Here is a 61,955-nt window from a genome sequence, read left to right on the forward strand (position 1 = left end):
CTCTTCTCATGCGTGCATTAGGAACAGGCTCCTCCTGTTCCTCTGCCTCACTACTGTCAGCCTCTGGAAGCTCCGGAGTCCGCACATCACTCCCCGATGGCCCTGGCCCCATCTCTGCCTCCGATGCAGAGCCCTCATCTGGGCCTTCCCCAGCCTCCAGGACTGGCCCATGTTCTTCCTCAGCCTCATCGCTGTCCGACTCCGTTGTGGGCTCCGCAGGCTGCTGGCGGAACACAATAGCCTAGATGACTGAGAATCCCCATAGACTGCTGCTGTTTTGTTTATTCAGAAGTCTCACGAGGGACAGCTTGGTTGAGACACAACCCCTAATAAATATGTCTTCAGCTGCAGCTTTGCATCGTCAGATATTCTGGCTCCACTCTTTCTGCTTCACTCTTCACTCCACCCTGCATGGATTTCAAGGAGGTCTCAACAGTTGTTCAAAAATTTAATCCCCCGACCCCCCAAAAAAACCAACCCTATCTAGGTTGGAAACTCTATCAGACCTGAGTGATGTTAAGCACCAGCTGCAAGCCTGAGAAAACAAACATATGAAAGAACAGATGTGACGTAGCTCAACTTTTACATCTCAGCAGGGAAGGTTCTGTTATATAAATAACGGCTGAAGGGAAGCGGGCTATTTGTAGCTGCAGAGAAGCCTCCATCGGGAGAGAATATTTCTGTCAATATTTTTGAACCAGAAGAAGATTGCATTCAGTTTTGGTTGCCGCGTTACAAAAAAAAAGATGTCGAGAATTTGGGGGGGAAAAAGTGCAAAGAGCAATGAGGGATGATTAAAAGGCTTGGACCAAAAAACAAACGGAGAACAGTTGCTAGAACTAGATAGGGCTAGTCTAGAGAAACAAAGGACTAGGGATGAGATGATAGCAATGTTTCAATATGTGTTTCAAAACCCAAGGAGCTGCTGATTCAGTTCTACAGAGGAATTATTGAGTCTGTCATTTGCACCTCTATAACTGTCTGGTTCAGTTCTGCAACCCAACAAGACAGACACAGACTTCAGAGGATAATTAGAACTGCAGAAAAAATAATTGCTACCAACCTGCCTTCCATTGAGGACCTGTATACTGCACGAATCAAGAAGAGGGCCGTGAAAATATTTACAGATCCCTCACATCCAGGACATAAATTGTTTCAACTCCTACCCTCAATACGACGCTATAGAGCACTGCACAACAGAACAACTAGACACAAGAACAGTTTTTTCCCGAAGGCCTCACTCTGCTAAACAAATAATTTCATCAACACTCTCAAACTATTTACTAAATCTGCAGTACTATTAATCTTCTCATCGTTCCCATCACCAATCTCTTTCCACTTATGACTGTATGACTGTAACTTTGTTGCTGGCAATCCTTATGATTGATATATTGACCATCATTTGTGTCGTAAATGTTGTACCTTGATGAAGGTATCTTTTTTTTTATGTACACTGAGAGCATATGTACCAAGACAAATTCCTTGTGTGCCCAATCACACTTGGCCAATAAAAAATTCTATTCTACTCTATTCTATATTTATGGGGCTGCCCTAAAGAAGAAAGAGTCAGCTTATTTTCCAAGCAGTGTTTCAATATTTGAGGGGCTGCCCTAAACAAGAAGGGGTCAGCTTATTTTCCAAGAAAGTATAACCCACCCCCTCTCAACTCCAAGTGGTCAGCTGCACCAGAACTATGTGCTTGGTGGTCCTGTTCATCATTAAACCATCTGTTGTGGTCCGCCAGCAGCCTGCGGAGCTGGCAGTGGAGTCGGACAGTGATGAGGCTGAGGACGAACATGGGCCAGTCCTGGAGGCTGGGGAAGGATCGGATGAGGGCTCTGCGTCAGAGGCAGAGATGGGGCTAAGGCCATCTGGGAGTGATGTGTGGACTCCGGAGCCTCCAGAGGCTGACAGTAGTGAGGCAGAGGAACAGGAGGAGCCTGTTCCTAGTGCACGCATGGGAAGAGCTGCCAGAAGACAAGAGCAGCTAAAGCAAAGAGGACGACTCGGGAGTAAGGCCAAGCGATGATTGGCCCCTCCCATAAGGCTTAAAAGACCAGCAACGGCATTTGGGCTCTTTGCCGGAAAACAAAGTTGATAGCCTTGCTCCTTGTCTTGCTGCATTTATTTCTTGTCGGCGTCTTCTGCTTCTGAAGTTTTGTCAAGAAAGGCCTGTGGCAGTTTGCCTAATTAGACCAAGGTTGGTGATAAGCCTGAAGAATTGTGTTATGCAGAATTTGTTTTGATTTAGTTTGGACTGCACTGAGAATGAGTTAATTCTCAGCTGTTCTAATAAAGTCTGTTTCTGAACTGAGTGCGTCTAATACTACCTACTTGGGCCTGGGTCACAACACCGTTTCCAGTGTCTTTCTCCCAGCTTGGAACTGAACCAGATGGATAATTCTTCCAACAATTGTTAAGACTGTTTTCTCTCTCATATGACACCCCCACCGCAAGAAATCTAGATTTTAAAAAAGTTCTCTTCCTGGCAATAAGATTTCTTGTGGTGCCCTGCAGGGGTATATTTATCAAAGGGTGTCCCCTATAATTATGATACCAACTTGATGTTTATTATAGAAGGCTTCTAAATTGGAGGTTGGGAAGATAAAGGAGGAGGAGGAGAAGAAGCGTATTTTAATTGTTTACTTGGTTTTTTTATATATATATCTGAATTCAGAAATGGCCGGAGGAGACAAGCAGAGAAGTCAAAATAAGAAGGGAGAAACAGTTTCATCCGCAGGAGCAGGCTTCAAAAATTTTAGCAAGGGGTTCTATGCCTGGTTGCTGGGTGGGTGTGGCCATGGTGGGCGTGGCCTAGTCGGCCTCCTACACCAAGGCGGGGGGGCGTTTTTGCCCTCCCTGGTCTCCGGAGGCTTTCCTCGAGTCTCCAGGAGGGTGAAAATGGTCTCCCCAGGCTCCGGAGACCCTCAAACTTCCGGTAGGCCTATTTTTCGCCCTCCCCGAGCCTCCGCACACGCTCTGCACTTACCTACATCCAAAACGGGCTGCGTGGGGACTCCTGGGAGGGGCAGGGCGGGGATTTGGGGGTTCTCTGAACTGCACAGAAACTTAGCTAGAGGTTCTCCTGAACCCTCAGCAGCTCCACCCACCCCTGCTCTTAGGCATAATGACAAATCAGTTATACGTTTTGTGTTGCAGGATTCGGGGCGTGACACCCTTAAGATCTTAAGGCTGTGCAATCTTCCGAGTTGTGACGGAAAAAAAAAAAAAGTAAATAGAGAAAGGACAGCCAAAAAAAAAAAAAAAAAGTAAACATAAAAAGGAGACAACATCTTGCATGGTCAGGAGACGTGCCAAAATCCAGAGTGAGGCAGCTGTCGTGTAAATGGATTGACAGATCGATTGGTATTTCTGTGGCGCCCGGAAATGGACTCCAAGCAGTGAAATCGAATGAGATGGATGACCTTTAGAGTGATTTGGCAGGAAAGGATATTCTGTACCTGTTTTATCGCAGAATCTGGAAAGTGGGGGTGGTGGACGTTTTCGATTTTTTTTTTTAAACCGGCACACCAATTTCCCAATCTTCTGGCGATACCGCTAAAAATCCTTTAGCTCTTTTTATTTCATTTATTTCTATCCTGCTTTTGTTCATTTTACAGATAGCTCAACATATCCAACAAACCTTCCTCTTCCTATTTTCTCCACAACAACATCCCTGTAAGGTAGGTTGGGCTGAGAGAGAGAGAGAGAGAGAGAGAGAGAGAGAGAGAGAGAGAGAGAGAGGGACACTACCTCAAGGTCAGCCAGCTAGCATTCATGGATTAGGCTGGACTAGAATCCACTTTCTAGATTTCTGCCTTAATCTCATCGCTGTCGTCTTTTAATGACCCCATAATTCCTTGCCGGGTGGAGTCTGGGCAACTGAATGGAGCTAGCAGAGCGTTTTAATGGCCGGATCCCCTTCTTGTCGCCAACGCAGAATTTTGTACAGCAGATATATTCTCAGTGTGGCCAGAGAGAGAAATATCTGCCTCTACCTAAGATCGAACTCACAGCCTCCTGATTGTGAGGCGAGAGCTCCACCTCTAGGCCACCGCACCACTAGACTTATGGCTTACTCACTAGACCAAACTGGCTCCTAGAATTCCAGTGGGGAATTGAAGGCATTGTAACTGAATCAATCCTGAACGGGTCAAATTGGAGAAACATTAAGAATAAGCCTTATGATTCTTGACGAATGTATCTTGTCCTTTTATGCACACTGAGAGCCTATGCACCAAAGACAAATTCCTTGTGTGTCCAATTGCACTTGGCCGATAAAGAATTCTATTCTACGTAACTGTTAAATTTTGCTTCTTGCTTGAGTCTATAATATCATCAAAGAGTCAACACCTTTAGCATTTTCTTGTTTCACCAAGCAGGGTTGGCCTAATGATTTTATTGAGGGTTTTTAGTGGGGTTTTTAAAATTTGTAGAATTTTATATTTCTATTTTAATTCGTTTAGCATATTTGAATCAGATTTTTAACTTGTATTGTATTTTAACTTTTTTGATATTTATGTTTTATTTATGCTGTACACCGCCCTGAGTCTTCGGAGAAGGGCGGTATAAAAATTTGAAAAATAAATAAAAATAAATAAATAAATAATTTTATGGTTCTATCTTTTTGAACAAGGAGTAAGTTCTGCCAGCCAGCGGTGGAGTCGAGGTAGTGATAAAAAAAAAAAATTAAGAGGATAGGTGTGACTATGCAAACTCGTACTCCTTATGAGTGTTGATAGAAGAAAATATTATCCTTCCCCTTCCACGCCCACCAAGCCATGCCACGCCCACCAAGCCACGCCCACCGAACTGGTAGTAAAAAAAATTGAATCCCACCACTGCTCTGCGTTCCCCATTTTGGCCCTTTTTTCAGACCTTTTCCACCTTTTTCCTGCCCATTTTCTAGGCTTTTTTTGGCCCATTTTCTAGGTTCTTTTTGGCCCATTTTCTAGGTTCTTTTTGGCCTATTTGGGGGTTTTTTTTAAAGGTCTATTTTCAATGCCTTTTTCAGCCCATTTTCTAGACTCTTTTTGGCCTGTTTTGGGGCTTTTTAAAGACCTGTTTTCAATGCTTTTTTCAGCCCATTTTCTAGGCTCTTTTTGGCCTGTTTTGGGAGCTTTTTAAAGGCCTATTTTCAATGTCTTTTTGGGCCCATTTTCTAGGCTCTTTTGGGCCTATTTGGGGGGCTTTTTAAAGGCTTATTTTCAATGCCTTTTGGGGCCCATTTTCTAGGCTCTTTTTGGCCTGTTTTGGAGGCTTTTTAAAGACCTGTTTTCGATGCTTTTTTCAGCCCATTTTCTAGCCTCTTTTTGGCCTGTTTTGGGGGCTTTTTAAAGACCTGTTTTCGATGCTTTTTTTCAGCCCATTTTCTAGGCTCTTTTTGGCCTATTTTGGGGGCTTTTTAAAGGCCTATTTTCAATGCCTTTTGGGGCCCATTTTCTAGGCTCTTTTTGGCCTGTTTTGGAGGCTTTTTAAAGACCTGTTTTCGATTCTTTTTTCAGCCCATTTTCTAGCCTCTTTTTGACCTGTTTTGGGGGCTTTTTAAAGACCTGTTTTCGATGCTTTATTTCAGCCCATTTTCTAGCCTCTTTTTGACCTGTTTTGGAGGCTTTTTAAAGGCCTATTTTCAATGCCTTTTGGGGCCCATTTTCTAGGCTCTTTTTGGCCTGTTTTGGAGGCTTTTTAAAGGCCTATTTTCAATGCCTTTTTGGGCCCGTTTTCTAGGCTCTTTTTGGCCTGTTTTGGGGGCTTTTAAAAGACCTGTTTTCGATGCTTTTTTCAGCCCATTTTCTAGGCTCCTTTTGGCCTATTTTGGGGGCTTTTTAAAGGCCTATTTTCAATGCCTTTTTGGGGCTGTTTTCTAGGCTCTTTTTGGCCTGTTTTGGGGGCTTTTTAAAGACCTGTTTTCGATGCTTTTTTCAGCCCATTTTCAAGGTTCTTTTTGGCCTATTTTGGGGCTTTTTAAAGGCCTATTTTCAATGCCTTTTTGGGCCCATTTTCTAGGCTCTTTTTGGCCTGTTTTGGGAGCTTTTTAAAGGCCTATTTTCAATGCCTTTTTGGGCCCATTTTCTAGGCTCTTTTTGGCCTGTTTTGGAGGCTTTTTAAAGACCTGTTTTTGATGCTTTTTTCATCCCTTTTTAAAGGCTTTTTTTCAGCCTGTTTTTTTTCTGAAAATGTCCTTTAACAGTGGTACATTTCATGTTCCTCCAGCTCTTTTCCCCACAGCAACTCTGTGAGGTAGATCGGGCTGATGTGAGGCAGTTCAACCCTGGCCTTTACAGCACAACAAACTGCAGAAACAAACAGAGTAAAGTGTCTTCGTTGCCTAAATGTCATCCCACTTTACTTTCGGAGACCAAGCAGCTTCTTCAAAGCACAGCTCTAAAGTCTGGCTGTAAACCTTCCTTCCTTCCTTCTTTGCAATTACTTTTCAATTACTCGCTATCGTTTTTTCTGGATATTGATCCGGAATAATGCATGTGTATTTATAATAAGCAAGTGCTTTTCAGAGCTAAAATTCCCAACAATAGAATCTGATGTTCTTATTTTTAATTCCTGTCATCCCATTGCAAGGAGGGATGGACAAATAAATTCTTTGACAATTGGTTCCTGGGTTATTCTGCTGCTCTTATTTAGAAGTGGGTTGTCACATCTTTTTACTACCGGTTCACCCTGTGCACACATGTTCGCTTTGCGCGCACCTTCCACGCATACACCCAATCTTCTGCACACACACCCAGCCTCAAAAACGTAGCTAAGTAGGATGACATAGCGCCGGGGTGGATGGGCGGGGCGGGCCCATCCGCGGTGGCCTCTACCGGTTCGCTTGAACTGGTGCTAACCGGCTGAATACCACCTCTGCTCTTATTTCGCCCAGCCCATACATTGCATTTAAACATGTACTAATATAATTTTTTTAAGAAGGCCTTCACCAGAATGCACATTTTCAAATAGGTAATGAAACTTTGCAGAGGCAGAAACTGGGCAGCGATACTCCAAAGTGGAAAAAGGGTTTTTTGTTCCATCCTGAATATCATATTTTAAGGTGGACTCAAGAGAAATATTTAAAAAAAAAAAAAACATTCAAAAAGCAATGAAGAGGAATAGGGTCTTGGATGGTTAAGTTTTATGCAGAGATATTGAAGGAATTGGAAATATTTTGCTTTGAGAAGCTCGTGAGAATCAGCGAACCACAGAACTGCGGAGTCAAAAGAAACTATAATCCAGGGGTCCGAAGAGACATTTGGACCCGTTTCCCACAGAAAACACTAGGAGCCACAAAACCCTTCCCGTGCCTGACTATTTCTTGAGCGGCCACAAAACGAGCCTATGTAGTTGAATTAAACCTTCTGTTTTCTTCTGAAACTTTTCTTTTCTTGGATTTATCCATGGTTGGCCTACCGGGGTTGGAAAGCTCAAAAAATCACGTGCTGGCGGTTGTTGCACATTGGAGGTTGTGATGTATATTTTGAGTGACAAGGAGCCACATGTGGCTCCAGAGCTGCAGGCTGCCGACCCCTGATCTAATCTAAGCATCTACATTGTTTATTTTATTTATTTATTTTTGTCACACAGTATATATAAGCATAAGCATGAAATAACTATACAATATATAAGCATATATATGAGTATGTAATAACTATATTAATTGGATATAACGAAGGAAAACAATAGGACAGGAACGGTAGGCACGTTTGTGCTCTTATACACAAATATGTGCATAAATAAATAAAAATGTTTATTTAATAAATTTATATGTGCATAAATAAATAAATAAATAAAAATGTTTATTTAATAAATTTATTTATTTATTTATTTAATAAATAAAAAATTAATAAATAAATAATGAATAAAATAAATAAATAAATAAAAATGTGCAGGAAATCTATCCACGTGGGGTCCTTGGTGCTCTCTGAGCTTGGTGGTTTTCTCGCAGATATTTTATTTCCAAACCACTGTATTTTTCGGAGTATAAGACACACCTTTTCTCCCCCCAAAAAAGAGGGTGAAAATCTGGGTGCTCCGAATGTAGCCCCGCCCAGCTTCTCAAATGGAGGTTTCAGAGGCTGAAAAAAAGCATCAGAAACGAAGCTTCAGGAAAAAAAAGACCCCAAACAGAGCTTCAGAAAAGTGTTCTCTCCCCCTTCGCCTCCGTCTGAGCGATGGCTTAATTAGCCGGCATTATTAGCTCTGGCAGCAAAATAGCGAGTGTCTGCCAAGTGTCTCTGTTATCTCCCTCGACACCGATGAGTCACCCAGGAACGAACAGTACTTCAGCTCTCAGTTAGCAGTTAATTTGCCTGCTATGAAGAGGCCTAGCAGCCCTCGCTGGTTTTATATCCTGTGGGGTGTGGCTCCATGACTCAGCACTTCCTAGGCCTGCCCCACCCCTGCTTCTGTTGTTCCCTCCTCTCCTGCCTACGAAACCTAGGGTCCAGCCAGGCCTGATTGCCATCAGCTGGGTCTGCAGCCGTGGCCTGGGGGGGAGGAAAGAGTCAGGGGACGGAGGCCTCGTTATCTCTTCCACCTGGCCTGCCTCTGGCTCCTGGAGCTTAGCCAGGGAAGCCGGTGCTCCCGAGGTAAGTCCTGATGGCCCTTCCCCCTCACTTTCCAAGTCACTTTCTGGCAGGAGGCCCGGCTCGGGGGGTGCAGACACAACAAAAAGAAGCGGAAGGCGCAAATGCGCATGTTTTTGGTGCACAGCGAACCAGTGGTAAAAATACGTGAAACTGATCATAATGCCCAATGTTTTCATTTTCCCAGAACTTTGACCGAACAGCCAGCTTCCTGAATGATTAATATTGTGCTATCCACAGGAGATTTTATTTATTTTGAAATGCCAAAAAAGCCAGCTAGTCCCTCTACGCCAATGTTAATTTTTCAGGTGATGAACTAATGGGCTTTGACAGCAAGGCCGTATTGAAATGGATTGGAAAATTCATAGTAGTCTCCTTTCAATAAACTCTAGCTTCAATGGGGATCCAATAATAATTGGAGTCAGAATAGAGCTGGAAGGGACCTTTGAGGTCTTCTAGTCCATCCCCCGATCAAGCAGGACACCTTATACCAGCGGTCGCCAACAGGTGGTCTGCGGACCACTGGTGGTCCATGAGAAAATTTTGGTGGTCCCACAGAAAAACTATTTGCATTTTTTATATAGCACTAAATACTATTTATCTTCTTAAAAAATTCATATTAGTGGTCCACGGGATTTAAAAATATGAATTTAGTGGTCCCTGAGATCCGAAAGGTTGGCGACCCCTGCCCTATGCCATTTCAAACAAGAGGCTGTCCGGTCTCTTTTTAAAACCCTCCAGTGATGAAGCACCTACAACTTCTAGTGGCCAGCTGTTCCACTGGTTAATTGTCCTCACTGTTAGGAACTTTCTCCTTAACTCCAGGTTGCTTCTCTCCTTGATTAGTTTCCATCTTATGGTTTCTTGTCTTGCCTTTCGGTGCTTCGGAAAAATAAGTTGACCCAGTTAAGTTTGTAATTTAGGGCATTGTTTTAAGTTTCACTGAGATTAATAGGATGGGGAGGTCTGAAAATAAGTGCTACCAACCTGCCTTCCATTGAGGACCTGTATACTGCACGAATCAAGAAGAGGGCCGTGAAAATATTTACAGATCCCTCACATCCAGGACATAAACTGTTTCAACTCCTACCCTCTAAACGACGCTATAGAGCACTGCACACCAGAACAACTAGACACAAGAAGAGTTTTTTCCCAAAGGCCATCACTCTGCTAAACAAATAACTCCCTCAACACTGTCAAACTATTTACTGAATCTGCACTACTATTAATCTTCTCATAGTTCCCATCACCCATCTCTTTCCACTTATGACTGTTTGACTGTAACTTTGTTGCTGGCAATCCTTATGATTTATATTGATATATTGACCATCATTTGTGTTGTAAATGTTGTACCTTGATGAACGTCTCTTTTCTTTTATGTACACTGAGAGCATATGCAGCAAAGACAAATTCCTTGTGTGTCCAATCACACTTGGCCAATAAAAATTCTATTCTATTCTAGTCTATTCTAGTCTATGCTATTCTAATGGCATTAAATGCAACTGGATCCACAGAGCCTTATTTTCATACCAGCAGAGGGCACTCTTCCCCCATGAAAACCTTTTTTTGGAAGCCAAAATAAATAAATAAATAAATCAGGAAAGTTGGAGATTTGAAAATTTTAATTAATCCCACCGTACCAAAGTGATTAAGTCTATAGATCTCTCTCTCTGTCTGTCTCTCTCTCTCTCTCTCTCTTTCTCTCTCCCGACAGATATTATATAAAAAAATAGCAACAGTCCTCATGATCTATTACTGGGAATGCCGGCGTTGAAAGGGACCTTTGAGGCCTTCTAGTCTGATCCCCCCCTGCTCAAGCAGGAAACCCTATAGCAAGAAGTGACAGATGGAGAAAAACCAATCTTAGAAAATTTCCTGACGGTGAGAACAATTAGTCAGGGGAACAACTTGCCACCCAAAGTTTTGAGCCTTCGATCTAGTGGAAGAAGAAGACATAATCTTCCAGTGGAAGACTACTTCAGCTTCAATCGCAATAATACAAGAGCAAACAATAGATTCAAACTTAATGTTAACCGCTTCAATCTTGATTGCAGAAAACATGACTTTTGTAACAGAGTTGTTAACGCTTAGAACTCACTACCAGACTCTGTGGTCTCTTCTCAAACTCCCAAAAGCTTTAACTAAAAACTGTCTACTATTGACCTCACCCCATTCCTAAGAGGACTATAAGGGGCGTGCATAAGAGCACAAATGTGCCTACCATTCCTGTCCTATTGTTTTCTTTCATTATATGTGTTTATATATAAAGTTGTGACAAAATAAATAAATAAATAAAAATAAATAAAGTAGAGATTGGACAGCCGCTTGTCTGGGATGGTGTAACGTCTCCTGCTTGAGAAGGGGGTTGGACTAGAAGACCTCCAAGGTCCCTTCCCTCTCTTATCCTATATTCGGTATCACCTTCAGTGTGTTGTAGCTCGAAACATGGGAAGATCTACATCTACATTTCTCCTGAAAATCAATATGTAGAAATCACGACACAATGATCAAATAAATATGATAATCACTTGAATAACAACGTTGGAAGGGACCTTGGGGGGGTCTTCTAGTCCAGGGGTCGGCAACCTTAAACACTCAAAGAGCCATTTGGACCCGTTTCCCACAGAAAAGAAAACACCGGGAGCCACAAAACCCTTCCCGTGCCTGACTATTTCTTGAGCGGCCACAAAACTAGCATATGTAGTTGAATTAAACCTTCTGTTTTCTTCCAAAACTTTTCTTTTCTTGGATTTATCCATGATTGGCCTACCAGGGGGTTGAAAAGCTCAATAAACTGCGTTTCGCCAGGTGTCGAACCTTGGCGGTTGTGACGCATATTTTGAGTGACAGGGAGCCACAGCAGAGGGGTGAAAAAGAGCCACATGCGGCTCCAGAGCCGCAGGTTGCCGACCCCCGTTCTAGGTTATTGATTGAATAACCAATTTCAGACAACTGGTTATCCAATCTCTTCTTAAAAACTTCCAGTGTTGGAGCATTCACAACTTCTGGAGGCAAGTTGTTCCACTTGGAGAGTTTCTACGTTGTTTTGCCACACCTGTTTGTCTCTCGCATCTTTTTAAGCTTCCTCTCTTAATCTTCTGTGTAATAGGCACACCACAATGGCCTAGTTGTGTATTGTGCCATACTGTTGCGTGTGCCGTGAAGGTATGTGGAATCGCAAGTGTGCAACCCCAGTAGGACACTCACACGGCCTCCTTAATCTTGCACAAGGAAGCGCAAAGTGCTACCTATTAGCATCCCAGCCTTATGATGGTTACGCAAACCTTTGTTGTTCACACAATCTATGCGCCTCAATGTCCTTTCCATGCCTCTCTCTTGGACCAAGCCCTCCTTATTATGAATGTCATTATGAATTATTACAAATTTTATGAATATAACATGATGAAAATAATTATTACGAATGGACTATTTTTGTTTCGCTTTAAATGAAAATATTATTGTCCAACCGGCCTTCACTTAGTGCTTGTGTTATATTTTAATTGCTTTGTCCTAAATCCACTTTGCAATAATGGAATAGCACTTTGCAAATATATAAGGCACTGATGCAAAGGTTATCCGGTTTCTTTCATTAGCTTTTCATCTTGCTGTTTATTATTAAACTCAGCTATTGTTTTCTTTTTTCCCCTCTCTTACCATAGTTTAAAAAGGAACAAATTAAGGAAAGAGAGAGAGGCTATCAATTACCCAGGAAGTGAAGCCACTAGGAAAATATGCTGCGATGGCAATTAATAAAGGTAATAGTTAAGGTAACCTCACTGCAAGATATACATTTAATTATGGGCTATATTACACTTGGCACATGGGACCTACAGAAATCAGAGCTCAGGATGGTCTTCGTAATAGCGAAAAGAATATCAACAAATATATTCCCTATCTGATGAAATTAATACATCACTTTCCTAATAAACTTCAGATTATTTTGCAATTTTGGCCAGTGTGGTCATACCCAATAACCAGGGGTGAAATCCAGCACGTTCTGACAGGTTCTGGAGAACCGGTATGCAGAAATTTTGAGTAGTTCGGAGAACCGGCAAATACCACCTCTGGCTGGCCCCAGAGTTAGGTGGGAATGGGGATTTTGCAGTATCCTTCCCCTGGAGCGGGGAGGGAATGGGGATTTTGCAGTATCCTTCGCCTGGAATGAGGAGAGAATGGAGATTTTGTAGTATCCTTCCCCTGGAGTGGGGAGGGAATGGAGATTTTGCAATATTCTTCCCCTGGAGTGGGGAGGGAATGGAGATTTTACAGTATCCTTTCCCTGGAGTGGGGAGGGAATGGAGATTTTGGAGTGGAGAGGGAATGGGGAGTTTAAAATATCCTTCGCCTGGAATGAGGAGAGAATGGAGATTTTGCAGTATCCTTCCCCTGGAGTGGGGAGGGAATGGAGATTTTACAATATCCTTCGCCTGGAATGAGGAGAGAATGGATATTTTGTAGTATCCTTCCCCTGGAATGAGGAGAGAATGGATATTTTGTAGTATCCTTCCCCTGGAGTGGGGAGGGAATGGAGATTTTGCAGTATCCTTCCCCTGGAGTGGGGAGGGAATGGGGATTTTACAATATCCTTCGCCTGGAATGAGGAGAGAATGGAGATTTTGTAGTATCCTTCCCCTGGAGTGGGAAGGGAATGGAGATTTTGCAGTATCCTTCCCCTGGAGTGGGGAGGGAATGGAGATTTTACAATATCCTTCGCCTGGAATAGGAGAGAATGGAGATTTTGCAATATCCTTCCTCTGGAATGGGGAGGGAATGGAGATTTTGCAGTATCCTTCCCCTGGAGTGGGGAGGGAATGGGGATTTTACAATATCCTTCGCCTGGAATGAGGAGAGAATGGAGATTTTGTAGTATCCTTCCCCTGGAGTGGGAAGGGAATGGAGATTTTGCAGTATCCTTCCCCTGGAGTGGGAGGAATGGAGATTTTACAATATCCTTCGCCTGGAATAGGAGAGAATGGAGATTTTGCAATATCCTTCCTCTGGAATGGGGAGGGAATGGAGATTTTGCAGTATCCTTCCCCTGGAGTGGGGTGGGAATGGAGATTTTGCAGTATCCTTCCCCTGGAATGGGAGGAATGGGGATTTTGCAGTATCCTTTCCCTGGAGTGGGAAGGGAATGGGGATTTTGCAGTATCCTTCCCCAGGAGTGGAGAGGGAATGGGGATTTTGCAGTATCCTTCCCCTGGAGTGGGGAGGGAATGGAGATTTTGGAGTGGAGAGGGAATGGGGAGTTTAAAATATCCTTCGCCTGGAATGAGGAGAGAATGGAGATTTTGCAGTATCCTTCCCCTGGAGTGGGGAGGGAATGGAGATTTTACAATAACCTTCGCCTGGAATGAGGAGAGAATGGATATTTTGTAGTATCCTTCCCCTGGAATGAGGAGAGAATGGAGATTTTGTAGTATCCTTCCCCTGGAGTGGGAAGGGAATGGAGATTTTGCAGTATCCTTCCCCTGGAGTGGGGAGGGAATGGAGATTTTACAATATTCTTCGCCTGGAATGAGGAGAGAATGGAGATTTTGTAGTATCCTTCCCCTGGAGTGGGAAGGGAATGGAGATTTTGCAGTATCCTTCCCCTGGAGTGGGGAGGGAATGGAGATTTTACAATATTCTTCGCCTGGAATAGGAGAGAATGGAGATTTTGCAATATCCTTCCCCTGGAATGGGGAGGGAATAGAGATTTTGCAGTATCCTTCCCCTGGAGTGAGGAGGGAATGGGGATTTTACAATATCCTTCGCCTGGAATGAGGAGAGAATGGAGATTTTGTAGTATCCTTCCCCTGGAGTGGGAAGGGAATGGAGATTTTGCAGTATCCTTCCCTGGAGTGGGAGGAATGGAGATTTTACAATATCCTTCGCCTGGAATAGAAGAGAATGGAGATTTTGCAATATCCTTCCTCTGGAGTGGGGAGGGAATAGAGATTTTGCAGTATCCTTCCCCTGGAGTGGGGTAGGAATGGAGATTTTGCAGTATCCTTCCCCAGGAGTGGAGAGGGAATGGGGATTTTGCAGTATCCTTTCCCTGGAGTGGGAAGGGAATGGGGATTTTGCAGTATCCTTCCCCAGGAGTGGAGAGGGAATGGGGATTTTGCAGTATCCTTCCCCTGGAGTGGGGAGGGAATGGAGATTTTGGAGTGGAGAGGGAATGGGGAGTTTAAAATATCCTTCGCCTGGAATGAGGAGAGAATGGAGATTTTGCAGTATCCTTCCCCTGGAGTGGGGAGGGAATGGAGATTTTACAATATCCTTCGCCTGGAATGAGGAGAGAATGGATATTTTGTAGTATCCTTCCCCTGGAATGAGGAGAGAATGGATATTTTGTAGTATCCTTCCCCTGGAGTGGGGAGGGAATGGAGATTTTGCAGTATCCTTCCCCTGGAGTGGGGAGGGAATGGGGATTTTACAATATCCTTCGCCTGGAATGAGGAGAGAATGGAGATTTTGTAGTATCCTTCCCCTGGAGTGGGAAGGGAATGGAGATTTTGCAGTATCCTTCCCCTGGAGTGGGGAGGGAATGGAGATTTTACAATATCCTTCGCCTGGAATAGGAGAGAATGGAGATTTTGCAATATCCTTCCTCTGGAATGGGGAGGGAATGGAGATTTTGCAGTATCCTTCCCCTGGAGTGGGGTGGGAATGGAGATTTTGCAGTATCCTTCCCCTGGAGCGAGGAGGGAATGGAGATTTTGCAATATCCTTTCCCTGGAGTGGGAAAGGAATGGGGATTTGGCAGCATCCTTCCTCTTCCACGCCCACCTAACCATGCCCACCAAGCCATGCCCTCCGACCCAGTAGTAAAAAAAAATTGAATATCACCACTGGTTTACACGACTAAAATAGATCTGCCTCCTAGATCAAAGGTGTCCAACCATGGCAACTTTACGACCCATGGACTTCAACTCCCAGAATTCTCCATGCTTGTCTGGCTGGGGCATTCTGGGAGTTGAAGTCCATAGGCAAGTCCTTGTGTTTGGGGGGCAGACCTAAGGTTCTGTTACCTGAAATTTACCTCCTAAAATGAAAGCCGCTGAAAATACAGGTGGCCCTCGACTTACGACCACAACTGAGCCCCCCCCCCAGAATCGATGTTGCTAAATGAGAAATTTGTTTGGTGAGCTCGACCCTCTTTTGCGACCTTTCTTTCCACTGGCTGTTAAGTGAATCCCTGCCATCGTTTAAGTCAGTGAACACGGTCGCTTAAGTGAATCTGGCTTTGCGTGTCGGGAGGTCGCGAAAGAGGATCGCCTGACCCTGGGAAAGTGCGACCGTCATAAGTGTGAGTCACTTTTCAAGCAGGTAAGTCACGTGACGATGGGGGATGCAGCAACGGGCGTGTGGAAATCAGTCCTAAGTCAGGTTTTTTTTTCAGTGCTGTGAACGGTCACTAAATGAACAGTGCTGTGACTTGGAACGGTCACTAAATGAACTGTTGTAAGTCAAGGACTACCTGTAGTAAAAAAAAAATTAAAAAAGGGATAGTTGGCAAAATCTCCCCATCAAAACTCCCCCTCCCCTATGATCTCCTTTTAGGAGTCTTTGGGCCGTCTTAAACAACCCTACCCATCATCCACAGCACAGCAAAGCAGGGAGGGGGAATTTGCCGGAGCAGGACTGAGCAACAGTGTAGCGTCACACACACACACACCCAAAAAAAAAACTAAAGAAAAAATTGGGGTTTGGCTGGGGATGTGACGCAACCAGATGCCCCCCGCAAAAAACTGAAGAAAAAATTGGGGTTCGGCTGGGACCTGTTGCAACCAGACCTCCCCCCAAAAAAGCAAGAAAAAATGGGGTTTGTCTGAAGATGTGTTGTAACCAGACCTCCCCCTCAAAAAAACCCAAGAAAGAATGGGGTTTGTCTGGGGATCTCTTGTAACCAGGTGCCCCACCCCAAAAAAACAAGAAAAATGGGATTTGGCTGGAAACTCTTGCAATCAGCCCCCACCCCAAAAAAAAAAAACAAAGAAAAAATTGGGGTTTGGCTGGGACCTGTTGCAACCAGATATCCCCCCAAAAAGGCAAGAAAAAATGGAGTTTGGCTGGGGACATGTTGCAACCAGACTCCCCCCCAAAAAAAAACCGAAGAAAAAAATTGGGGTTTGGCTGGGGATGTCATGCAACCAGACGCCCCCCGCAAAAAACTGATGAAAAAATTGGGGTTCGGCTGGGACCTGTTGCAACCAGACCTCCCCCCAAAAAAGCAAGAAAAAATGGGGTTTGTCTGAAGATGTGTTGTAACCAGACCTCCCCCTCAAAAAAACCCAAGAAAGAATGGGGTTTGTCTGGGGATCTCTTGCAACCAGGTGCCCCACCCCCCCCAAAAAACAAGAAAAATGGGATTTGGCTGGAAACTCTTGCAATCAGCCCCCCCTCAAAAAAAAACAAAGAAAAAAATGGGGTTTGGCTGGGATCTGTTGCAACCAGACGTCCCCCCAAAAAGGCAAGAAAAAATGGAGTGTGGCTGGGGGCATGATGGAACCAGACTCCCCCCCAAAAAAAAACCGAAGAAAAAAATTGGGGTTTGGCTGGGGATGTCATGCAACCAGACGCCCCCAAAAAACTGATGAAAAAATTGGGGTCCGGCTGGGACCTGTTGCAACCAGACCCCCCCCCAAAAAAGCAAGAAAAAATGGGGTTTGTCTGAAGATGTGTTGTAACCAGACCTCCCCCTCAAAAAAACCCAAGAAAGAATGGGGTTTGTCTGGGGATCTCTTGCAACCAGGTGCCCCCAAAAAAACAAGAAAAATGGGATTTGGCTGGAAACTCTTGCAATCAGCCCCCCCTCAAAAAAAAACAAAGAAAAAATTGGGGTTTGGCTGGGACCTGTTGCAACCGGACCTCCCCCCAAAAAAGCAAGAAAAAATGGGGTTTGGCTGGGGACATGTTGCAACCAGACTCCCCCCCCAAAAAAACCGAAGAAAAAAATTGGGGTTTGGCTGGGGATGTCATGCAACCAGACGCCCCCCGCAAAAAACGGAAGAAAAAATTGGGGTTCGGCTGGGACCTGTTGCAACCGGACCTCCCCCCAAAAAAGCAAGAAAAAATGGGGTTTGTCTGAAGATGTGTTGCAACCAGACCTCCCCCTCAAAAAAACCCAAGAAAGAATGGGGTTTGTCTGGGGATCTCTTGCAACCAGGTGCCCCCCCCCCCCAAAAAAACAAGAAAAATGGGATTTGGCTGGAAACTCTTGCAATCAGCCCCCCCTCAAAAAAAAACAAAGAAAAAAATGGGGTTTGGCTGGGATCTGTTGCAACCAGACGTCCCCCCAAAAAGGCAAGAAAAAATGGAGTTTGGCTGGGGACATGTTGCAACCAGACTCCCCCCCAAAAAAAACCGAAGAAAAAAATTGGGGTTTGGCTGGGGATGTCATGCAACCAGGCGCCCCCCGCAAAAAACTGATGAAAAAATTGGGGTTCGGCTGGGACCTGTTGCAACCAGACCTCCCCCCAAAAAAGCAAGAAAAAATGGGGTTTGTCTGAAGATGTGTTGTAACCAGACCTCCCCCTCAAAAAAACCCAAGAAAGAATGGGGTTTGTCTGGGGATCTCTTGCAACCAGGTGCCCCCCCCCAAAAAAAAACAAGAAAAATGGGATTTGGCTGGAAACTCTTGCAATCAGCCCCCCCTCAAAAAAAAACAAAGAAAAAAATGGGGTTTGGCTGGGATCTGTTGCAACCAGACGTCCCCCCAAAAAGGCAAGAAAAAATGGAGTTTGGCTGGGGACATGTTGCAACCAGACTCCCCCCCCAAAAAAAACCGAAGAAAAAAATTGGGGTTTGGCTGGGGATGTCATGCAACCAGACGCCCCCCGCAAAAAACAGAAGAAAAAAATGGGGTTCGGCTGGGACCTGTTGCAACCAGACCTCCCCCCAAAAAAGCAAGAAAAAATGGGGTTTGTCTGAAGAAGTGTTGCAACTAGACCTCCCCCTCAAAAAAACCCAAGAAAGAATGGGGTTTGTCTGGGGATCTCTTGCAACCAGGTGCCCCCAAAAACAAGAAAAATGGGATTTGGCTGGAAACTCTTGCAATCAGCCCCCCCCCCAAAAAAAAAAGAAAAAGAAAAAAATGGGGTTTGGCTGGGATCTGTTGCAACCAGATGACCCCCCAAAAAGGCAAGAAAAAATGAGGTTCGGCTGGGGACGTGTTGCAACCAGGCGCCCCCCCCAAAAAGCAAGAAAAAATTAAGGGGGGTGCATAAAAGCACCAAAGTGCCTACCGTTCCTGTCCTAATGATTGTATCCAATTTCATATAGTTATTACATACTTACAGTATGATTATATTTATGCTTATATATCGTATAGTTATTTCATGCTTATGCTTATATATACTGTTGTGACAAATAAATAGATAAAATAAATAAAAAAATTAAAAAAATTGGGGTTTGGCTGGGCACGTCTTGCAACCAGGCGCCCCCCCAAAAAATCCGAAGAAAAAATGGGGTTTGGCTGGGGGACATGTTTCAACCAGGAGCCCCCCCCCCCAAAAAAAAGCAAGAAAAAAAAAGGGGTTTGGCTGGAGATGTGTTGCAATCAGAAGCCATCCCCAAAAAACCAAGAAAAATGGGATTTGGCTGGAAAAATCTTGCAACCAGGCGCCCCCCACAAAAAAACGAAGGAAAAATTGGGGTTTGGTTGGAGACTTTTTGCAATCAGACGCCCCCCCAAAAAAACACAAGGAAAAAATAGGGCTTGGCTGGGGATCTGTTGCAACCAGGCGCCCCCCCCTCAAAAAAGCAAGAAAAAATTGGGGTTTGGCTGGGATCTCTTACAATCAGGCGCCCCCCCCAAAAAATGCAAGAAAAAATGGGGTTCGGCTGGGGATTTGTTGCAATCAGGTGCACCCCCAAAAAACCGAAAAAAAAAAATGGGGGTTGGCAGGGATCTGTTGCAACGAGGTGCCCCCAAAAAGCAAGAAAAATGAGGTTTGGCTGGAGATGTGTTGCAATCAGGAGCCGCCCCCAAAAAAACCAAGAAAAATTGGGATTTGGCTGGGATCTCTTACAACCAGGCGCCCCCAAAAAATGCAAGAAAAAATGGGGTTCGGCTGGGGATTTGTTGCAATCAGCCCCCAAAATGGGGTTTTCCTGGGGATCTGTTGCAAAACAAGAAAAAAAAATGGGTTGGGCTGGGACCTGTTGCAACGAGGTCCCCCCCCGAAAAAAAGCAAGAAAAAATGGGGTTTGGCTGGGATCTGTTGCAACGAGGTGCCCCCCCCCAAAAAAGCAAGAAAAAATGAGGTTCGCCTGGGGACGTGTTGCAACCAGGCGCCCTCCCCCTCGAAAAAAACCGAAGAAAAAATTGGGATTTGGCTGGGATCTCTTACAACCAGGCGCCCCCCCCAAAAAAATGCAAGAAAAAATGGGGTTCGGCTGGGGATTTGTTGCAATCAGGTGCACCCCCAAAAAAACCGAAGAAAAAAAATGGGGTTGGGCTGGGATCTGTTGCAACGAGGTGCCCCCCCCCCCAAAAAAGCAAGAAAAAATTAGGTTCAGCTGGGGATTTGTTGCAACCAGGCGCCCCTCAAAAAGCAAGAAAAAAATGGGGTTTGGCTGGGGATCTCTTGCAATCAGGCGCCCCCCCCAAAAAATGCAAGAAAAAATGGGGTTCGGCTGGGGATTTGTGGCAATCAGGTGCACCCCCAAAAAAACCGAAGAAAAAAAATGGGGTTTGGCTGGGGACGTGTTGCAACCAGGCCCCCCCCAAAAAAAAGCAAGAAAAAATTGGGGTTCGCCTGGGGATCTATTGAAACCAGACCTTCCCCCGAAAAAAAACCAAAAAAAACAACAACCCAAGACCAAATTTGCCAGAGACGGACTGAGCCGCAGTGCAGCCAAGGAGAATGTCTCCAAAGCCGGATGGGCTCCGGAGAATGCGAGGAAAGAACGGCAGGCGACGGTGGCCTCTCCGGTGATCTCCTGGTGGTCTCCTCGCCTTCTCCTCCCGGCCCTTCAATGGGCGGGGCAAGGCAGACTCGTCTCCCGAGCGTCAAAAAAAAAAAACACCATCCCGTCGCCCCACCCGCATCCCCCGCGGAGCTCCTCCCTTCTCCCCAGGCGGGCGCTGCGATTGGTCGAGAAGGTTCCCGCCCATCCTTTAACTCCGCCTCCCGGGGGGGTGGGAGGGGCCCTGCGGAGAGAGCCGGCCCTTTTTTCCCCCCAGCTCGTCTTTTGCGTCGGGATGGCGGAGGAGGCGGATCGAGCCCGGGCGGCGGCGACCCAGTGGCTTCTCTGGGACAAGGTGAGAGAGATCGGAAAGGGTGGATCCGAGGGTGGATCTCCCCCTCCCCTTCCCCCTCCGGTGCGGGGCTCCAGAGAGCAAAGGATCGCTCCCGGGCTTCGGGGTTTCCTGGTGGTCTCCCCTCCTTTTGCTAAGGCTTTGGTCCAAGGCTAGCAAAGGGGTGCATGGCGGGGATCTCTTGCGACCAGGCGCTCCCCTCACCCCCCCCGAAAAACCATGAAAAAACTGGTGATCTGTTGCAAAGCAAGAAAAAAATGGGGGTTTGGCTGGGATCCTTTGCAATCAGGAGCCGCCCCCCCCCCAAAAAAAACAAGAAAAAAATTGGGGTTCGCCTGGGGTCTGTTGCAAAGCAAGAAAAAAATGGGGGGTTTGGCTGGGATCCTTTGCAATCAGGAGCCCCTCCCCCGCAAGAAAAAAATTGGGGTTTGGCTGCGATCCTTTGCAATCAGGAGCCCCCCACAAAAAAATAAAATAAAAAAAAAGGGGTTTGGCTGGGATCTGTTGCAAAACATGAAAAAAGGGGGGTTTGGCTGGGATCCTTTGCAATCAGGAGCCCGCCCCCCCCCCCGGCAAAAAAAAAACACCAAGAAAAAAATGGGGTTTGGCTGGGGATCTGTTGCAAAACAAGAAAGAAATTGGGGTTTTCCTGGGATCTGTTGCAACTAGGTATGTTCCCCCACACAAGAAAAGCCCCCAAAATGGGGTTTGCCTGGGGATCTCTTGCAACCAGGTGCCCCCCCCAAAAAAAAAACCAAGAAAAAAATTGGGGTTTTCCTGGGAATCTCTTGCAACCAGGGGTCCCGCTCCCCAAAAGAAAAAAAATCAAGAAAAAAAAGAAGTTTAGACGGGGATCTGTTGCTACCAGCCCCTCCCCCCTCCAAAAAAATAAAAACCCAAGAAGAAAAAAATTGGGGTTTGGCTGGGACCTCTTGCAACCAGGTATCACCCTCCAAAAACAACAAGAAAAAAATTGGGGTTCGGCTGGGGATCTCTTGCAACCAGGCGCCTCCCCCCCAAAAAAACCCGCAAGAAAAAAAAATGGTTTGACCTGGCGCATCCTCCCCACCCCCCAAAAAAAACCAAGAAAAAAATTGGGGTATGGCTGGGGATCTGTTGCAATCAGGAGCCCCCCCCCCAAAAAAAACCAAGAAAGAAATTGGGGTTTGTCTGGGACCTCTTGCAACCAGGCAGCCCCCCCCCCAAAAAAAACCCAAGGGAAAAAAATCTGGGTTGGGGGTACCCCCAGCTCTCAACCCTGGCATTCCTTTGAATTGCTTTGATGGGTTTGGAATGGGTTGCCCTTTTTTGCTCCCCCACAAGAAAAAAGGGGGGGGTGCAGTGGGGGTGGGACTGGTTTTGCTGGATTTCTGGCCCACGTTTCGATCCTTTCCCTTCCTCCTTTGTTCCTCCTGCTGGCCGGCTTCCCCCGGCAGAAAATCTGATGCGAGTTCAAGGCCCAAGAGGGATTTGAACCGGCAGCTTCCGGGTTGAAGTCCTGGCGGCTTACTCGCTGTCGTTCAAGGCTGCTCCTAATAGTAAATAAATCAGAAGCGTTCAAGAAGACAGTTTGCAAAACGTCCCAGTCTTTCTGGCTTGGTTGATTTGAGTATTAAGGGAGGTTGTTTTTTTTCCTCTAAACTGTACCATAGACGTTACAAAAAGGATATTACGGCCTTGTGCTTTGAAGTCATTGCTCAATAATAATAATAATAATAATAATAATAATAATAATAATAATAATAATAATAATAATAATAATAATATTTTAATTTGTATACCGCCCTTCTCCCGAAGGACTCATAGGCAGGTAGTCCTCGACTTGCAACGTGTTCACTTAATGACCATCCAAACTTACAACGGCGTTGCAAAAAAAAAAGAACTTGGGGCCGATTTTCACGCTTCCAACCGACCGTTGCAAGCATCCCCTTACATTCAGATGACAACTTGACTCGCATTTATGACGGCGGCAGCGTCGTGCTCCGGGCTCACTGGCTCCCCTTTTGCGACATTCTGAAAAGCAAACATCAGTGGGGGAAATGCGGATTCCTCGTGACTCGTTTACGGACTGCAGGGATTCACTTAACAGACGTGGCGAGGAAAGTCGTAAAATGAAGCGAAGCTCAGTTCACAAATGTCTCCCTTAGCAACGTCAATGTTGGGCTCCATTTTGGGTCGTAAGTTGAGGACTACCTGTACTGCCTTGTGTTTTTGAGTCTTTGGTCAATATTCCCATACTTTGAAATTAGATGGGCTCATTATTATCTCTTTTATTCATTAAATATGAAACTCAAGTCAACTGATCATTTAAAAATATATCATAAATACCACTGACTGGTGCTAATAGTTGATACGGGTTGCTGCCAGTGTCCTAGGTATCAACCAAGTATCTTCTTAAAATATACGATTATGATGATTATTATTACTATTATTATTATTTACTTTATTAAATATGAAACTCAGTCAACCGAACATTCAAAAAATGCATCACAAATACCATTGACTGGTGCTAAGGGTTGATACGGGTTGTTACCAGCGTCCTAGGTATCAACCAAGTACCTTCTTAAAATATATGACATTTCGAGTAGCGCAGTTTTTTGCAGTTCCATTGGTGTTATTGCAGGAAGCTGCAATTTCTTGATGTATCTTATAAATTTCTTGGACATGGTACCAAGTGCCCCGATGACAATGGGTATTACTGTTACATGTTTCATCCATAGCCGTGTAGTTTCGATGGCCAGGTCGCAATATTTCATGATTTTTTTTCCAGTTCTTTTTCTTCGACTCTGGCATCTCCTGGTACCGCAATGTCAATAAATTGTACATTTCGGTTTTCCACAACTGTGATATCTGGTGTGTTGTGTTCCAAGTGAAGATCCGTCTGTATTTGAAATTCCCACACCTTCTCATTTGCTATAAACTTTTTCCACTTTATGTTCCCGTGACTTTTTGGATACAGGCAAGTCGTGTTTTTTTTACACAATGACCAGTGGATTAATTTAGCAACTCGGTCGTGTCTAGCTTTGTAATCAGTTTGTGCGATTTTGCTGAGTTTCGACTTTGTTGTTGCAAAGTTGGCAGTTTGGATTGTTGGTGGATTTTTGTATCTTTGCTTTCATGGCATTAGTTTGTAGTGGTGTGAGATTGTGGTTTCCTAACAGGTTAAGGGCCAGTCTGGTGTGCTTGTTGCAGAAGACAAAGAGGTGTGCTGGGCAACGTGGCTTTGTGTACTTTGGTTATAGGGTCTCCTACTTGAGCAAGGGGGTTGGACTAGAAGACCTCCAAAGGTCCCTTCCAACTCTCTTAATTCTGGTATTCGGTTTGCTTGGTTATTTCCATTCAACTGGGCATTAAAAAGTCCTCTTGGTCTTTTGCAGGGTCTTGGAAACCTAACGCAACTCATGTGACACACACCTCATTGTGTATCCTATGTAAGATAGCACAGCATAGAGCAAGCATTGAACCACATAAATTTAATCATTCTGGGTTTTAATTTTATGAATAGGTTAAAGTACATAGTGTATTCTAGAAGCACGTGGTGGTTAGGACATGTGATGGTCCAAATTAAATTTTATAGCTCTCGAGAACGCTTTTGTACCCTGGTGTTACATTCAATTAATCAGCACTGTCAATTTTTCAAAAAGTAGAAAAAGAATAGAATAGAATAGAATGAAATAGAATAGAATAGAATAGAATAGAATAGAATAGAATAGAATAGAATAGAATAGAATAATAATGGAGTGAAGGATGGGATGGAATGGAATGGAATAGAATAGAACAGAACAGAACAGAACAGAATAGAATAGAATGAATTAGAATAGAATAGAATAGAATAGAATAGAATAGAATAGAATAGAATAGAATAGAATAGAATAGAATAGAATAATAATGGAGTGAAGGATGGGATGGGGTGGGGTGGGGTGGGATGGGATGGGGTGGGATGGGATAGAATGAATTAGAGTAGAATAGAATAGAATAGAATAGAATAGAATAGAATAGAATAGAATAGAATGAATTAGAGTAGAGTAGAATAGAATAGAATGAATTAGAATAGAATAGAATAGAATAGAATGAATTAGAATAGAATAGAATAATAGAATAGAATAGAATAGAATAATAATGGAGTGAAGGATGGGATGGGGTGGGGTGGGGTGGGGTGGGATGGGATGGGATGGGATGGGATGGGATGGGATAGAATGAATTAGAGTAGAATAGAATAGAATAGAATAGAATAGAATAGAATAGAATAGAATAGAATAGAATGAATTAGAATAGAATAGAATAGAATAGAATAGAATAGAATGAATTAGAGTAGAATAGAATAGAATAGAATAGGGTGGGGTGGGGTGGGGTGGAATGGGGTGGAATGGGGTGGAATAGAATGAATTAGAATAGAATAGAATAGAATAGAATAGAATAGAATAGAATAGAATAATAATGGAGTATGGGATGGAATGGGATGGGATGGGATGGGATGGAATGGAATAGAATAGAATAGAATAGAATAGAATAACAATTGAGTGAAGGATGGAAGGGAAGGGAAGAGAAGAGAAGAGAATGAATTAGAGTAGAATAAAAATAGGAGTAGAATAGAATAATAATGGAGTGAAGGATGCGATGGCATGGAATGGAATGGAATATAAAGTTTATTTGTTTTTAAACTGACTGAGTTTACTACTACCTTGGGTCTTGGCCTTGGGTCACAACACAGGCCTTGGTTGTCCCAAAGGTGCTTTTTCAAGAGGCTACTGGACTTTCTGGTTTTTCTTTGAAGAACGTTTCGCTTCTCATCCAAGAAGCTTCTTCAGTTCTGACTTCAGCTCGGATCCAAAGAAGCTTCTTGGATAACAAGCGAAATATCTTCAAAGAACAACCAGAAAGTCTAGTTGCCTCTTGAGAAAGCACCTTTGGGAAACCAGCAGAAGAGTACAGGGAAGAGCAACAAAGATGATTAGAATAGAATAGAATAACAGAGTTGGAAGGGACCTTGGAGATCTTCTAGTCCAGCCCCCTGCTCAAGCAGGAGAACCTATACCAGTGTGGGTGAACTTTTTCAGCACCGAGTGCCGAAACTGGAGTGTGCATGCGCATGTGCCGAAAACCGAAAGACATGATCTTCTGGTTTTCAGCGCACACATGCGCACCGGCCACCTGGTCTTCCTGTTTCTGGGGCACAGGTGCACGTGAAAACCAGGTGGCCAGTGCTCATGTGCACCCCGGAAACCGGAAAATCATCATTCCGGTGCACGCATGCAGCTCCCGTAAGCGTGAAGACCAGCTGGCTGGCGCACCGGAACCCGGAAGAGCAACAGACAATGACTCGCGTGCCCGGAGAAATGTGCGTATGTATGACCAAACCATAATTCTATGCGACCCACCCCCGCGCCTGCCGCTCTGAGGGCTCTGAAGGCTGGAGACAGCAAAAAACATCACTTCCTGTCCATCCGGAAGTTGGCCAATGGGCAGCTTCTGGCCTCCGAGGGGGTGGGGAAGGCTGTTTTCTCCCTCCCCAGACTCATAGAGAGGCTCTGGAGCCAAGTGAGGGAGAAAAACGGCTTTCCCCACCAGCCACCAGGCCTTCCGGAGGCAGGAAACAGCCTGTTTCCTTATTTCTAGCGGGCCCAGAAGGCCCGAAAATCATCTGCACACGTCGAAGCTGAGCTCGCGTGCCCACGGGACGCGTGCCATAGGTTCGCCATCACAGTTCTAGACAAATAAAATATTTCATTGTTATGATCTAAGATAGATGGACTTTAGGAGAAACCCTTCCATACTTCCACCTTTTACAATACTAGACAACACAGTATCAACAGTAGAGACTTTCAAATTTCTAGGTCCTGCCATATCGCAAGATCTAAAATGGACAGCTAACATCAACAACGTCAGCAAAAAAGCACAACAAAGAATGTTCTTTCTGCGTCAGCACAACTGCCCAAAGAGCTGCTGATTCAGTTCTACAGAGGGATTATTGAGTCTGTCATCTGCACCTCTATAACTGTCTGGTTTGGTTCCGCAACCCAACAAGACAGACACAGACTTCAGAGGATAATTAGAATTGCAGAAAAAACAATGGCTACCAATCTGCCTTCCATTGAGGACCTGTATCCTGCACGAGTCAAAAAGAGGGCTGTGAAAATATTTACAGACCCCTCGCATCCTGGACATAAACTGTTTCAACTACCCTCAAAATGATGCTATAGAGCACTGCACACCAGAACAACTAGACACAAGGACAATTTTTCCCGAACGCCATCACTCTGCTAAAGAAATAATTCCCTCAATGCTGTCAAACTATTCACTAAGTCTGCACTGCTATTAATCTTCTCATCGTTCACATCACCCAACTCCTTCCACTTATGACTGTATGACTGTAACCTTGTTGCTGGTATCCTTAAGATTTATATTGACTATTTCCTAATATGATTTGATTGCTTATTTGTTCCCTATGGCTGTCATTAAGTGTTGTATCTTATGATTCTTGACGAATGTATCTTTTCTTTTATGTACACTGAGAGCGTATGCACCACGGACAAATTCCTTGTGTGTCCAATCACACTTGGCCAATAAAGAATTCTATTCTTTTTTTTAAAAAAAAAGTATACAAACAATGATAAAACTAAGCTCAGTAGACGGACAGTAGAAAAATAAACACTGAAAAGCAACAATATAAAATTATGCAGAGAACTGCTAAAAACAAAACAAACTTCTAAAATCCTGAGCCATAAAATAGCTGAAATTATTCCTAAACGTTGGAGAAGGCGCAACGAATAAATCCTTACCGCTCTCTGGTTAGAAAATAAGGATTCATGTTTAGAAGTTAAAATTTAAACCTTTGGGGGGACTAAAAATCGTTATTTCAGATTATATGATATGACTGTGAGTTCTTGTCCTGCCTTAGGCAGGAAAGGTGGCTGCATAACTTTGGGCCAATCACCAGGTGACTGTGAGTTCTAGTGTCGCCTTAGGCATGAAATCTGGGTGGATAACTTCCGGCCAATTACCAGGTGACTGTGAGTTCTAGTCCTGCCTTAGGCATGAAATCTGGGTGGATAACTTCCGGCCAATCACCAGGTGACTATGAGTTCTAGTCCCGCCTTAGGCATGAAAGCTTGCTGGATAACTTGGTGCCAATCACTAGGTAACTGTGAGTTCTAGTCCTGCCTGCCTGAGGCATGAGAGCCGGCTGGGAGACTTTGAGCCAATCATCACGCGACTGAGAGTTCTAGTCCTGCCTTAGACATTAAAACTGACTCCATATCTTCAGGCCAATCACCAGGTGACTGTGACTTCTAGTCCTGCCTTATCCATGAAGTCCAGCCGGATAATTTTGGGCCAGTCCCTGTCCCTCAAACCAACCTACCGCACAGGTTTGTTGCTGGGGAGAAAATAGGAGGAGGAAGGAATATTAGGCGTTGTACATTCGCCAGCTTGCATGACAGATTAAAAAGCAGAATAAAAATCTTAAGAATATATCGAAGGAAACCAATAAATCAAATGTACTGACCGCCTCTTGATCTCAAGAACTTTAAGAACAGGGGAATTTCGGGAACCAGAGGCTGCTTGCAATGGATTAATCATTCAGCGGAGCCTGATGCAACTTGCAAGCAGAATTGAAATTTTAATCGAGCAAACATATTCTGCAAACCCCTTTGAGGTTGTCTCTCCCTTAAAGTATTAGTAAAGCAGATTTGCAACAGTCTCCACTCTTCAGCAAGTAGCTCAGAGGGGCAGCAAATTACAAAACCTTAAGTAAAGTTCAGTTGGATCTCTCCTCCGATAAGCCGAATTGTGCCTGTTGTGAAACAGGAATTGAATTTGGCAAGCTGTTACTTGGGCCGATATCGTAATCTTCGAACAAACCAAGCGGCCGCCTGGGACACACGAATGAAGATTGGTTCTTACGTGTCACTTAAGGCAACCAGGGCTAAGTAATCTGGTATTGCAAAATGTTCTTCGCCTTGAATTCAATTAAAATACCTGCCGTTTTATATGCTCGTAATGGTTTTCGGTTAACCGTCAGCAAATGCTTGGAGGACTGCTTGCGTCGGTCAGTAAATATTTTAAAATCGGAAGTGCAAAAATTTGCAGTATGGTATCAAGCATGGATTTCAGATTTTGGGTTCATTTGTGGTCATAAATCGAGAATGTTGTATATGTATTAAACATGTGTCAGTGATGGGTTTCAAAAATTTTTTACTACCGGTTCGGTGGGTGTGGCTTGGTGGGCTTGCCTTGGTGGGCGTGGCAGGGGAAGGATACTGCAAAATCCCCATTCTCTCCCCACTCCAGGGGAAGGTTGCTGCAAAATCCTCATTTCCTCCCAATCAGCTGGGACTCGGGAGGCAGAGAATAGATGGGGGCGGAGCCAGTCAGAGGTGGTATTTACTGATTCACTGAACTACTCAAAATTTCCGCTACCAGTTTTCCAGAACTGGTCAGAACCTGCTGAAACCCACCTCTGGTGTATGTGGGTGTGTGTTTGTGTCAGGAAGCTGTGAGTTCAATCCTATGTAGAGGCAGATATTTTTCTCTCTGGGCACAATGAGAATAAACAAACAAAACTCCGCGTTGGCAACAGGAAGGGCATCCGGCCAGTAAACACTCAGCTCCATTCAGTTGCCCAGACTCTATCCCGCAAGGGATTAGGGTGTCATTAAATTATGATGATGAGATATATATGTGTGTGTGGATAGGTAGGTAGGTAGGTAGGTAGGTAGATAGATAGACGTATCCGTCCCAGGGGCCGTAGTTTGAGGACCCCTGATTTAGTGCAATATAAAAAAAGCAAATAATTTTTCTGTGGACCACCAAAATTTTCTCGCGGACCATCACTTGGTGACCGCTGTTCTACTCCAACCTCCTGCTTAGGCAGGAAACCCTACACCACTTCAGACAAATGGTTATCTTATCTCTTCTGAAAAACTTCCAGTGTTGGAGCATTCACAACTTTTTTTAGATAGATAGATAGATAGATAGATAGATAGATAGATAGATAGATAGATAGATAGATAGATAGGTACAGTAGATAGAGAGATAGAGATAGATAGATAGATAGATAGATAGATAGATAGATAGATAGATAGATAGATAGATAGATACAGTAGATAGAGAGATAGATAGAGATAGAGAGATAGAGAGATAATAGAGATAGAGAGATAGATAGATAGAGAGAGAGATAGATAGATAGATAGATAGATAGATAGATATAGATGATAGATAGATAGATAAAGATAGATAGATAGATGAGATAGATAGATAGATAGATAGATAGATTAGATAGATAGATAAAGATAGATAGATAGATAGATACAGTAGATAGAGAGAAAGATAGATAGATAGATATAGATAGATAGATAGATTGATAGATAGATAGATAGATAGATAGATACAGTAGATAGAAAGATATAGATAGATAGATAGATAGATAGATAGATAGATAGATAGATAGAGATAGATAATAGATAGATAGATAGATGAGATAGATAGATAGATAGATAAAGATAGATAGATGAGATAGATAGATAGATAGATAAAGATAGATAGATAGATAGATGAGATAGATAGAGAGAGAGAGAGAGAGAGAGAGAGAGAGAGAGAGAGAGACAGACAGACAGACAGACAGACAGACAGACAGACAGAGATAGATTTTTGTTGCTACATGAAACACTTTCCTGCAGTGCACCCTACACATTTACAACAAGAGGACATAACTAAACTCAAGTTTATCGTATTTTGCAGAATCCTAAAACCTTGGAAATAGTAAAGCAGCTGATTGCCAAGGGAAGCACAGAAGAACTATTGAAATGTTTCGGCTCGCGGATGGAATTTGGGACGGCAGGACTACGAGCGGCGATGGGACCAGGAACTTCGCAGATGAATGACTTGACTATCATTCAGACATCCCAGGTAACGGGGTTACTTCTGCGTGCATATTTAAAGGCAGCTGCGTTCCCATTTTTCCAAACGATGACCAGACTAAAGAAAGTTGGATGTGCAACTAACAATCAAGGAAGGGCCTCTGGTGGCTCAGCAGACTAAGTCTGTCTGTCTGTTATTAACAGCAGCTGCTTGCAATTACTGCAGGTTCTAGTCCCACCAGGCCCAAGGTTGACTCAGCCTTCCATCCTTTATAAGGTAGGTAAAATGAGAACCCAGATTGTTGGGGGCAATAAAAGTTGACTTTGTATATAAATATACAAATGGATGAAGACTATTGCTTAACACAGTGTAAGCCGCCCTGAGTCTTCAGAGAAGGGCGGGATATAAATTCAAATAAAAAAAAAAAAGTTGGATGTGCAACTAACAGTTCTTTCCTAAAGAATTCTTTCTCTAGCTTACAATATAGAATAGAATAATAGAGTTGGAAGGGACCTTGGAGGCCTTCTAGTCCAACCCCCTTGCTCAGGCAGGAAACCTTATACCAATTCAGAGAAATGGTGGTCCCACCTCTTGTTAAAAACTTCCAGTGTTGGAAAGATAATTGAATCAAGAATGTAATGCAATCACTTCTATGCAAGATTTGCTATTAGAATAGCAGTTACAGTGTAAAGAAAAGTGAAACACGTAGAAAAAAACAAGATATACAAAAATGATCACCCTGTCAGTTAATAGTTGGGTAACTTTTAGCATGAATGACGGCCTTACAAGGTCTTCCCATGGAGTGAACCAAGTCTTTGACTTCTGCAGCTGTTATCATGTGAAACCAAGATATATATTTTTTTATTTGAATTTATATCCCGCCCTTCTCCAAAGACTCAGGGCGGCTTACATTGCGTCAAGCAATAGTCTTCATCCATTTGTATATTATATACAAAGTCAACTTTTTATTGCCCCCAACAATCTGGGTCCTCATTTTACCTATGTGTATGACTATAACTTGTTGCTGGCAATCCTTATGATTTATATTGATATATTGACGATCAATTGTGTTGTAAATGTCGTACCTTGATGAACATATCTTTTCTTTTATGTACACTGAGAGCATATGCACCAAGACAAATTCCTTGTGTGTCCAATCACACTTGGCCAATAAATTCTATTCTATTCTATTCTATTCTATTCTATTCTATTCTATTCTATTCTATTCTATTCTATTCTATTCTATTCTAATAACAGACTGACTTAGTCTGCTGAGCACACCAGCAATTAACCATTGAAGGATGGCATCTATTAACTGGGTTTTACTGCTGGGTCACAAGTTCTGACTAACAAGTTTCTTGAGTCGGCTCCCTAGATTTTCCATTGGGTGAAGGTCTAGGCTATTCCCAGGCCATTCCAGCGGTGGAATAGGATTATCTTGAAACTTAAAAAAAAATAAAAAGTGGTGGTGTTAGCCATCAAACCTCAAAAATACGCTTTCCCCAAAAGGTTTCCACAATATGGCCACTACTGTACTGTGAATGTTTGCTTTTGCACGCTAATGCCTTCTCCTTCCAATTGTTCGTCTGCCAAAACCGAGACAGCTTAATAAAACTGCTAAACCCGACTTGCTTTGTTTTGCTTGTAGGGATTTTGTAGGTATCTGGAAAAGAACATCAGTGACCTGAAAAACAGAGGAGTGGTTATAGGCTACGATGCACGGGCCCATCCATCAAGCGGTGGTAGCAGCAAAAGGTATCCGTCACAATTCTTGCAATGCTTATGTCAGGGTTCCAAGTAACACACCCAACGAAAAGAGACTCCCGAGGCTAAAGGTTCCTCGAAGTTCCATTTTATTAGAGATGTCATATCGGCACATCTGGGAAAACCCGGCTCTGAAAGCTTCCAGGTGTTCCCCCACCCAAAAGAAAGTCCAAGTCCCTTCCCCCTGCACCCGCGTGTCCATCACATGGTCCAATCGGTGCACCGTCCCAATTGGAGAGGCCTCCCAGTCACGACACTCCAGGTGCCGGGCAGGATGTCCTTGACTCCCAGAGAAAAGAATGTTGTTATGGCTAGATATCTCTGCAACTCCCAGTTTCCCACAGCGCTAAGTGTGGCAGCCCTGAAGATCCATAGAAAAAGATGGCCTCCAGGGCTGACAGCTTCTCCAATTAGAGCAGGGGTGTTAAACTCAAGGCCTGTGGGCCAGGTCCTCAGGGTGCTTAGATCTGGGACGCGGGGCCACCCTGGACACAGAGAAGGACGGGCCTGGGGTGCCTCTGCCAGTGAAAATAGAGCTTGGGAGGGCGCCCTGCGTTCCCCTGCCCCTCCCCGAGCTCCGTTTTCGGCTGCGACGGCCTCCTGCAACCCTCTTGCCAGCAAAAACGCAGCTTGGGAGGGCTGTACATAGCCCTCCCAAGCTCTGTTTTTGCAGTCAGAGTGCTCGGGCCCCCACAGGTGCTCCCCGACACGATGTCGAGCTGGCCACGCCCAACCTGGCCACGCCTCCTCCCCATACCCCGCCCCCTAAGGTCAAATACAACCCTGATAAGGCCCTCCATGAAATTGAGTTTGACGCCCCTGAATTAGAGGCTTCTCGGTTGTTTTCAGTTGTTAACTTTCTATTTTATTGAATCATGAGGAAATATCATTATTATTTTTTAACCTCAGTTCAGTCTAAGCCAGTGATGGCAAACCGCGGGGAGCGTAGAAGGGTCGCATGCACACACCCATAATGCAATGCCCCCCTCCCCCGCATGTGGGCGCCCAACCGCGCTGCCCTGACCCCTGCGCATGTGCCTGCATCCCCCCCCCCCCACATATTCATGCACTACTCGCTATGCCCCTTTTTGGGCTCCCTGAAGCTTCCAGAGGCTGGAAATGGCCCATTTCCGGACTTCCGTTAGACCCTATTTTTGCCCTCCCCAGGCTACAGGAAAGCTTCCAGAAGCGAAAATGGCCTCCCTCAGCTCTCCGGAGGCCGGAAATGGGTTGTTTCCGGACGTCCGAGTGGCTCATTTTTCGCCCTCCCAGAGCCTCCGTGCGAGCCCCACCTAGCATCCAAAATGGGCCGCGTGGTGACTCCTGTTGTGTCTCGTCCGATCTCACCACAGCCGGGGCCTTCTTATCTGCTTCCGAACACGGAGGAATGTCCTAGTATGCCTCCCAGCCCCAACCCTGGCTCCATGCCCAGACAGGCTGAAGAGGAGGAAGTATCTCCATCCCCCAGCTCTGGCTCCATGCCCAGGCAAACGGAGCAACTAGACCCCTCCCCCTCCTCCACAGCATGTGAGCCTGAGGGAGGTCAATTGCCAACAGCTGCAGACTGGAGTGACCCACGCGTCAGAAGACTTGATAGACAGAGGCAACAGAAGGAAGGGAGGGGCAGGCCTGGATAAGTGCTGAGTCATGGAGCCACACCCCAGGGCCTATATAAAGGACCTGCTTTCTGGCATTCTCTGAGTCAGGCAAAGTCTAAACATATCTTGCTGAAGTCACTTTCTGGTCTCCTGCCTGCCCTGAGGACTTTGCTAGGACTTTGGCAGAGCTGCAGAGGCACGCCTGATTCGGATTTCCCTGACCCAGCCGTCAGCGGAGGAGTGGGACACGACAACTCCTGGGAGGGGAGTGGCGGCGTGGGTGGGGCCAGCCGAAAATCAGCTGGCTGGCGCACACACGGGCACGGTGGGGGCAACCTAGGGCAACGGCTGCCTGCAGAGATGGCTCCGTGTGCCACCTTCTGGCATGCGTGCCATAGGTTCTCTGTCACGGGTCCAAATTGGTCTAGTGGTTAAGGCACGAGGATAGAAACTGGGAACCTGGAAGTTCTAGTCCCGCCTTAGCCATGAAAGCCAGCTTGGGTGATTTTGCACCAATCACCAGGAGACGGTGAGTTCTAGTTTCAACCTTAGCCACCGAAACCAGTTGGGAGACTTTGGACCAATCGCCAGGAGATGATGAGTTCTAGTCCCACCTTAGGCATGACAGTTGGCTGGGTGGCTTTAGCCCAATCACCAGGAGATAGTGAGTTCTAGTTCAGTCTTAGGCCTGAAAACCAGCATGGTGACTTTGGGCCAGTCAATCTCACGCACAAGATCGTTGTTGTAGGGAAAATAGAAGGAGGAAGTTGTGTTCTGAGATCTCTGTCGGCTTCAGTTATCTCTAAAAATAATACAGGCGGGATACAAAACAAATAAATAAACGGGAAATCATAGTGTTATAAAACGTAACTTTTAACAGGAATACACGTTTTGCTGTAGGCTTATAATTTAGTTTCGTTTACTTTATTGTCATTGCACATGGTACAACGAAATTAAATGCCGTCTTCAGTGTACATTGTAACTATAAGAAATAAAAACACGCACATACATCCTTTACATTCTATATAATTGAAATTGAAAACCCGATACTGCAATATACTGTAGAATTCAATATGGTTATTGACTATATTGGGATAGAAGCTGTTTTTCAGCCTATTTGTCCTTGTTTTTATTATCCTGTACCGTCTGCCAGATGGTAATAGTTCAAAAAAAGGGTGAGATCCAGGATGAGATGGATCTTTAAGGATGTTTTGAACTTTCTTAAGGCAGCGGGAGCTATCAAGCTCTTCCAAAGAGGGGAGAGGGCAACCAATGATGTTGCCTTCTCCCCACTTTGGAAGGCAATGACATTGACCCTCTGGAGTACGCAAACCATACACAGGTGCAGTAAGTTGTGACCTAGGCCCAAGTAGGTAGTAGGAAACTCAGTCAGTGAAAATACAAACAAACTTTATTCGAACAGCTGAGAATTACTTCATTCCCAGGGTAGCTTAACTAAATTAAAGCAAATTCCTCCCAACACAAATTCCTCTGTCCTATCATAAACCTCGCAAACTGCCAAAGGCCTTTCTTGGCAAACATTCAAAAGTCACAGATATAAAAATAAATGCAAGACATAGACGAAAAAGAAGACGAAGCTACCAATGTTGTTTTCCAGCAAAGCCCAAATGCCGTTGCTGGTCTTTTAAGCCTTATGGGAGGAGCCAATCATCTCCTGGCCTTACTCCTGAGTCGTCCTCTTTGCTTTAGCTGCTCTTGCCTTCTGGCAGCTCTTCTCATGCGTGCATTAGGAACAGGCTCCTCCTGTTCCTCTGCCTCACTACTGTCAGCCTCTGGAGACTCTGGAGTCCACACCTCACTTCCCGATGGCCCTGGCCTCACCTCAGCCTCATCGCTGTCCGACTCTGTTGCCAGCTCCGCAGGTGTTCTGTCCCCCTCGCCAGCAGGGTGCTGGCGGACCACAACAATTATATATAAAATACAATGGGGAATATATTAATTTATTACTAAGCGTGTTCATGTGTCCGCTAATAAATTCATTCAATTGAGCCAACTTATTTTATTTATTTAATAAATTTTTATGCAGCCTATCCCCCTCCTTATAAAGTGATTCTGGGTTGCTTAGTTTATAAAACATCAGCTTTTGCTTCTGTTGGGTGAAAAAAAATAAAACGTAAAGCTACTCCAGGTACCAACTCAACACCACAGCAAGGGCTAAATTCGTTGTGATAGAATTCAAGTTTGACGTTTTTATTTTCTTCCTTTCTGGCTATTAGGTTTGCAAGGCTCGCGGCCACCGCCTTCGTCACCCAGGGGGTTCCTGTCTACCTGTTCTCCCAGATCACACCAACTCCTTTTGTGGTAGGGTTTGCGTTGTGGTTTTTGTCGCTCGTGCACGCTTCCGAAGCAAGGCACACACGGTAGAATTGCTTCCGTGGCCTTCCCAAAAGCTCTGTATAGCTGTTTGATTTCTACAGCTGTCCACCTCAACAAGTCATTTTGCGTGTCATTACAACATAAAAAGGATCTATGAAATCATAAACATGAGGCTGCTTCCTATACAGGTAGTCCTCGATTTACAGCCGAAAATTCAGGCCAAACTTTCTGTTGGTAACAAGACATTTGTTAAGGGAGTATTGCCCCATTTTACGACTTTTCTTGCCCCCGTTAAACGGATCACTGCAGACATTAAGTTAGTCACACGGAAGGTGGCTCGGCGGAAGGTCTCAAAAGGGGATCACGTGACGCATACCCCTCGGGACACTGCAACCGTCATAACGATGAGTCGGTTGCCAAGCGTCCAAATTTTTATCAGGTGACCGTGGGGACGGGGCAACAGTCATAAGTGTGAAAATGGTCTTAAGTCCCTTTTTTTTTTTCAGTGTCGTGACTTCAAACCAGGGGTGAAATGCTCCCGGTTCGGACCGGATCGCTCGATCCGGTAGCGATGGCAGTGGGTGATTTGGAGCAAAACCGGTGTAGCAAAAATCCCTCCCCTGCCCAGCTGAGGCGCGCAATCAGAACCAGTAGTAACAAATTTTACATTTCACTACTTCAAACGGTCACTAAGGGCACTGTTGTAAGTCAAGGACGACCCTGGGGGATTTGAAAAGCATTAACTTCTAGTGAATTTAAGCCAGTGGTTCTCAACCTTTATAGTGCTGCGACCCCTTTAATACAATTCCCCACGATGTGGCGACCCCAACCGTAAAATTATTTTCGTTTTGAATTGATCGCGCCTGAAGCCGTATTGGCTAGCGATCTGAACTGCTTGCGATTGCCTTGAGGACGGAGGCATTAAAGCGGAGACTCCTCCCCTTATTAAGTTTATCGCGCCTGAAGCCAGATTAGGCTAGAGATTGGGAGTGATTGCAGCTGGCTTGAGAGGGAGACATCAGAGCAAAGATTTCTCTCTTTTTGAATTCATCGCGCCTGAAGCCGAATTCGGCTAGTGATTTGAAGAGCCTGCAGCTGGCTTGTGGAGTCAACCATTGGAGCGCGATTCTTCGACTCGCAAGTATACTTCCCATATTTCCGATGGTCTTAGGTGACCCCTGGCAAATCGTCATTCGACCCCCAACGGGGTCGCGACCCACAGGTTGAGAACCGCTGATTTAAGCCTTTGTGGAGACGGAGGGGTTGTTAACGTTGCTTGCCTATGCTTGTTAAAAGTTGTTGCTTTGTAAAAGGGTAGTAACACTCTCCACGGATATCAGCCTTCTTCCTTCTTAATATTTTTCTTCTGGTTTCCTACAGCCGTATACAGTGACCCATCTCAAACTTGCTGCTGGAATTATGGTTACTGCATCTCACAATCCCAAACAAGACAACGGATATAAGGTATTAACCTTGCATAATTTTCCTAGCAGAAATACCTTTGGATGGACTAAAGCACTAGCGGTTAAAAGCGCCAGGCTCGGGAACCAGGAGACAGTGAGTTCTAGTCCCATTTTAGGCATGAAAAGTCGGTTGGGTGACTTTAAGCCAAACACCAGGAGACGGTGCGTTCTAGACCCAGCTTAAGACACAAAAGCTGACTGTGGGATTTGGGGCAATCGCCAGGAGACTATGAATTCTAGTACTGTCATAGGCACAAAAGCCAGCTGGGTGACTTTGGGCCAATTACCGGGAGATGGTGAGTTCTAGTTCTGCCTTAGGCATGAAAGCTGACTGGGTGACTTTTGACCAATCACCAGGAGATGGTGAATTCGAGTCCTGTCTTAGGCATGAAAGCCAGCTGGGTGACTTTGGGCCAATCACTAGGAGACAGTGAGTTCTAGTCCTGCCTTAGGCATGAAAGCCAGCTGGCCCAACCCACCTCACGGTTGAGTTATGCTACTATGGTGTGGAAAATAGTGAGGAAGAAGGAATAGTAGATACATTTTCTACACCTTGAGTTGTTTATAGGCATTGTAGAAGTAAATAAAATAAATAAATAAATAGTCTTTATAATTCTAAGGATCTTAAGACAGGGGTGCTATTCAGCAGGTTCTGACAGGTTCTGGAGAACCGGTAGCGGAAATTTTGAGTAGTTTGGAAAACTGACAAATGCCACCTCTGGCTGGCCCCAGTGGGGTGGGAATGGGGATTTTGCAATATCCTTCCCTCAGGAGTGGGGAGGGAATGGAGATTTTGCAGTATCCTTCCCCTGGAGTGGGGTGGGAATGGAGATTTTGCAATATCCTTCCCTCAGGAGTAAGGAGGGAATGGGGATTTTGCAGTATCCTTTCCCCAGGAATGGGGAGGGAATGGGGATTTTGCAATATCCTTCTCCCAGGAGTGGGGAGGGAATGGGGATTTTGCAGTATCCTTCCCCCATGAATGGGGTGGGAATGGAGATTTTGCAGTATCCTTCCCCCAGGAGTGAGGAGGGAATGGGGATTTTGCAGTATCCTTCCCTAGAGTGGGGAGGTGAATGGGGATTTTGCAGTATCCTTCCCCTGCCACGTCCACCAAGCCACTCCCACAGTAAAAAAAATTAGAATTTCACCACTGATCTTAGGATAAATTTAAATAACATAGTTGAAGCCCAAACATCTCCTATTAAGGAATAAAAGCAAATCTCTGTGGGATTTAGGTTTACTGGGAAAACGGCTCGCAGATTATCGGCCCACACGATAGAGGAATCGCCGACGCCATTAACGGGAACCTAGAACCGTGGCCTCAAGCGTGGGACGACAGCCTTATTGACCAAAGCCCTCTTCTCCATGATCCTTATCCGACGGTTAACAAGGATTACTTCAAAGATATACAGAGGCACTGTTGTCACAGGTGAGCGGCTTGTTTAATTACAGGTAGTCCTCGACTTAACCCACAGCTCACTTAGTGACCGAAATTACAACGATTATGACCTCCTTTTTCGCCCTTATGACGGTTGCAGCCTCCCACAGGGTCACAACTCCTGGGATTCGCTTAAGAAACGGGGCCAAACTCGCTGAACAAATGTCTCGCTTAGCAACATAAATGTTAGGCTCCGTTGCGGTCGTAAGTTGAGGACTACCTGTATTCATTCCAGGTTTCATTTACGGAGGCCGCCCATCTCAAGAAGCGACACGAGGCGGAGAACGGAAGGGATAAAACAAAAGTAAAAAACGGTTTCCGTCATTACACGATTTTAAAATTCATGGCTGCCAAGGAATCACTAGCGCAGGTAGTTCTCGTCTTACGATCACAACTGCGCCCAAAAAGTTCTGTTGCTAAGCGAAACATTTGTTAGCTGAGTTTGGCCCCATTTTGTGACGTTTCCTGCCACAGGTCTAAAAACGGATCACTCCGATTGTTAAGTTAGTGACACGGTTGTTAAGTTGTTAAGTTGCTTCCCTGCATTGACATGGCTTGTCAGACGGGTGCCAAAGGGGATCACGTGACCCACCCACCCCCGGGGATACTGCACCTGTCATAAGTATGAGTCAGTTGCCAGTGTAAATCCTGCAGCGGTCGTAAGTGTGAAAAGCAGGTCATGGGTCACTTTTTTGCCGTGCCGTTGTCATTTCGAGTGGTCACTAAATGAAAGTTGAGGACTACCTGTACTGGGTGGAGCAGTTTGTAAGCAGTGTTCCATAATCCGCCCTTTTTTTTTTTGTTTTGTTATTCTTTGCGGCAGACAATCTGCTACCCGCTAAATGTCGTTCATGTTACTTGATTTCAGGGATATAAACAAGGAGACCAAGTTGAAATTCGTTCACACCTCTGTCCACGGGGTCGGGCACGAGTTTGTGCAGTCGGCCTTTAAGGCGTTCGACTTTAGCCCTCCGTTCGCGGTGCCTGAACAGAAGGACCCCGATCCAGAGTTCCCCACCGTAAAATACCCAAATCCAGAGGAAGGGAAAGGTGTACTGGTAAAACAAATGATTTGGTGCATTTTCTTTCCATCTTCACTCCGTCTCCTGTCCCTTCGGACATTTTTCCTTGCCACTAAAGCGTAGCTCTCAAGCTTGCATACGCTTGCAACTCTCAAAAAAAGGCTAGTCAATTTCTTCGCTTCTTTCCGCCTGCTCATTTCCGGCTGCAGTTTGCAGGCAGGGGTTTTCAAAACGCGACCCATTCATCTTTCTTTTCTTTTTTTGCACCTCGTGCCGTTGAACGAAATCGAGCTTCCAAACTCTTTTGCGCTTCTTCCTCATGACTTCGGCATTGCGATCTAGGCTTCTAGAGCTTTGCAAGTAAAGCAGGGGTGTCGAACTCAAGGCTTGTAGTCCGGATCTGGTGCTTAAATCTGGCCCACGGAGCTGGCTTAGAAATAGCAAAGAATTGGCCCGCAGTGTCTCTGGCAATCAAAACGGAGAGTACCCGGGACCTTCCGCACCCCGTTTTGACCATTGAAGTGTTGCAGAAGGCCGTCCAAGCTGAAAATGGCATGGGGGGAGGGGCGCTGCATGTAGCCCCACTGCGGCTCATTTTGGCCGGCAAGGTGCTGCAGGAGGCATCCGTCCTGTCTCCCCCACCCCTTCCCCTCCCCCCCAGCCGGCCCATGGAGGAGAACCACAATGCTCTTGACGAAATCTAATTTGACACCCCTGCAGTAAACTGTCGGAGGTCTAGGACAATTCGCTATGGCCCAGCCTCACCGCGGGACAAGGGTTACACCGGGGTAGTCAACCTTTTTATACCTACCGCCCACTTTTGTATCTCTGTTAGTAGTAAAATTTTCTAACCGCCCACCGGTTCCACAGTAATGCGCCGTGTATCGTCGTCTGCGCATGCCTCTCGCGCATCGTGGATTGGATTTGGGGGGGTGCCGGCTACCAGCTCTGCTTGTCTGTTACAGCTGGGTGGTGTGGGGGGAGATGCGCGAGCTATTCTGGGACGAGGCTCTTTTGTTTGCGGTCGCACTATAGCGCCATTTAGTTTCACTTACGTAACGTGAACTAAACTTATGCGCGGGCGATACAAATAGTATATTTTCAGAAATTTAAATTGTCACGGGGAATTTTATGAAAACCTAATGAAAATGTTTTTAAATAATGCTATGAATTTTTTTAAAAAAGTCAATTAAATTAAAAAAAAGGAAAGTGCTTCAGTATCGGATAAAACCCCTACCGCCCACCATGAAAGCTGGAACGGCCACTAGTGAGCGGTAGGTACCAGGTTGACTACCACTGGGTTACACTAATATCAAAGAAATGGCGGAATAGAATCATTAAAGAAAAAATGCTAAAAACGAGGGACAGAATGAAACATGAATGACAACGATTAAAATAGTTTTTTTAATTGCTTTAAATAATTAAATTGAATTGCTGAATTGTCTCGCAGCGAGTTGGCTGTGTCGAGATGGCTACGGCGAATTGTCCCCATTCTGACCATCCGTGCTTGTTTTCGAAGGGGGTAGAAGATTTGTTTGTTGGTTTTATTTCGAAGGATAATTCGTGCCGGCCTTTTTACCGTTTTCTCCTTCCAGGTTCTCTCTTTTGCTCTGGCTGATAAAAAAGGCGCTCGGGTAATTTTAGCCAACGATCCCGATGCCGATCGACTTGCTGTGGCTGAGAAACAAGGAAGGTTAGTTTGTCGATTACCAAACTTGATTTTTCTTTGTTTGGGAGGAATACCTGAGAAGTATTAAATCGATTTTTTTAAAAGAAAAGTGTATTTTAAAAAAAAAAAATATTCAAAAACTATTTTGTTAGAGCTCATGTTTTTTTCTAGGTAATGGTAAATTGCCACGGTGAATAACATGTAAAAAGAAATTGGCGGCATATAAATCTAATATGGATAGTCCTCAATGTCAGGGTTCCAAGGAACAACCCCAACGAAATAAAGTTCTGAGGCTTGAGGTTCCTCAGAGTTCCATTTTATTAGAGACGTCATGGTGGCACAGCTGGGAAAACCCGAAATTGAAAGCTTCCAGGTTTTCCACACCCAGTTGACAGTTCACAGCCCTGCCTCACACCCACAAATTCATCCAATCAACTCTTCACACTCAATTGGATACAATCTTCAGGCGGTCTCCATCAGACGCTGCATGTCCTTGAATACGGGATGTTGTTATGACTAACTTTCTACCGCTCCAACAACAACCCCCTCCCAACTTCCCCAGCTCAAATATGTGGCAGTTAAGAAGCAAAAAGAAAATTGCCTTCCAAAACTGACACTCGAACTGTGACCCCAATTGAGCCCAAACTTTCCGTGGCTAAGTGAGACCTTCGTTAAGTGAGTTTTGCCCCATTTTACGCCCTTTTGTTGCCACCGTTGTCCCAAAGGTGTTTTCTTCTAAGGGCCACTCGACTTTCTTGTTTTTCTCTGAAGACGTTTCGCTTCTCATCCAAGAAGCTTCTTCGGCTCTGACTGGATGGTGGAGAATGGAAGGATTGATAATCCTTGCCGACAGCGGGTCATTTGCATCCTCTTAGATTTCTTTTATGCATTCTTTTTTTTATTTATTTATTTATTTTCTATTTCTTTTAATGCAAATTAAAAGTTTTGCTGACGTATTTAAGTTGCTGTCTCTTAACCACTGGAAGTTTCTCTCATCTCTGCAGTGGAGAATGGAAAGTGTTTTCCGGCAACGAATGTGGAGCTCTTTTAGGCTGGTGGCTCTACACATGCTGGAAGAATCAAAATCAGACTCCCAATGCCATTAAAGACGTATATATGTTAGCGAGCACCGTGTCCTCCAAAATATTACGAGCAATCGCTCTTAAGGAAGGTTTTCATTTTGAGGTAAGGGTCAAGCCCCTTTCGGTTTCCCTTTGCAGGCTTACGGCCACAATTGACCCCCAAATTCCTGTTGCTAAGCGAAACTTTGGTCAATTGAATTTTGGCCCCTTTTACTGCCTTTCTTGCTACCGTGGTTGAGTGAATCACTATGTCAATTGACAAAGCATCCCTGACCTGCTCTGGAGTTGCCGTAGGCAGGGGGCGGGGATGGGAAAACGAACTTTGCACCTGCGGCGAGGCAGCACATCAGTCCAAACAAAGGTACATTCCAGCCATATCTTTGTCAAGGCCATCTCCGCGGTTACCCACAGTGGCCGGAGGGGAGTGATTTCTACAATCCGCGAAATTGCTTCGTTGGAGAATGTGACTGATGACACACCTTGGGGGGACGGGGGAAATGCTTCAGAGTTGGCTTCACTTGGAACCTGCCGACATGAAGCTCCTAATAAATAAACTGGATTTCTTTTGAAGCTTGGCTCGAGGCTCATGATTTAATTAGGGCATCAGTGGGAACCCTGACAACAAGCCAACTCTGACCCCATGTGATTTACTTTACGGCTCTGACCCTGTGCCCCCCCATCAGTCACATTCTCCAACGAAGCAATTTCACAGCACTTGTGAAGTTAGTCGCACGGTTGCTTGGCAAATCTGACTTCTCTGTTGACTTGGCTTGTTGGAAGGCTGCCAAAGGCGATCGAGTCAGCCTGGGACACTGCGACTGTCATAAATATGAGTCGGTTGCTGGTGGGGATGCTGCAATGGTCGCTAAGTGTGAAAAATGGTGATAGGTCTCCGTTTTCAGTGCTGCTGTAACTTCAAATGGTCACTAAATAAACTCCTGTAAGTTGAGGATTGCCTATAGTAATGTTGCTATACGTGGTGATGTCACTCGGCCTCATGTGTTGTGACCCAGGCCCAAGTAGGTAGTAATAAACTTAGTCTGTGGAAAAACAAACTTTATTCGAATTACTTCATTCCCAGCGTCGTTCAATTCAAAATAAAACAAATGCCTCCCAACACAAATTCCTCGGTTATCTCGCAAACCTTGGTCTAATTAGGCAAACTGCCAAAGGCCCTTCCTGGCAAACGTCAGAAACCACCAAAACAAAGATGTAGACTAAGCAGAAGACTCAGCTACAACGTTGTTTTCCAGCAAAGCCGAAACACCGGTGCTGGTCTGTTTTAAGCCTTATGGGAGGGGCCAATCATCTCTTGGTTCTACTCCCGAGTTGTCCTCTCTGCTTGAGCTGCTCTTGCCTTCTGGCAGCTCTTCTCATACGTGCATTAGGAACAGGCTCCTCCTGTTCCTCTGCCTCACTACTATCAGTCTCTGGAGGCTCTGGAGTCCACACCTCACTCCCTGATGGCCCTGGCCTCACCTCAGCCTCATCGCTGTCCGACTCTGTTGCCAGCTCCATAGGCTGCTGACGGACCACAACGCCATGTTACTGAGGGTCGTGGTGGCTCAGGCTGTAAGATAGCCTGTTATTAAAACACAGCTGCCTGCAATTACTGCAGGTTCAAGTCCCACCAGGCCCAAGGTTGACTCAGCCTTCCATCCTTTATAAGGTAGGTAAAATGAGGACCCAGATTGTTGGGGGGGCAATAAGTTGACTTTGTAAATATACAAATAGAATGAGACTATTGCCTTACACATTGTAAGCCGTCTTGAGTCTTCGGAGAAGGGCGGGATATAAATGTAAATAAATTTAAAAAAAAACCACCAAAAAAACTGATATCACTTAGAAGCTAATAAATGTATAGGCCAGTGATGGCTAACCTAGCACGCGCTCGCCCATAATGCAGTGCATGTGTGACACACACACCCCGTGTGCCCTGCCCCCCACACATGCAAGTGTGCCCTTCCCCCTGCGCATGTGCTCCCCCACGTGCGCCCTGCTCCCCACACGTGTGTGCAACCCCCGTGCCTGCATGTGCGACTCCCCCGCGCACGGCCACCCTGTGTGCGCACCCTGCCCTCTGTATATTTGTGCGCATCCCCTGCATGCAAACCTGCCCCTCAAACAGGCATGGCGGAGATGAGAAAACCAACTGGCCTGCGGGAGACGCATGTGCAGCGGAGCTAAGCTGGGGCGAAAGCTCGCATGCCCACAGAAAGGGCTTTGCGTGTGCCATAGGTTCAACATCATGAGTATAGGCATACAGTACATCAGGAACAGAGGTGGGTTTCAGCAGGTTCTGACCAGTTCTGGAGAACCGGTAGCGGAAATTTTGAGTAGTTCGGAGAACCGGTAGTAAAAATTCTGATTGGCCTCACCCCCATCTATTCTCTGCCTCCCGAGTCCCAGCTGATTGGAAGGAAATGGAGATTTTATAGTATCCTTCCCCTGGAGTGGGGTGGGAATGGGGATTTTGCAGTAATCTTCCCCTGGATTGGGGAGGGAATGGAGATTTTGCAGTATCCTTCCTCTGCCACGCCCACCAAGCCACGCCCGCTCACCTGGTAGTAAAAAAAAATTTGAAACCCACCACTGATCAGAAATACGGAATCGAGTGACATCGCCACGTACAGCAGCATTACTACAGTTAGTAGTAATAAATATATTTAAAGGAAAATCCATCTTTTGTTCTCATATATCTTTTCATTGAACCTTGATCAATACAGGAAACGTTAACAGGATTTAAGTGGATGGGAAATCGAGTCAAGGAGCTGATTGACCAAGGAAAAAATGTCTTATTCGCTTTTGAAGAAGCCATCGGTAATATGCTCCTCCTTATTAAACAGAAAAGGAACATAGATATATTCTATAATTGTTTGTTGTCCTCATTGTCAGGAAGTTTCTCCTTAATTCTCTCTTTGATGAGTTTCCAACTCTTGTTTCTTGTCCTGCCTTCTGGTGCTTTGCAGAATAATTTGATCCCCTCTTCTTTGGGGCAGCCCCTCAAATACTGGAATACTGCTATCACGTCGCCCCTAATTCTTCTTTTCTTTCGACTAGCCAGACCCAAATCCTGCTTATCCGTTCTTCCTCTGTTTTAGTCTCCAGGCCTTTGATCATCTTAGTTGCTCTTCTTGGCACTTTTTTTCCAAAATCTCAACATATTTTGTCAAGAGTTGGTTGCAGGACACCCAGGCAGACAATTCAGCAGGATTCAAAAATGTCTTTGTGTACATAACAACACATTTTATTTTATTTTATTTATTTTTATTTTATTTGCATTTATATCCCGCCCTTCTCCGAAGACTCAGGGCGGCTTACACTATGTTAAGCAATAGTCTTCATCCTATTTGTATATTTATATACAAAGTCAACTTATTGCCCCCAACAATCTGGATCCTCATTTTACCTACCTTATAAATGATGGAAGGTTGAGTCAACCTTGGGCCTGGTGGGACTAGAACCTGCAGTAATTGCAAGCAGCTGCTGTTAATAACAGACTGCATTAGCAGTCTGAGCCACAGAGGCCCCATAAGGCATGCAGAGAAATATTGTAGAGAATTGTAGAGAAGAGAAATAGCAAAGTACGAACCAGGGGTAAAATTCAAAATTTTTTTCCCTACCGGTTCTGTGGGCGTGGCTTGGTGGGCATGGCAGGGGAAGGATACTGCAAAATCTCCATTCCCTCCCCACTCCTGGGGGAAGGATACTGCAAAATCCACATTCCCTCCCCACTCTGGGGCCAGCCAGAGGTAGTATTTGCTGGTTCTCCGAACTACTCAAAATTTCCGCTACCGGTTCTCCAGAACCTGTTAGAACCTGCTGGATTTCACCCCCTGGTACAAGCACAGCACAAAATGGAGAAGGCAAAATGGAGGAGAGAGAAGCTAGTGCCCTCAAGCTCATATACGGAACAGTTAAGCCACGCCCAGGCTCCAAACTGTCTCTTATGGCCCCATACAACGAATACTCTGTTTCAGTTACCAAACAGTCCCCATTGGCTGACCTGTTGCTATGCCCTATTCCAGTCTATGAATATTCAGACTCTTGACGTATTTTTTGTAGCATGGCGACCAAAATTGGTTGTAATAACCATTTTGTGTGCCATTTTTTGCATTCAGTCATTTGTATCAGAGTGGTTTTACAAACAGGGTTTGTTTGTTTTTTTCCTGCAAAATTTCAGGATATATGTGCAGCCCCATCGTTCTGGATAAAGACGGCGTGAGTGCAGCTGTCATAACTGCAGAGATGGCTAGTTTTCTGGCCACGAAGAACGTGACTCTGTCTCAGCAGCTGAAAAACATTTACACAGAGTGAGTATAACTTAACGAAAGCACCGAGTGCTTTATTTTATTTTTTTACATTTAAGGTACAGGTTAGTCCTCGACTTACAGCAATTCATTCAGTGACCATTCATAGTTACAGCAGAACTGAAAAAAAGGTACTTACGGTCGTTTTCTGTACTTACGGCCGTTGCAGCATTCCTAAAAGTCACGTGTTCAAAATTTAGACACTTGGCAATTGACTCGTATTTATGACGGTTGCGGGATCACACAATCCCCCTTTTGCGACCTTGTGACAAGCAAAGTCGATGGGAAAGCCAGATTCACTTAATGTTGGGGTCCGCCAGCTGGCAGGAGCTGGCAGCGGAGTTGGACAGCGAGGAATCTGGGGAGGAACATGGGCCAGTCCTGGAGGCTGGGGAAGGCTCGGACGAGGGCTCTGCGTCGGAGGCATAGATGGGGCCAGGGCCATGTGGGAGTTATGCACGGATTCTGGAGCCTCCAGAGTCGGACAATAGAGAGGCAGAGGAACAGGAGGAGTCTGTTCCTAGTGCACGCATGCGCAGAGCTGCCAGAAGGCAAGAACAGTTAAAACAAAAGGGACAACTCAGGAGTAGAGCCTGGAGATGATTGGCCCCTTCCATAAGGCTTAAAAGAGGAGCAAAGGCACGTGGGCCCTTTGCAGGAAAGCAACATTGTTAATTCTGTTTCCAGTCGGCATCTCTGTTTGATACTGGACTCCGTGTGGCTTTGCCAAGCAGGTCTTTTTGGCAGCGTGTCAAGGGAGATAAAGGTTGGTGATTATCCCGAAGGACTTTTTGCAGCTAATTGGGAATGAATTACGTTCATTCACAGCTGTTGCAATACAAGTGGTTTTTGGGACTACTCGGGTGTTTTAATGACTCAGGAAGCCTTGGTCACCACACTTAACAACCGTGTGACTAACTTAAGAACGGCAGCAATTCACTTAACATCTGTAGCAAGGGAGGTCGTAAAATGGGGCGAAACCCACTTAACTTGAATCAGTTTTTTAAGGGTTGTTTTAATTATTGTGTAGGTTTTTGTTTGTATTTTATTTGCCTGTTCACCGCCCTGAGTCCTTCGGGAGAAGGGCGGTATACAAATTAAAATATTATTATTATTATTATTATTATTATTATTATTATTATTATTATTATTATTATTATTATTATTATTATTATTATTATTATTATTATCAAATGACCCACTCAGCAACCGGATTTTTGGTCTTACTTACGGTGATATGTCAAGAGCTACCTGTGTACACATTAGCCACATATGTGTATATTGATATGTTTGGGCTGCAACGTGAAGACCACGCGTGGTTCAAAGTTTTTTCTGCTATGTCTTTTTATATAGATACGGTTATCATATCACCAAGTCTTCCTATTTTATCTGCCACGACCCGAAGATCGTCACGGCTCTCTTCGAGAAGCTTAGGAATTACGAGGGGAAAAATACCTACCCCAAAACCTGTGGGACATTTGCAGTCTCTGGAGTCAGAGATCTGACGACCGGCTACGACAGTAGCCAAGATGATAAAAAAGCAGTAAGTAGCTGGCCAGGCTGTCCACTATGAAGTCTTGGGGTTTGTTTGTTTATTTTCACTGCACAGTCATTCTTTTCTCTCCTTATGTCTAAGGTACTTTTTCAAAAGGCAGCTTGGGATTTCTTTTGTTTTGCGTGAGCTTGGTATAAAAAGAAAAAAAAATAAATTACCGTATTTTTCAGACTTTAAGACGCACCGGAGTATAAGACGCACAAAGATTTTGAAAAGGAAAACAAGGGGAAAAAAATAGTTTTTGCCCTCCCCAGCCCCCAGGAGCACTTTGCAGGCCTCCCAAACCCTCTGCGCATCCCGGGATGTGCAGAGGGTTTGGGAGGCCTGTAGAGTGCTGCTGGGGGCTGGGGAGGCCAAAATGCACAGAGGGCTTGGGAGGGCTATGGGCCCGTTTTTGACCTCCAAAACCCCCACGCGTCATGTTCTTGCCCTCCCCAGCCCCCAGGAACACTCTGCAGGCATCCCAAACCCTCTGCGCATCCCGTTTTTGTAAAAAACGGGCCCATTTTTCGCAAAAAAACGGGTTGCGCCAGGCGGGGTTTCAGGAGGCCAAAAATGGCTGTATTCGGTGTATAAGACACATCAACATTTCCACCCTCTTTTAGGGGTGGGGAAATGCGTCTTATACACCGAAAAGTACGGTAACTCCGAAAATACCGTTTCAAGAAGCGGTTGAGACTTCTTCCATCTCGAAGAAGCGAAACGTCTTCAAAGAAAAAACAGAAACTCCAGCTGGCCTTTCAGAAAAGCACCTTTGGGACAGTGAGAAACTTCTTAAAGATTTCTTTCCTTAGAGTTACTACGATTTATATTGTTTTATTTAGTTTCCTAGTATGATTTATATTGATTGTTTATTTAGCATCCTATGACTAGCACTAAGTGCTGTATCTTATAATTTGGGATGATTGTATTTTATGACGACTAGAGTGGCCTAGAGGTGGAGCTCTCGCCTCACAATCAGGAGGCTGTCAGTTCGATCCAAGGTAGAGGCAGATATTTTTCTCTCGCTGGGCACGATGAGAATATATCTACTGAACAAAACTCTGCATTGGCAACAAGAAGGGCATCCGGCCAGGAAATACTCAGCTCCATTCAGTTGCCCCGTGGTTTTCATGCGTGAACATTGAAAAAGATTTCAATGTTGAAAAAGATTTCTCTTGACCTCTCTGCTCTCAGGTGCTCCCCACGAGTAAAAACAGCCAAATGATCACGTTTACATTCAGTAACGGAGGTGTAGCTTCCATGAGGACCAGCGGGACAGAACCCAAAATCAAATATTACGCCGAACTTTGCGCGCCCCCTGGAAACAGGTATAGTTCAAGAGTTTTTTCTCCTTTGAAAAGAACAGGAAATAAGTGATTAAAATTAGCATTTTCCTAACTCCGTGAAATTGGTCTTTGGTTATCCAAAATACAGATAATCCTCGACTTACAACCACAATGGAGCTCAAAATGTCTGTTGTTAAGTGAGACAGACGTTGTGAGTTTTGCCCCGTTTTTACGACCTTCCTTGCTGCCGCAGATAAGTTAATAGTAACCCGGTTGCAGGGGTGAAATCCAGCAGGTTCTGACAGGTTCTGGAGAACCGGTAGCGGATATCTTGAGCAGTTCAGAGAACCAGCAAATACCACCTCTGGCTGGCCCCAGAGTGGGGTGGGAATAGAGATTTTGCAATCTCTTTCCCGCAGGAGTGGGGAGGAAATGGGGATTTTGCAGTATCCTTCCCGTGGAGTGGGATAGGAATGGGGATTTTGCAGTATCCTTCCCCTGGAGTGGGATGGGAATGGGGATTTTGCAGTATCCTTCCCCTGGAGTGGGATGGGAATGGAGATTTTGCAGTATCCTTCCCCTGGAGTGGGGAGGGAATGGAGATTTTGCAGTATCCTTCCCCTGAAGTGGGGAGGGAATGGGGATTTTGCAGTATCCTTCCCCTGGAGTGGGATGGGAATGGAGATTTTGCAGTATCCTTCCCCTGGAGTGGGGAGGGAATGGGGATTTTGCAGTATCCTTCCCCTGGAGTGGGATGGGAATGGAGATTTTGCAGTATCCTTCCCCTGAAGTGGGGAGGGAATGGGGATTTTGCGGTATCCTTCCCCTGGAGTGGGATGGGAATGGAGATTTTGCAGTATCCTTCCCCTGGAGTGGGATGGGAATGGAGATTTTACAGTATCCTTCCTGAGTGGGATGGAATGGAGATTTTGCGGTATCCTTCCCTGGTGTGGGATGGGAATGGAGATTTTGCAGTATCCTTCCCTGGAGTGGGAGGAATGGAGATTTTGCGGTATCCTTCCCTGGAGTGGGATGGGAATGGAGATTTTGCAGTATCCTTCCCTGGAGTGGGAGGAATGGGATTTTATGTATCCTTCCCTGGAGTGGGATGGGAATGGAGATTTTGCAGTATCCTTCCTGGAGTGGGATGGGAATGGGATTTTGCGGTATCCTTCCCTGGTGTGGGATGGGAATGGAGATTTTGCAGTATCCTTCCCTGGAGTGGGAGGAATGGGATTTTGCAGTATCCTTCCCTGGTGTGGGATGGGAATGAGATTTTGCGTATCCTTCCCTGGTGTGGGATGGGAATGGAGATTTTGCAGTATCCTTCCTGGAGTGGGAGGAATGGAGATTTTGTATCCTTCCTGAGTGGGATGGGAATGGAGATTTTGCAGTATCCTTCCCTGGAGTGGGAGGAATGGGATTTTATGTATCCTTCCCCTGGTGTGGGATGGGAATGGAGATTTTGCAGTATCCTTCCCCTGGAGTGGGGAGGGAATGGGGATTTTGCAGTATCCTTCCCCTGGAGTGGGATGGGAATGGGGGTTTTGCGGTATCCTTCCCCTGGTGTGGGATGGGAATGGAGATTTTGCAGTATCCTTCCCCTGGAGTGGGGAGGGATTGGGGATTTTGCAGTATCCTTCCCCTGGAGTGGGATGGGAATGGGGATTTTGCGGTATCCTTCCCCTGCAGTGGGATCGGAATGGAGATTTTGCGGTATCCTTCCCCTGGAGTGGGATGGGAATGGGGGTTTTGCGGTATCCTTCCCCTGGTGTGGGATGGGAATGGAGATTTTGCAGTATCCTTCCCCTGGAGTGGGATGGGAATGGAGATTTTGCAGTATCCTTCCCCTGGAGTGGGATGGGAATGGAGATTTTGCAGTATCCTTCCCCTGGAGTGGGATGGGAATGGAGATTTTGCAGTATCCTTCCCCTGGAGTGGGGAGGGAATGGAGATTTTGCAGTATCTTTCCCCTGCCATGCCCACCAAGCCACGCCTACAGAACGGGTAGTAAAAAAATTTGGATTTCACCACTGCCCAGTTGTTAAGTGAATCTGGCTTCTCCATTGATTTTGATGGTCCGAAGGTCTTAAAGAGAGGATCAAGTGACCTTGGGGCAGAGGTCATAAATATGAGTCAACAGCCAAGCATCTGAATTTTGATCACACGATCGCGGAGATGCTACAAATGTGAAAAATGGTCATAACTCACTGTCACTAAATGAACTGTTGTAAGTCAAGAACCACCCGTACATCACAGTATGCAAATTCCGATAACTTCTTACAAATTGTGTTTCAAATGTGTGAAATACCTACCTTAAAAATAAATACATACAAATACAAGCACAGACGGTGGCTCAGAGGCTAAGACGCTGAGCTTGTCGATCGAAAGGTCGGCAATTTAGCGGTTCGAATCCCGAGCGCCACGTAACGGGGTGAGCTCCCATGACTTGTCCCAGCTTCTGCCAACCTAGCAGTTCGAAAGCACGTAAAAAATGAAAGTAGAAAAATAGGGACCACCTTTGGTGGGAAGGGAACAGCGTTCCATGCGCCTTTGGCGTTGAGTCATGCCGGCCACGTTGCCACGGAGACGTCTTCAGACAGCGCTGGCTCTTCGGCTTTGAAAGGGAGATGAGCATCGCCCCCTAGAGTCAGGAACGACTAGCACGTATGTGTGAGGGGAACCTTTACCTTTACAAGCCCACAGATAAAATGCTTGCATGCATGTGATTTAGTCTTTCTTGGTTTATTTAGCCACTCAGGTCACCTAAGTGAGTAATGGAGGACTAACGGTAAAATTGGTTTAACGTGGCACTACCAAAGAAAAGTTACGCTATTGGATCCCCTTCAGCAAATCATTTTATATTTCACCTTTATGTAACGACTGGGATTACTAAGGCAAGAAAGTACTGTTTGGAGGATGGGTGGAATTTGATTTTTGTTTTCTATCCTGCCGTTATTACTTTAGAAGCAACTCGAAACGGCGAACGCCTCTAATACTTCTTCCTTCTCTTATTTTCCTCACAACCACCACCCTGTGAGGTATTGATGGGCCCCAAAAAATCACCCAGTCAGCTTTCATACCTAAAGTAGGACTAGAATTCACCGTCTCCTGGTGATTGGTCCAAAATCACCCAATCAGCTTTCATGCCTAAGGCAGGATTAGAATTCACCATCTCCTGGTAATTGGTACAGAATATTTTCAGAAGAAAATATGTGCATATTTTGAGTGGCAGGGAGCCACAGCAAGAGGGGTGAGAGAGCCGCATGCGGCTCCAGAGCTGCAGGTTGCTGACCCCTGAATTACTGTGGGTAGGAGAGCCATTCGATTGGCTTTAGGTCAGCGGTTCTCAACCTGTGGGTCGGGACCCTGTGGGGGGTCGAATGACGATTTGCCAGGGGTCACCTGAGACCATCGGAAATATGGGAAGTATACTTGCGAGTCGAAGAATCGCGCTGCAATGGTTGACTCCAGAAGCCAGCTGCAGGCTCTTCAAATCGCTAGCCGAATTCGGCTTCAGGCGCGATGATTTAAAAAAGAGAGAAATCTTTGCTCTGATGTCTCCCTCTCAAGCCAGCTGCAATCACTCCCAATCGCTAGCCTAATCTGGCTTCAGGCGCCATAAACTTAATAGGGGAGGCGTCTCCGCTTTAATGCCTCCGTCCTCAAGGCAATCGCAAGCAGTTCAGATCGCTAGCCAATATGGCTTCAGGCGCGATCAATTCAAAACGAAAATAATTTTACGGTTGGGGTCGCCACATCGTGGGGAATCGTATTAAAGGGGTCTCCACATCGTGGGGAATTGTGTTAAAGGGGTCGCAGCACTATAAAGGTTGAGAACCACTGATATAGGTCTAACAATCTTAAAACACGCTGCTGCCATTCCTTACAAGGAATTAAAAATCTCTCTGCACTAGAGAGCTTCTATAAAGGCCAAGCGGAACTCTTACTTATTACTTACACCTTGTCTCGTTTTAGTGATTTTGAAAAGCTGAAGCAAGAACTGGATGAACTGATCGGCGCTCTCGAAAAATATTTCTTTGAGCCAGAGAAGAACAAGCTGCAGCCCAAACCGGAGTGATAACATCCGCACTTCTTTTAATCTGTGTAGTCTTAAATAAAATACATAAAGCGGAGAGTGGGGAGGAAAGGAAATTTAATTTCTTTCCCGAAAGACTTAGAATAACTTTATTGTCATTTCAAAATGTACACCAATCGGCATACATTAAAATGAAATTTCGTTGCATACCGCTCTCTAAAGGGTCACCCCCTCCAATATGCACCACATAAAAGTGACAAAATAAATAAATAAGAATTATGCATATACTCATATATATTATATGACACAGACAAACAGCACAGTCTAGTTCGGATGTATACAGGTGCATGACGAGAAAAATGAATCTTGCGAGTTTACCAGACGGAGAAGGAGTGGCTGGAGTGATGCGTCAACATGGGACGGTTGGGGATTGGAGCATGTGACCGGCAGAGAGGTCATGAGGGTGGCGATTTGGGGGTTTGTATTACTGAGGGACGAACCGGAATCCCCAGTTTCGGTTTTCACCCAACTGTGCCAGTTTACCTAGGCTAGCAAAAGAACTTTGAAAGATGTTGGTTTTGGAGTCTTTTCTGCAGGAGGGGTTTTCTGGAACGCTGACATGACGCATGAATGAGCAGAAGGGAGAGGAGAGCAGTGGAAATCTATGGGCCGGTCCTTGGGACGAAAGAGCTACCGCTGCTAGCGAAGCCCCACCTTAGCTCTGGGGATAAAAGGCAGAAGAGGGAGATGAATAGATGCGGCAGACAACAATTCACCTTCCTGCCAGACGGACATCTTAGCCTGTGTTGAAAGAGAAACTTTTTGCTGGGGCTGCTGGGGCTTCTAATAAAGGAACCGTCGCTTGATTTCAGAGGGTTTGTTGTGTTGGGTCAGAACATTAGCAGGCACGACATGTATTCGAAAGGACCAGTTTGTCGACTCACCCGAATAGGCCGCAGCAGATGGCAGCAGGTTGAGTGATCTCCAAGCTAGGCAGGGTCAGGTTTCCACCACGAATCCAGCCAGCATCCCCAAAGGAAAGAAACACAAACCCACTTCCGTACCGTCGCCAAGAACGCAACGTAGATCGTAAAAGTCACAGATTTGTCGGCCCAATTGGAGCTGAAGAGACCACCGTCTTGATATCTCCCAGCCTGTCCTCAGGTTACCTTTTCGGCACCGAGTGCCAAAAGCACGCACTCACCCATAATGCAATGCATGCATGACACCCCTGCCCACATGTGAGTGTGCCCTTCTCCCTGTACATGCGCATGCAACCCCATTGTTGTGTCTGCGCCCCCCGAGCCGGGCCCCCTGCCAGAAAATGACTTGGAAAGTGAGGGGGAAGGGCCATCAGGACTTAGCCCGGGAGCACCGGCTTCCCTGGCTCAGCTCCAGGAGCCAGAGGCAGGCCAGGTGGAGGAGATAACAAAGCCTCCGTCCCCTGACTCTTTCCCCCTCCAGGCCTCGCCTCCAGACCCAGCTGATGGCAATCAGGCCTGGCTGGATCCTAGGTGTCATTGGTAGGAGAGGCAGGAACAACAGAAGCAAGGGTGGGACAGGCCTAGGAAGTGCTGAGTCATGGAGCCACACCCCACAGGATATAAAAGCAGCAAGGGCTGCTATACCTCTTCGTAGCAACCAAATCAACTGCTTAACTAGAGCTGAAGTACTGTTTGTTCCTGGTTGACTCACCAAGAGAGATAACAGAGACACTTGGCAGACGCTCGCTAGTTTGCTGCCAGCTGATAGTGCCGGCTAATTAAGTCATCGCTCGGATTGAGGCGAGGGGGACAGAAAACCCATGTGCACCTCACCCCCCATGCATGTGCGTGCAACCTCTGTGCATGCACTTGCAACCCATGCATGCACGCCCTGTGTATGCAGCCCACCCCCTGTGCATTTGTGTGCATCTCCTGCATGCACCCCTCCCCTTATACATGCGTGGAAGAGACCAGAAAATCAACCAGCCGGCGGGAGGCGCATGCTGGGCACACGGCGGAGCTAAGCTGGGGCGAAGGCTCACGTGCCCACAAAGAGGGCTCTGCGTGCCAGCTCTGGCACGTGTGCCCTCGGTTCGCCATCACGGCCTTAGATGGTCCACGTGGGAAATATAGGTGGTCCTGGACTTACAACGCTTCATTTAGTGATCATGCTCTCGTTACCTCTCATCTGGACTACTGCAATGCTCTCTACATGGGGCTCCCCTTGAGGAGCACCCAGAGACTCCAGTTAGTCCAGAGAGTGGCTGCGCGGGTTATTGAGGGAGCAGTTCAGAACTCCCATGTAACACCCATCCTGCGCAGACTGCACTGGCTGCCTGTTGTCTTCCGGGTGCGCTTCAAGGTGTTGGTTACTACCTTTAAAGCGCTTCATGGTTTAGGACCGGGATACCTACGGGACCATCTACTGCCAATGTCTATCTCCCAACGACCGGCGCGCTCTCACAGAGAGGGGCTCCTCAGGGTGCCGCCAGCCAAGCAATGTCGGCTGGCGGCCCCCAGGGGGAGGGCCTTCCCTGTGGGGGCTCCTACCCTATGGAACGAGCTTCCCCCTGGACTCCGACAAATACCTGACCTTCGGACCTTCCGCCGCGAACTTAAAACCTACTTATTTCGTCTTGCTGGACTCGCTTAAATTTTAAATTATCAAATTGATTTTATGGGTTTTAAATTTTTTGTAAATTTTAGAGGGTAATATTTTTATCTATAAGTAGCCATATCGAATAGGTTTTTTAAGGGTTGTTTTTAGTTTTGTATTGTTGTTTTCTTTTTGTATTTTATTCTTGGCTGTACACCGCCCTGAGTCCTTCGGGAGAAGGGCGGTCTATAAATAAAAATATTCTATTCTATTCAAAGTTACAACGGCACTGAAAAAGTGACCGATGGACATTTTTCAGAGTTACGACCTCTCTAGCCTCCCCATGGTCGTGCGATCCGACTTCAGGGGCTTGGCAACTGGTTCATACTTACGACCGTTGCAGCGTCCCGGGGTCGTGCGATCCCTTTTTGCGACCTTCCCACAAGCAAAAGTCAGTGGGGAAGATAGATTCACTTAACAACCGGGTCACTAGCTTAACAACTGCATGGGGCAAAGCTCAGTTAACAACGGTCTCACTTTGCAATGTACAACTTTGGGCTCAATGGTGGTCGTAAGTCGAGAACTAAAAAAATTAAGACAAATTTATGGGCCGCCTGTTGTGCCTCGTCCTCCCTCCTCTCCTCAGCCGGGCCCCTCCCGTCTCATCCCGGGTCTGCTATCGGAGTCTGATAATGAAGATGAACGGCCTGTCATGCCTCCAGCCCCCGGCCCTGGCCCCATGCCCGGACAGGATGTCAGGAATGAACAAACAAACCTCACTTCTACAGTGTGTGAGCAGGAAGCCAGCCACGTGCTAGAATTACCGACAGCAGATCCAGCTGAGGAGAATTCACAGTGGGAGAATCCTCACTTCCGGAGATCTGAGAGGCGACGTCAGCAGAAGGAAGGGAGGGACAGGCCTGGATAAATGCTGAGTCATGGAGCCACACCCCACAGCCTATATAAAAGACCAGCTTGAGTCAAGCAACTTTGAGTCAAGCAAAGTCTCATTTAGTTTGCTGAAGTCACACCTTGGATTCCTCCCTGCCCTGAAAAATCTGACAGGAATTTGGCAAAGCTTCAGAGGCTTCGTGGCCACGCTTGATACGGACTTCCTAGACCCGGTCGTCGGAGTGGGAGAGGGACACGACACCGCCTCTCTATGCTTGGACCTACCTTTCTGATAAATTCCAGTCATCCTTTCCTACACCACCACTGAACATCACAACTTGGATAACAACCAAATACACAAAAGTAGTTCTCGACTTACGACCATTTGTTGAGTGACCATTTGAAGTTACAACTCACTTATGACGGTGTTTCATACTTACAGCCGTTGCCACATTCCCACGATCATGGGATTAAAATTCAGACGTTTGGCGACCGACTCGTATTTATTATGACGGTTGGGCGGGGGGGGGGCAGGATCCCGTGATCCCCTTTTGCGACCTTCGGCTGAGCCAAGTCAATGGAGGAAGCCGGGTTCACTTAACAACCGGGTTACTAATTTAGCAACCGCAGTGATTCACTTAACAACCGTGGCCAGAATGGTCGTAAAATGGGGCAAAAGTCACTCAACCACTGTCTTGCTTGGCAACAGAAATTTTGCACTCGGTTATGGTCGTAAGTTGAGGACTGCCTGAAGTCATGTAAAATACAGTGGTCTGAAGCAGGTTTCGAACCTCATAGAAATAGATCTGGGTATATATACATTAGGGGACGTGGTAGCTCAGTGGATAAGACGGTGAGCTTGTCGATCGAAAGGTCGGCAGTTCAGTGATTCGAATCCCCAGTGCTGCATAACAGGGTGAGCTCCCGTGACTTGTCCCAGCTTCTGCCAACCTAGCAGTTCGAAAGCACGTAAAAAATGCAAGTAGAAAAATAGGGACCACCTTTGGTGGGAAGGGAACAGCGTTCCGTGCGCCTTTGGCGTTGAGTCATGCTGGCCACATGACCATGGAGGCATCCTCGGACAGCGCTGGCTCTTCAGCTTTGAAACGGAGATGAGCACCGCCCCCTAGAGTCGGGAACGACTAGCACGCATGTGCGAGGGGAACCTTTACCTTTATATATACATTACATCTGATGATTTCTAATCAGGATGAAGATGGTTGTGTATTGGTACTTGATGGTCAATGCAACTGGCTTTTAGAAACTCATATATTCATGCTAGAAAGACCATTGTGGTTAGTCTTAAAATTTATCTATTTATATACTGTAGATGAAGCTTGTTTACAGTTGCTTCAAACGGACGTTGTCTTTTATCGATCACAGGCAAAACAATTAAATATTTTCTTGTGTTTAGGCTGTTTGAGCTGTCGGGGTATTTCTTTTGTGTTATGGGTGAAACTAGTGTGTTCGTGAAGCGTGGAAGGAGGCAGGGTGTCTTATTTTCAGCCTGTAGCACAGCTAATGCAAAGAGATGATTCACTGTGAGTCAGGAAGGGAGGGACCAAGCAGAAGTGAAAGTTTTAAATAAAGCTCTGAAACTAAAAGCCAATTCCGGAATATGTTGAAATCAGCAATGCGGGTTAGATTATAATGCCAGTTCTGCTTACTTTGTCCTATTCTTTGAGTTGTCAATATTTGAAATGTATGAAATGAGGAAGGGAAGGGAGATAGATAGATAGATAGATAGATAGATAGATAGATAGATAGATAGATAGATAGATAGATAGATAGATATAGAATAGAGATAATAACGGATGGATGGATGGTTGGATGAGAGAGAGACAGAGAGAGATGGATGGATGGATGGATGGATGGATGGATGGATGGATGGATGGATGGATGGATGGATGGATAGATAGATAGATAGATAGATAGATAGATAGATAGATAGATAGATAGATAAGAGAGAGATGGATGGATGGAGGATAGATAAATGATACATAGAGACATGGATGGATGGATGGATGGATGGATGGATGGATGGATGGATAGATAGAAGATAGATAGATGGATGGATGGATAGATAGCTAGATAACGGATGGATGGATGGATAGATGAGAGAGAGAAATGGATGGATGGTTGGATGGAGGATAGATACATGATACATTGATGGATGGATTGGTGATATAGGTAGGTAAGTAGGTAGGTGGATGGATGGGTGGATAAATAGATAGATAGATAAATAGATAGATAGATAGATAGATAGATAGATAGATAGATAGATAGATAGATAGATAGATAGATAGATAGATAACGGATGGATGGATAGATGAGAGAGAAATGGATGGATGGAGGATAGATAAATGATACATAGAGACGTGGATGGATGGATAAATGGATGGATAGATGAGAGAAAGAGAGAGAGAAATGGATGGATGGATAGATGGATGGTGGATAGATAAATGATACATAGATATATTGATGGATGGATGGATGGATGGATGGACGGACGGACGGACGGACGGACGGACAGACAGACAGACAGACCGATAGACAGACTGGTGGCTGGCTGGCTGGCTGGCTGACTTTGAACTGTCACTAAATGACTGGTTGTAGGTTGAAGACTACCTGGATACCTTTGCTACAATACGTCTTTGAAAATTCATGCCACAATGCCCGCTTGCAAGTCTTTAAACTGCCACAGGACACACTGGGCTGTTGCAACGAGCAGGTTGCCCCAAAGCCACAATGCCACCTTAGAGTGTCTGGATAGTGTCATTAGTTGTGCACCCCCTCAAGTCACCCCTAAAAGCGGATGAACTCTCTCTCCTCTGTGAAAAACCATCATCCCCCGCCTGCGATGTCCCTCCCACCTGCTATCGGATCTCTCCCCCTTGCTCTTTTCTAGAAATTAATGCTGCCCTTACACTCTTCCAAAGTGCAGACCCTGTATACACTGAGAGCTTTTACAATATAAAAATAGACCTGAGAAAATAAACACGTCACAAGAGAAAAATCTGACCTGATTCAAAGTCCCTGAAGCCAACAGGAAAAGTTTCCATTTGGTTTTAAGCAGACTTCGAATCTGACAATGATTAAGCTGTGGATTAGAACGAGCCAAGCAAAGCCTGGCATTGGCAAAGCGCTCTCTCTCTCTCTCTCCCCCCCTCTCCTATTTTATCTGTCTGTCATCTTTCTTTACTCCCCACACCATCATCATATCTATCTTTATCATCTTTATCATCTGTCTCTATCACCTGTCATCTTTCTATCTGTCTGTCATATCTACCTATCATCTTTATCATCGGTTAGTCTACCATCTGTCTCTCCTCTATCATCTATCTATCTATCTATCTATCTATCTATCTATCTATCTATCTATCTATCTATCTTATCTATCTATCATCTTTCTTCATCTGTCTATCTATCTATATTATCTATCTATCTATCATCTTTATCATCAGTTAGTCTACCATCTGTCTCTCCTCTATCTATTTATCTATCTAATCTAATCTTATCTATCTATCTATCTATCTATCTATCTATCTATCTATCTATCTATCTATCTATCTATCTTTTATCTACAACAATCTGTCTATATAATCTAGCTATCAAATCAAAACTATCTATCTATCTATCTATCATCTGTCTATCTATCTATCTATCTATCTATCTATCTATCTATCTATCTTATCTATCTATCTATCACCTTTCTTCATCTGTCTATCTATCTATATTATCTATCTATCTATCTATCATCTTTATCATCAGTTAGTCTACCATCTGTCTCTCCTCTATCATCTATTTATCTATCTATCTATCTATCTATCTATCTATCTATCTATCTATCTATCTATCTATCTATCATCTTTCTTCATCTATCTATCTATCTATATCAGGGGTGAAATGTTCCCGGTTCAGACCGGATTACCCGATCCAGTAGCAATGCTGTGGGTGGTTTGGAGAACCGGTAGCAAAAATCTCTGCCCCCCCCATGCCCAGCTGACCTCTCCCTGACCTCCTCCTCCTCCCTTCTAGCACTGATGATGTGACCTAGCTGGGTCACGAAACGTCTGCTCGTCACCGAATCTAGTCAGTTTCTCACACTCTCAAGTTCTCTGCTAAGCCTGCTGGGAAAATTCCCGGATCAAAACAAACAGCTGATTCGAGAGCCCAGAGGTCGTGTTTTCCTCCAAACCTTGGGCACCCGTTGCTCTGCATACAACTTACATATGTGAGCGCAGCTTCT

General features: G+C 45.3%; 1 protein-coding gene across 1 annotated transcript; it reads left to right on the top strand.

Moving 5' to 3' along the window:
* The first annotated feature begins 20,717 nt into the window (after positions 1–20,717).
* On the top strand, positions 20,718–54,444 carry PGM2 (phosphoglucomutase 2). The gene is made up of 14 exons (XM_058193924.1): positions 20,718–20,832; positions 30,568–30,735; positions 32,336–32,442; positions 36,287–36,371; positions 37,767–37,850; positions 39,088–39,281; positions 40,159–40,348; positions 41,908–42,005; positions 42,986–43,166; positions 45,790–45,883; positions 47,247–47,376; positions 48,727–48,916; positions 50,105–50,238; positions 54,175–54,444. Exons 1-14 carry the CDS (start codon positions 20,773–20,775, stop codon positions 54,275–54,277), a joined length of 1,818 nt encoding a protein of 605 aa, XP_058049907.1. The 5' UTR covers positions 20,718–20,772; the 3' UTR covers positions 54,278–54,444.
* The last annotated feature ends 7,511 nt before the right edge of the window (positions 54,445–61,955 follow it).

This window comes from Ahaetulla prasina, chromosome 8, assembly GCF_028640845.1.
Source record: "Ahaetulla prasina isolate Xishuangbanna chromosome 8, ASM2864084v1, whole genome shotgun sequence".
NCBI classification, from domain to species: Eukaryota; Metazoa; Chordata; class Lepidosauria; order Squamata; family Colubridae; genus Ahaetulla; species Ahaetulla prasina.

Bases quoted from the DNA above. Each gene is read 5' to 3' on its own strand.
- PGM2 (XM_058193924.1), top strand. From the start codon at position 20,773: ATGGCGGAGGAGGCGGATCGAGCCCGGGCGGCGGCGACCCAGTGGCTT. The intron at 30,736-32,335 runs GTAACGGGGTTA...TTTTGCTTGTAG, and splicing joins CTATCATTCAGACATCCCAG to GGATTTTGTAGGTATCTGGA. The intron at 40,349-41,907 runs GTAAAACAAATG...TTCTCCTTCCAG, and splicing joins AGGAAGGGAAAGGTGTACTG to GTTCTCTCTTTTGCTCTGGC.